Source organism: Lissotriton helveticus, chromosome 10 (assembly GCF_964261635.1).
Source record: "Lissotriton helveticus chromosome 10, aLisHel1.1, whole genome shotgun sequence".
Lineage (NCBI taxonomy): Eukaryota > Metazoa > Chordata > Amphibia > Caudata > Salamandridae > Lissotriton > Lissotriton helveticus.
In genome coordinates, this window is record NC_136071.1 from 143,215,478 (window position 1) to 143,287,566 (window position 72,089).

Below are 72,089 nucleotides of genomic sequence, written 5' to 3' on the forward strand. Positions count from 1 at the left end.
ACTATACTCAGGGATCTTTCATAATTCTGCCTGCTAGTGGGAAAGGGTGTGATCGAGCTGGAGGTTTCAAAAGAACTGTGAGGCTGGCATCTGGAACTCCAATTTAATATCTTGGAAATATTTTATATGAACCATCTCCCAAACATCACCTAATCTTGATATACCTATAGAGTCCCATCCCTGTAAACCTTTCAGGGATGATACCGTCTCTCCCATAAGGGAGTTTCTAATGTAAATTTGTGATTCTACCCTGTCCAATCAAGTGCTACTTTCCATGCTCAGAAAGCTTATTGGGTCACCTCGGGGAGAGAGGGAGGGACAGGATTTCCATACATAAAACCCAATACCCGATTCAGGCCCAGCAGAGCCAGCTCGCCTCTGTAGGCTGGGTCATCCCAACCACCGTGCAGCCAGTCATCAATAGGAAGAAGTAGTGATGCGCAGTAATACAGACACAAGTCTGCCATTGCTAGCCCCCCTTGTACGTCGAGTAATTACATTTCCCCCAAGCCGCTCTGGGGGCCCAGATAAATTTGCATCACAAGGCCTGCATTGCATCAAACCATGTGTGCGGGATATGAAGCCGGTAATTTCGTAAAACCTAAAGCAGGCTGGGAAGGACCATCATTTTAAACAGTGCGATGCGACCCATGATATTAAGAGGGATTTATCCCAGTGTGTCAGGTCCTCCTGCTTACGGTGCATGAACAGTCGGAGGTTTAAACTCCACGTGAGGTAGAGTTCCCAAGAAATATGCACCCCAAGATATTGGAAGCTGAACCACCGTATTGTAATCTGGGACTGCCAGGTTTCGTGTCGCTGGTCACCTCTTAGTGGGACCAAGAGGGACTTACATCAATTAACTTGTAATCCTGAGGCCTCCCTAAACATTCCCAGCATCTGAAGGAGCCTGGGTCTCGTTTAGGCCAGACAGGACATAAACAACAACACATCGTTGGCATAGAGGGCTACACGGTCCTCCATAGCAAGGCCTCAGTCAAAGCCTTATGTGTCGGCATCGCATCTAATCCAAGCTGCCAAGGGCTCAATGCCAGTGTGAACAGTAACAGGGAGAAGAGACAGCCTGGTGCCCCTCTGTATAGAGAATGGGCTGGAGAGAATGCCATTGACTCTTACCTGAGCCCGTGGTCAGGCATAGGTGAGAATTTGTTATGATTGATATTGGTGGAAAAGCGCCCTTGTCAATGGCCTCAGATTACAATTGGAACACAGGCGGGGCAATGATGGGGCACAGCTTACGATATAGGTCGAGTGGAAAGTCAATAGGGCCTGGTGTTTTGCCAGGGTTCAAGTCCAACAAGGCTTTTCTGATCTCTTCTGGTGAGATATCTTGATCAAGGGCAATCCTCTGTTGGTCCGTTAATCGGGGCAAGAGGATGTCCGATATCAAGGGAAACGTTGATTTGTGTTCTGGTCAACGCCCCCCCCCCCCGGCATAGAGGGTCTCTTAATACCAGGCAAATGCAGCTGCGATCCTCAGAGGGACCTCTGTCCGTCCCCCTGGGCCTTCCTGCAGCTGGGGTATGACCCTGGATTCGGATTGGCGTGTGGTGAGCCAGTGCAGCAGCTTACTGGACTTGTCTCCCCATTCATATATCCACTAGGCTTCGTTCAATGTTATTGAGCTAAACAATAAAAAGAAGATGTGAGATATAGAAGCCTGGGTGGAGGACCGGAATCCGTCTGTGGTACTGCTGCAGGAGACTCTAATACCATTGGGAAGGCTTCCAAAGTTCTCCATGTTAAAGAAATGGGCTGGGTACAGAAGCTTCTCGTCTACCTCAGCGGATCACAGGGGAATAGCTGTTTTTCTTTCTCATAATCTAAATGCAGAAGTTTTTCACTGGGCTAGTGATACACAGGGTCGCTGGTGATGGGTTAACGGCTTGTTTTTTTCACGGCAGTCCACTTTCGTTAGCTATTACGTCCCAGTGGCAGACAATGTCAGGCCAAATGAGGAGCTATTTAAATTTTTATTACAAGTCCCAGGGGAGATAATCAATGGCGGAGATTTTACCTTCTTGCAAAATCCTAGGATAGATACCCCTTAAAATCTTACAAGACTGCCGAATTCCACGGTAGTGAAAGCTATTCAGAACTATCAAAAAATCCTCTCTTTAATTGATCTCTGGAGGGTTGCCTTCCAAGTAAAGAGGGAATTTGCATGCTTCTTGGGAAGGTTTCGAAGTGCCTTGTGGATTGATTTATTTTTAAATTTCCAAAACCCAGATTTTTTAAGGTTTGCAGACTCTCCCAAGTGGGCTTTCGGACCATTTGTTTCTCGAGCTGGAGATCCGTGTGGGAAGGTGTAATCTGCAAGTGAGGAGGTGGGTCTTTAGTACATTCAGGAGGATGGATGGGTTAGGATACTTTAAGAAGAGTTTTTGGCAAGGAATCACATAGGTCGGCCCCTTCAAATGTGGTTTGGGATGGAGTAAAAGCTTATATATGGGGGCAGGTGATAGGTAAAGACGCGGCGAACAATAGAATGGCCAAAGAATAAAAGCTGGTCTTGGCGAAGTGTGTCCAGGAAGTGCATGGCAAATATTGAGTGATTTTTAATATGCCAAGTGCTATGCATCATACATGGCCTATACGCAAAGAGGAGAAAAAAGTTTTTGGAAGGGTTCTGGCATGGCAGGGCCGAGAACAAGGGTCCAGAAATGCAATTCATGCTTTGAAGTGCCCAGTCTACTGTAAACAGGGCAAGCTGGGTGAAATGTTGTTTTCGCACAATAGGCAGATTTATAGCCATAAGCAAGTGATGGGCTTGATACTTACAGAGGGAGATGTGCATAGTGCATAGTATAGCCTGACCTTTTACAAAAGAAGAGTATGTTGAGGTTGTTAAAGTTTTATAAGATGTTCCTGGATGTCTTATTGGAGTATTTGCTGCTGGTTGCTAACTCTGTGCTGGAGGACGGCTCCATACTGTCTTCTTTTAATCTGTGCAATGAGGTCAGGTAAAAAAACCAAAACGGTAAGGATGGGGAAGATACAAACTTATATCGCCCGTGGTATGGGAGATTCTTTTCAGAATTTTGGAGAAGTTTAATATACCCACCCAGATCACGAGGATGATTTTCAAAATGTATGAGTGTGCTGAAACAAACATTATAGTTAATGCAGCAGAGGTTCGTATAGTGCAAGTGCGCCGTGGCCCCCATCAGAGAAGCCCCCTGTCACCAATATTATTTTCATTTTTTTATTGAGCCTTTGACGATTGCAATAAGGAAGGACAAGAAGATCCACACTCCTATACCACAAATGGGTAAAACAAAACTCTAGTCTACGGGGATGACATATTGCTGCTGCTTGAAGCTAGCAGGAGTTAACAAAAAAATGTTTTTGAAGTTTTTTCTTTGAATCAGGAGTTAGGGTGTTACAGAATTAATAAGAAGAAAACTGAAGTGATTCTTTGTAACTGTGAGGCCGATATTTTGCTCCCAGATATACCTTTTTGTGAAAATGAACAGCTGAAGTGGTAGCTGGGTATTCGATTTTCTACTAAGATTGAAGATCTATATTAACTTATTTATGCTCTGCTACTTTTAAAAGCAAAAGCACTGTTTACACAATGGAACTCCCTTTCCTTCACCCTTGTTTAATTTGTTTTTTTTTTCGGCCATACCATGTGTGTTTGCAGACTAAAACTGCTAGACTCACACTTAGCACTTTGTATAAAGGAGTGGAGAAAGGTGACTTAGCACTCCCCAACTTGTGTGATTACTACTTTGTGTACTTTGCACAATATATGTCCAGATTTAAGTGAAACACAAGATAGAGGTAATTTTTAAGAATGATTTTATGGGGTTGGTTCTAAGCGAATTATGATATCAGGGATGTTTTAAAATTGGCAAAAGCACCCAAAAAAGTATGCTATGAGATCCAGCAGGGGTTCTTTAAAAAAGTAGGGATCTTTACACACAATATGTAATCCCCTATATTAATGATGCTACACCCCTGCTGAAACTGAATTGGGATTCGAGGTGTAGGATGGACATAAGCGCAATCCTGAATTGGGGGCTACAGGCTTTTATAAGATGGCCGCCTTCATGGTAGGAGATAGGTGGAAGAATAGGTCCGAAATGAAAGAATCGGTCAGGGATAGTTTTTGGCTGTTGGGCTCTTATAGAGTTTTGGCCTGTGAGTTTAGGTCGCTTGATATTAGCCAGATTCGTAACAGCCAACAGTTGGTTATAGGCCTGATATAGACTCCAGATCGAAAATTACAGGGTAAATTGAAAAGGTTGCTCGCATCTTGCAGGGGCCTGGATATGTGCTTTAAGGTAATCAGTAAGTGGGGAAAATATGAAAAGCTCACATTAACAAGAAAAATGGGGGACAAAATTAATAAACAAAATGTTAAAGTGCTGATAGGGGCCAATCAGCGAAGAATGCAATTCTATACCAAATGGTTGCTCAATAGATCCCCACAATTTGTGGGCGAAATTATCCCGGCATGGCTAAGGTGCTGCTTTAGATACAAATCTACTGCAGTTGTAAACTGGTCCCATGTTATGGGGCAGTGTGCCGCCATTCATGAATGTTGGAGAGTGATATTTTGGTGTCTGGAATCAGTCTGGCAGATCCAATTAGTACCCAGTATGTAATTGATGTTAATAGGATATGATCCTGCAGTACGACTAATTTCCAGATTACAAAAACTGTTGTTTATCTCGATGGCTGGATCTTTGTTGTTCCAAAGGTGGAAAAGTAAGTTGATTCCCTCTGTTAGTGAATGGGAGGAGACAATGAAACAAGTGAGAATTAAAGAGTTGCCTTTATGCTCTTCAGAGTGGAGGAGTTATGAGATGTAATAAAATTTGTGGTCAATTTATGACAGTAATCCCTGGTTAAGATAAAAATGTGTTGATCGTTTTATTGATGTTTTATATGCAGTGAACTGCATAAAGAACTTGGTAAGTGTTGATTTTTGTAATGTTTTTCTTAATCAGAATTTTAAATAATAATATACATATTAAGAAAAGTATCAGCATGATGAAGTTACCAATGTCACTCGTCATCGGCCACTCGTGGTTTTTTGATTCATTCAGAAATGGTTACAATCAGAAACCAACTTAAAATCGACTGAATAGCTTCAGTGTCTTTATTTATATGTGGATGTATGACATTACAACGCAACTTATTACAACGCATACTTTAAAAACACGAATTTTACAACGCACCTTCCATTACAACGCATACTGTTACAACGCATGTGCCATTACAATGTAAATTTCTATTCTAACACCGCCGGGTGCTTACCTCAGATAAGGTGCTGGTCAGTGAGGCATATGCATTGTAATGGCATATGCTGTAATAGCATGCATTGTAATGGAACTTGCGTTATATTGCCTACGATGTTTCCCTTATATTCATGCTTGTTCCATAATAATGTACTGCTTTTGAAACCAAGGGATCTTGTTCAAAAGCTCATCGTTTCTGGTGGCTCCAGATCATCCAGAATGAACCCCTCAACTATTTCCTCCAAGAAAGAAGTAAAAGTACTCCTTATGAACACATTTCTTCTCTAGATTCTAAGATACCCTTCTTCCCTCAATCACACTCATGACCACTTTCACCGGGGACCTCATTGTTTTCAACTTATTCAGTCCTGACTCTACTCTCCTGTTTCTTGACACTGCCTATTCCTACAGTTTTATTTTTATGATATTTTTGGCTTTTATTGATTTATTCCCTCCGCTCCCTGAACATTGTAAAGTGTGCCCTTCCCTTCTCCGTGTGCTACCTATATATGTGATTTTATTGCATCACCGTAGTGCTCTATGTTAATTTGTAAAGTACTCTGATACCCACAAGGGTCAAGTTCGTGCTATAAAACACTATCAAAATAAAAGAAATAAAACTAAATAAATTGCAATTTGTATTTATACCCTGAGATATGAGTCTGGGCTTATCCTAAATCTCTTTTTATTTTTTCTGATCTGGCAAGCGTTCAGACAACTGGCATGAGGTTGGCGAGGAACCATCATATTTATTAGAAACTTCTTGGATTGTGTGGTCACATCTGTGGCTATTCCCACCCCTTGGATGAATGTGTATCTCTCACAGCTTTTCTTTGACTCTCGTGTATTACTTTTCATCTTGAAGACTGCCAATGTCTGCACTAATAATGTTGCAGAGACATCAATTTCCAGGCCTGTTGCCGGGAACAATATAGGTTTACTGTAAGCCTGCAATCTATCTTCTACCAGTGACGCTTATGCACCTATATTAGAGTTTGTTTAATAGTGCACGGTCACTCTTGTGTATATTTCATGAATTCCCATCTTTACTTAGAACAAAGGAAAACAATTAGATCAATTTCATTAGCAACAATCATATATCCAGCGGGCATGCATGTGCAAAGTCATTTCTTGTTTCATTTACGCCCCTTGGCCCTTCTGTTAAAACCTTGCTCAGTAACTCAGTGCATCATAGTTTTTATTTTAGCCCACAAAGCCATCAGATGCTCTATCCCAGAGGTCTTCAAACTGTGGAGCATACCCCCCTGGGGGGCCGTGGATGTGTTCCAAGGGGGGCGGAAATGGGTCTGCAACTACATCAAAATGAAAATGGCCTGGAAGTTGGAAAGACGCGTTTCTAGGCTGTCTTCATCTAAATGCAGCAGTGAAAGCCCATAGATAGTGTGAAGACAGTACTGAGTGGCATGGGACAGGGTCAGTACGTGTGTAGTCGGGGTCAAAGACAGGGCTAAAAAGAAGAAAATATGTAGCATTTTCTTGTTTTTTCACCTTTGTGGTAGTTGCATACACAAATCTGCACATACCTACAAAGAAAAATTAAATGCAAGTTAAATTAAAATAAACTCTTTTGCCTTAGGAAACCTCAGTTGGCTAATGTGATCACTGCAGATGTCTTCCCGTGTTACCAAAATCACAGAATTAAATCCTGATTGGTGCAGTGAGGAATAGTGACTTGTTTATGGTGCTATGAGGTCCCACTCTGTGGCAGAAAGCACTGCAAATGTCATTATTTTAAAATTGTATTACACAGTATAAAACAGGCTGCTGCAATTACTGTTTAAGATAAAACACGTGTTTTAAAACTATACCTCTTAGTGATAAGTATGCAGACTATATCTAGTGTAAATATTTTTGTGTGTCCATTAAAAGGGCTCACTCTTTTTAACGGACACACATATTACCTCTCAAAAAGAATTAATATTTGTCACCAAGAAGCTGAGTGACTCCATTAATTAAAAGCTACACTTGCTCAAAAGCAGCCTTTATATTTGGTGATTAACCATCGCACACATTTACTTTTCTTTAAGGTCGCAGGCACCTTGGTGAGAAGGCATGTTTCTTCTCTAGTTCTCTACTATCTGTTTCACAGCATAGGAGTCCCCCCCACCCTCTGTAAGTGGTCACTGAACCCCAGTTATGGCAATCTTACTATGAAAAAGAACATGGGGTGCTTTATCCTTGCTAGCATTAGGGCCCAGGTCATCATTGTTGCACACAGAACAGGGCTCAAGCAACAGGGAAAGAGGGGGGTCAAATGTGCTTTTTTTGTTGTTGTTTTTTACACAAAGCAGCAGAAAGCCTGCTTCGGGCACCTGGCCTAGAAGTAATGGCCCAGTTGAATGGACAGAGTAGCCAGCTGCTTTGCAGACCTGTAGGTGTCATTGGTCCTGCTGTTGTATTAGAGGCACAGGGCATACTTGCTACTCTAGTGTTTCTTTGAGCCTTGGAGCAAGAGAGGGAAAAAATGAAGCAGAGGAGACACCTTGATTTGAACATCAGAGAAATGAGAGGGCGGCTGAGAGATGAGAGGGAGAGGGATGATGAGAGATGGGAGGGAAAGGGACGGTGTGAGATGAGAGCCCATGTTGTTAACAAACGTCAGATGTGACAGCAAGGCAGTACATATCATTAGTGAAACAGATGCAGTGACACTTTTGCCTAGGGACCAAATGCCTCACAATAATGAAGGCTTTTCAATAAAAAAGTGGACATGGGGGCTCATTTACTTGCCAGCATTAGCAGGAAAACCAAATGCGGTAGGTCATTTTCTTTCAGAAAAAGACGAGACTGGTTTTGAGATTGAAGTGATGGTAAGACATGGTGGTGAAGGAGGGAAAGAAGAGGAAATAGCCTGCTTATCATGGCTACAGCTATCATTAGTACAGCAGGTAAAGTGCATTGGGGCCCACAGCACCCCAATAGTGTGCAGTAGTGTTTTTGATCAATTCTGTTAAGTGTTTGCTGCTGTTGCTTTTTTATAAATCCCACATTTGGGGCCCCATTAGAATGGCGGGCGGGCTTCAGTCCGCCCGCCACCCTGGCGATGTAGCAACCGTCCGCCAGCGGTGCGGCGGTCCTGCACCACCAATTAGGATGCGAATTCCATCCTGGCAGTCGCATCCCTTTAGTGTCAAAATTGCGGCGGGTGCTGCTGTTAGCAGAAATACAGGTTGTGGATTGTCCTGCACAACGTGGCTACAGAAAAGATCCCCTGAAATGATCTCATGATCCCGGCCCTACCACTCTCCAAATCCTTGCTATATGGCTTAGGAGGGGGACCTACCTTCGAAACATTTTGCATGTGGGTGGCTCGGAGCAAAAAAGTTTTTTAGGAGACATTACCTCCTCATACCATTCATGCTCTGACTTTACTCTATTTCTATAGAATACATGTCTTATGTCACATGAATCAGTGAACATGCCCATTGGTAGCTTATTAGCAATCACTGTCTCCTTAAATCTGATTAACGAGTCAGCCATAGAGAAGTTTCAGACATGTTTTCCACCACCAACCTACCCAGAGGCGCCAACCACTCTTTAGATTTCTTGAAGGTTGTCAATGTGGACCGTCCTCAATCTTTCTCACTGTTGGTGTACAATGATATGTGATGAGCTGCAGTCGCCTCTTGGTCTTTGTGGCCCCTTTATGGCCTTTGTGAACGAGAGACAACTCCATCGCTCCTAGTGACCGGGAATGGCAGTCTGGAAACTCCACAGGAAGAGGCCTGGTGGTGCAGTGCTGAGCACGTGTTGGACTTTCCAGAGGGTGGGTAGGTCCAATTGGGTGGTGTCGTCATGCTTCCTCAGGTCCCTGAGGAAATCCTTCTACTTCCCAGAGGATGCTGCCTCCTGTGCTTTTTGGAGTACACAATCCTGTATGGTGTCATCAGCAATATCTTGAAGGGAGACGTGTTGGCACATGTAAGTTATACCAATCAGTAAGCGTATTCGTCTGGCTCAAGTGCCAGGATGGTTGTCTCGTTTGTTGCTTGCTGTGGCTGTCTAGATAGGTAGAAAGGTATTCGGCTGGGGAGCTGCAGCCTCGTTTGTATGACACAGTGAGCTGATACATCTGCAACTGCAGGGCCCATTTCTTAATGCTGCACTGCTGGTGTGGGGAAGTCCCAGCACACAGAGACGCCAGCGGGTTGTGGTCTGTGATGACTCTGAATGGTTGGCCGTACAGGTAGAGGTGGAAGTGCTGACAGCCCCACATGATGGTAAGGGCATCTTTTTTTCGATGTGTGCATATTGTTTTTCTGTCTCTGTAGGAGCCCTGCTGGATTAGGCGACTGGAGCTCAGTGGTCATCTCCAGTATGTTGCATGAGTACAGCTCCCAAACCAATGAGGATAGCACCAACCATCAGCTCCGAGTCTTTGGTGGGATCGAAGTATCCTTGATCACTTGGAAGGTGTTCTCCTCTGATCATGATTTCGTTGGATATTAATGTGATGATTCACTTAGTATGACATTCAACAGTTTATATGATGCTGAATATATGACTCTTGAATAAAATTACTTTTGAACTACATTTTTGGTTTGAAGAACCTTGAATCAACCACGCAACTTCATTTGAGGTTAACACCTACTTAGGTGCGCCTGTTGGATGTAGTGTGGGATCCCCCACACTCCCCTGTTATTACTCCTCTGTTGGTCCCCACGCCAACAGTGTTGATGCTTTGGTGAGGTTTCTCAGCTGGCCTGTTAGTGTCGCTAGGTTGGGGATGAATCTACTGCAGTAGGTTGCAAGGCCCAGGAAGCTTCGACCTTCAGCTCCGGATGACGGAGTTGCAGCCTCTTTTTATGTCAACACACTTGGACGAATCAACCTTGATGCCATCTTTGGAAAAAATATGGCAGAAGAATCTCATTTCCTGTTAGAAGAACTGGCATTTTGCTTAGTTGAGGGTGAGGCCAGCAGACTTGATCTTTGAGCGAGCATCATGCAGGTGGCGCCAGTGGCTGCCAAGAGTGAGCCCATCAATGAGGATGTAATGGCTGATGATGACACCTTCAAAGCCTGTCAGAACCTCATGGATGGCATTTCGGAACCCTTCTGCAGCTGACGATATCCCAAAGTTGAGGTGGCACTAGCGGCGGATGTCAACATGAATAGAGAATGTCGTAATATATATGCTATGCTTGTGGCACTCAAACTGGTGATAGCCTGAGTTCAGATCTAGTTTGGAGAACCAGGTTGAGCTGTTGATATCAGATATGAGGTCATCTATAATGAGGGATTAGTGATGTTCTCTTTTAATCAGCTTGTCGGGCAGGCTCATGTCGATGGAGATCCGGATGCTGTAAGGTTGCTTGGACTTGTTTACAACTACCAACGGGGAGAAACATAGTTGGATCAGAGACCTTTTCACTGACTACAAGAATCTTCCAATTTCTGGAGCTCAGCTTCCACTACTGGACGGAGCTGAAAGGGGATTCTGCAGTGGTGGAGTGCCCCAGGGCGAACTGAGGGGTTGTTGTGAAGCAAAACAGGTGGACTCTCTGTGCAGCACAGGCTTGTGAAGAGGCAGGGAAACTTGAGGAGGAGCTTGTCTACCTCTCCTGAGAGGTCACCCAGGAAAGCGATGAAGTGTATTAGTTGAAGTTGCTTGCCCATGTCACAGCCAATGAGCAGTTTCCGAATCTGAGGAGGTGATGAAGAATTTAGCAGTAGTATGCAGTAACAGTTGGTTCCGTTACTGCACAATACTAGATTTCCCAGGTTCTGAGGGATACTCGGTCACCCCATTTCTCTTAATTAAGAATTTAGCAGGGCATAAGCGGGTGCCATGTGACGGGACAGGCCTAGATATCGAACACAACTTCCGTTACACTAGCACAGCAGGATTTCTTGTTCGAATACCTCTATCAGGAATAACATTTGGTGTTGTTTTGGTTCAAAAAACTGGGCAGCGGAGGTTTACTTGAGTCATATGAATTATTACCTCATTTTCCAAATACTGCCAGGTAAGTCTCAAATATTGGGTGCAAACTGTGCACTGACGTTTTTTGATTTGCCTGTCATTTGCAATGTGACCTGTGTACTAATAGGTTGTCAACAACCTCAATTAGAAAAGAGGGTCCAAGGGCAGGTTTAATGACCCAAACTAGATATATACCCCAACTTAAATATCATGACCACAATTATATCTAGGAGTCAAAGACAAAGAAACTCACTGTGAAAACAAAGCCTCAACATGGAAAAACAATAGGTATGTTAGCTACAGGTGGAGACCCAAGTATGCACCCAAGTGTGACAAAAACTTATATATGTGAGCTAAGGCTCAAGGGTATGGGTACATTTTCCCATCAGTAGCCACTCTGTACCGCCCTTGTTGACATCATTTGGGTTCTCCTTGCCCAGGAGACAAAGGAAGACAGCCTGTTGATGTTATTAAGGCTGCTTCAAAACCTTTGACGTGATGTAATGTCAGTACTAGGTCTTATGGATAATATCTTAAGTCTAAGTGGCGACTGAAAAAGCAGTGCAAAAAATAAGAAGTGTAAGTGAAAAATCAATTAAAATTGGATAATACTGAGTAGGGGCGAGACTTTAATTTTTCTTCTCAGTTTTCCAAATCTAAAAGGTAAAGTGCAAAAACAGATTTAACATAATATCTGTGAGCAAGGATGGTCGACATGTTTCAGCATTTTGGTGGTATAGTACCAATGCTTTCTTCAGGACCCGATGTTAGCTACTGCTAGTATAAAGTGAAATTAAAAATGTCACCTGCAAAATCCAGGTCAAATAGATCCACCACAGACTATTGTCACATCATGCTGAAGGGACGAACACACAGGAGAAAACATAAAAACATAAAAACAAATACATTTTAGCATATTTGTGAACTAGTAAACAGTACCATGATGTTATCAAAGCGTAAAACATCATGTGCCGGTATGTCATTAATACCACTAGGTCAACGCAGTTGCACTACTGCAGAATCATCATGGCCACTCACCCATTAGTGTGGTGATGGCGCTTCACCCCACCTGGCTGCAGCTCAGGTATAGAGGAGCACCGCTCTGCAAAAGAATAAGGAGACATTCGAAAAACAAGAGTAGGTTGAGCTATAATTAAACATTGTGTTTTCTTATTGGAAGGATGTTTTCAAATTGTGGGCTACATTTAGATTCGTCTAGTCAATTTGTAAGGCCATAAACTTCTTGAGAATAGGATATAAAAGCCCCACTGGCTGATACATGTTGTTTGCTCGAAACTGCTGTTAAACATATGTACAACCTTTCACTAATAGGCTCAGATTATGTGTGTCCACTAGTGCGAACAATAAAGTTTTTCACCATCACTCTCTCCTGACTTGTTGTGGCTTCAGAAGAAAATAAATAAAATAATCAGATCGTGTTTCAATTGAACCAGTTTGTAGCAACCACAATGGTTGTTTATCAGTAAGCAGCAATTTTAGTAATGAAGAGCATTTTCTCGTGTAACCATGAGCAGCAAGCCGTTTCAAACGTGTAGGTAGCGATAATAAATGCACATGGTTACGCTGTTAAAGGCCGTCCCAATAAACGATCACTAAAGGCTAAGCAAAGTATAGCCTGTAAGAGCGTGTGAGGAGAGCACTCAGACCCTTGCAATATTACTATCACGCCATTTGTTTTATAAGCGCGTGTAAAAAAAGACACTTACACGTCTAGCGATATTACTCTGACGCCACCTGATGAACAAGTGGGGTCCATTCCGGCTTACCTATCCGTCGGTGTCTCCGGACCGGCTTCTGTGCTGTCTGGGGAGGCACCGAACGGATGCAATGCCGCCATTTTCAATCCCGATGTGTCCGTGCACGTGACCGCGCTCATGTGACACCGGGCATTCTGGGTAGTGTAGTTCAATGAGATCGAACATCTCGCAGATAAAGCTATTTCTGCCGATTTTATGCCATAAATTCATATTTAAAGCCTCATTTCAATTTATCCATAATCTGAAAGGGTCTACTTTTATTTTCACACCACTTTCAGAAGAAGTTTTTTTAACGCGTTCGGCGGAAAATTCAAATTGAAGGTGTAGAATGCCTATAGGTTAATCTTATGAAGCATACATCACGCTCGACATAGGACTCATATATCAATTACTGGACTATAGTAGAAGTCAGACAGTATGGAGCGCGAACCTATACTGGAGCACAGTCTATAATGGCAACATATCAGATTCAAAAGCCATATATCAAGAGTTAAAATTTCATGAGTGTAGTTAGATCTTATAATTTCATTGAAAATCGTTATATAGACTTGCGGGTAGGTTGCTAGAGTCACGTGTTTTTGCAATCTACACAATACAGTATACAGGTGCCAGTATGTTGTTGTTGTTGCACTACAGAGTAGGAACCCTCTCTGGAACTAACCCTAGAATTAGAAATAAGCATCTCAGCTGGTTTACAGTACAGTATACAGGTGCCTAAACTAGCAAATCTGTTGTTGTTGTTGCACTACAGAATAGGAACCATCTCTGGAACTAACTCTAGAATTAGAAATAAGCATCTCAGCTGATTCAAGTTTAAAGCGACATCCAGGGTATAGGTTCATTTCATTCCTCCTTGTCGCTATTTAACTTGTACACCCACTTCTGTTCTTTCTTAAACAGAAATCTACTGACAGCAGGGCAGTGTTCAGGTAACAGAGGCTGTTTTAATACCGTCCAAACAAAATCATTGGGACTATGGCCAACTTCAAGGAAATGAGATGTCAATCGTGTCGCTTGCTTGCGACATCGCACAGTGCTCTTGTGCTCCAAGATTCTTGTCCTTATTTTCCATGTTGTCATGCCAACGTACCGCTTCTTGCAAGGGCACGTGATCAAATAAATAAGATTGTCGCTGTTACAGTTCGTAAATCGGCGCTGTTGCCAGGGTCTGCTGGTGCCTATATCAACAACTACTGATTTACACGTTTGTGGGCCTACCGAACAGGTCCCACAAGGGTGGTGTCCTTATACTGGCGGCAGGTCCCATAACGTGCCAACTTGTCTAGGTACCTTTGTTTTTGGTCTAGTATGGACCAATTGGTCTTTCAGGTTCTGTCCTCCTTTAAATGCTAACAGGGGCATAGGTATATTATCACCACCTGTATTTAAAATGGACCAGTGTTTACGAATGATCTTTTGAACCTGATTCGACCTAGTATTAAAGGTGTTAACAAACGTGATTCTGTTTGACTTCTCTTTGGGTGTAGTCACTTCGAGAAGAGCTTCTCGGTTATTATTTGATGCCCGCTTTTTTGACGGACGGATTATTTTCCGTGGGTATTTCTTTTCTTGAAGTTGCTCCTCTAGTTTTTTTGAGTGTATCGTGAATGCTTCTTTATTAGAGCAATTCCTCTGGACCCTGAGGAACTGGCCGAAAGGCAGATTGTTCCTCAGGGCCCTGGGATGGCAACTATTATAGCTCAATAATGCATTCTTTGCCATAGGCTTTCTGTAGAGTTCTGATGCCAAGCCCCCTGTTTCTGTTGCTGATATCTTCAAGTCCAGGAAGGCTAAGTGAGTTTTACTATACTCCACAGTAAATTTCAGAAATGCATTACGGGTGTTCAGCCATTTGTGAAAAGCTAGCAAGTCTTCCTCACTCCCACGCCATATGACCAAGATATCATCTATATATCGCTTCCAAGTCTGAAGCGACAATAGATAAGGATTGGTAGATGTTAAAACCTCAGTTTTCTCGAAGTTGTGTACATACAGATTAGCGAGACTAGCGCGAAGACACTACCCATACTAGTCCCAGATGTTTGTAGGTAGGTAGTGTCTTCGAACCTAAAATAATTGTCTTTCATCGCTATTTCTGCTAGACCCATGAGGAACGATACCGGTGTAATGGATTGAAGGTCTCATTGTTCCAATAAATTTCCAACTACTTCGAGTGTTTCTGTTTGGGGTATTGAGGTATATAATGACTCCACGTCAAATGAGACCAAAATGTCCGTGGTACTGTCAAACTGTATGTCAGGAAGCAACCTCAGGACATCCTTAGTGTCCTTGAGGAACGTGGGCATTTCCCTCACCATTGGGTTTAGAAAGTGGTCCACAAAAGTGGAAAGAGGCTCAAGAATCGAGCCAATTCCAGAAATAATTGGCCGCCCCGGTGGTGGTCTTTGGGGTTTGTGGACTTTTGGGAGGCAATAGAAATATGGGATGACGGGGTGAGTAGTTTGAAGGTATTGACCCTCCTCTGATGTAATCCACCCTTCAGATATTACCTCCTCCACCAAGTGTCCAATAGTGACTTGTAATCGTTCTGTCGGGTCTTCCAAAAGAGGACAATATGCCTTGCGGTCCTGCAATTGTCGCAAGCATTCATTCCGATATGTTTCAGTGTCAAGTATAACAGTAGCACCGCCTTTATCAGCCGGCTTAAATGTGATGCTAGTATTGGATGTTAATGCCCGCAAGGCTTCTTGTTCCTTTCTAGACATGTTGATAAAAGGCTTGTCTTTGGTCAGGAAGAGATTTTTTACATCATTTTCAGAGGCAGGAGGAGACAAGGAACAGTACACCAGGTCCACTGGGGCCCTGCACAACAACAACCAACAATGGACCTGAGGAGTGGGAAGAAGGTACCCCAGGATCAAGCAGGACAAAGCAACACGATAGCCTCGTGATTAACTTAAGTTCCCATGTATTAACTGAGGATGAAGAGAGCCTGTTGAATAAGGGCTGGGCTTTGTAGCGACCCAAACAGGAGACCCATTTGTGGCACAATCGAATTAACAAAATTCGTTAGAAAAATAAGACTTCACTACTTCTTCGCCAAACAAACTGTTGGAGACATGGAAACTGACAAGAACACCGGTCTTAAAAAACCATCAACATTTAATCCACCAGTTGTTGGTTTACCTGCAAAGGTATTAACATTTGAAGAGGCGGTTGAAAATGATGTAAAAAATCTCTTCCTGACCAAAGACAAGCCTTTTATCAACATGTCTAGAAAGGAACAAGAAGCCTTGCGGGCATTAACATCCAATACTAGCATCACAGTTAAGCCGGCCGATAAAGGCGGTGCTACTGTTATACTTGACACTGAAACATATCGGAATGAATGCTTGCGACAATTGCAGGACCGCAAGGCATGTCGTCCTCTTTTGGAAGACCCGACAGACGGATTACAAGTCAATATTGGACACTTGGTGGAGGAGGCAATATCTGAAGGGTGTATTACATCAGAGGAGAGTCAATACCTTCAAACTACTCACCCCGTCATCCCATATTTCTATTGCCTCCCAAAAGTCCACCACCGGGGCGGCCAATTATTTCTGGAATTGGCTCGATTTTTGAGCCTCTTTCCACGTTTGTGGACCATTTTTTAAACCCAATGGTGAGGGAAATGCCCACGTTCCTCAAGGACACTAAGGATGTCCTGAGGTTGCTTCCTGACATACAGTTTGTATTGGTAGTTGGAAATTTATTGGAACAACGAGACCTTCAATCCATTACACCGGTATCGTTCATCATATGGCATAAAATTGGCAGAAATAGCTTTATCTGCGAGATGTTCGATCTCATTGAACTACATTACCCAGAATGCCCGGTGTCACATGAGCGCGGTCACGTGCACGGACACATTGGGATTGAAAATGGCAGCATTGCGTCCGTTCGGTGCCTCCCCAGACAGCACAGAAGCCGGTCCGGAGAAACCGACGGATAGGTAAGCCGGAATGGACCCCACTTGTTCATCATGTGGCGTCAGAGTAATATCGCTAGACGTGTAAGGGTCTTTTTTTACACGCGCTTATAAAACAAATCGCGTGATAGTAATATTGCGAGGGTCTGAGTGCTCTCCCCACACGCTCTTACAGGCTATACTTTGCTTAGCCTCTAGTGATCGTTTATTGGAACGGCCTTTAACAGCGTAACCATGTGCATTTATTATCGCTACCTACACGTTTGAAACGGCTTGCTGCTCATGGTTACACGAGAAAATGCTGTTCACTACTAAAATTGCTGCTTACTGATAAACAACCATTGTGGTTGCTACAAACTGGTTCAATTGAAACACGATCTGATTATTTTTTTTTTTTTTTTCTGAAGCCACAACAAGTCAGGAGAGAGTGATGGTGAAAAACTTTATTGTTCGCACTAGTGGACACACATAATCTGAGCCTATTAGTGAAAGGTTGTACATATGTTTAACAGCAGTTTCGAGCAAACAACATGTATCAGCCAGTGGGGCTTTTATATCCTATTCTCAAGAAGTTTATGGACTTATAAATTGACTAGACGAATCTGGTTGTAGCCCACAATTTGAAAACATCCTTCCAATAAGAAAACACAATGTTTAATTATAGCTCAACCTACTCTTGTTTTTCGAATGTCTCCTTATTCTTTTGCAGAGCGGTGCTCCTCTATACCTGAGCTGCAGCCAGGTGGGGTGAAGCGCCATCACCACAACTAATGGGTGAGTGACCATGATGATTCTACAGTAGTACAACTGCGTTGACCTAGTGGTATTAAAGACATACCGGCACATGATGTTTTACGCTTTGATAACATCATGGTACTGTTTACTAGTTCACAAATATGCTAAAATGTATTTGTTTTTATGTTTTTATGTTTTCTCCTGTGTGTTCGTCCCTTCAACATGATGTGACAAGAGTCTGTGGTGGATCTATTTGACCTGGATTTTGCAGGTGACATTTTTAATTTTACTTTATACTAGCAGTAGCTAACATCAGGTCCTGAAGAAAGCATATACCACCAGAATGCTGAAACATGTCGACCATCATTGCTCACAGATATTATGTTAAATCTGTTTTTGCACTTTACCTTTTAGATTTGGAAAACTGAGAAGAAAAATTTAAGTCTCACATCTACTCAGTATTATCCAATTTTAATTGATTTTTCACTTACACTTCTTATTTTTTGCACTGCTTTTTCAGGCGCCACTTAGACTTAAAATATTATCCATAAGACCTAGTACTGATATTACATCACGTCAAAGGTTTTGAAGCAGCCTTAATAACATCAACAGGCTGTCTTCCTTTGTCTCCTGGGCAAGGAGAACCCAAATGATGTCAACAAGGGCGGTACAGAGTGGCTACTGATGGGAAAATGTACCCATGCCCTCGAGCCTTAGCTCACATATATATGTTTTTGTCACACTTGAGTGCATACTTGGGTCTCCACCTGTAGCTAACATACCTATTGTTTTTCCATGTTGAGGCTTTCTTTTCACAGTGAGTTTCTTTGTCTTTGACTCCTAGATATAATTGTTGTCATGATACTAATAGGTTGTGTCACTATTTGAAAATATTGTGATAATCCTGATCCTACTCTCTCCACTGCACGTGAAATGGAAATTAAAAATCCCAAGCGGCACAGAACTTTATGTACCTAGAGATGGATGTCCTTTGAATGACTAGTTCTAACAATTCTTACAGCACTGTATATATTTTGTTCACATTTAGCACTTTTTTCGCACTTTTTTCACCATATCACTTGCACCGCTGGAACAAATTGCATGTTCATGAACTTTGACACCCTTCTAATGTCATCTCGACACCATAAAATGTAAAATAATTTATGGATTTATCTCTGAATACAGACTTTGATTGATTTAATTTTGGTGTGTTTCTTTGATTCACTTTTTTTTCATGTTCTTTGTCTTTTCTTCTCTTTCATTTTCTTTGATTATTACTGAAAAGTTTGAGTATTGTTTTTTTTGTCTTTGATTGGTTATTATTTAGTAAACTGAGAATCCATTATGTACCCGACAGAACTAACATTCTCCATGATTACAATTTGAAGAGGGTCAGAAAATTACCTGCCCATTGAATTTTAACTATGTATGTCACAATTTGGGACCCACTGTGAATGGCTGGAAGGAAGAAATGATAGTCTGCAAGGGACGAAAGACCACCATTTTTGCATTTGATTTCTGAAACAGGAAACATTTTTGTAACCAACCCGTGTCCGTTATTGGAATAGGTGCAGCACTACATACTACAATTTCTCATTTAAGAACACACTGGGGAGAACATTAAGTAGTCCCCCTGAACCATGTCTGCTTCTAGTGAGGCTGCCTGAAATATCTTCAAAAAGGAAGCTCTCTTGAGGGACAGCTTCACTTTTGCGTATCAGATTGAGGTCACCTCTGTGGTATTCTATCTAATCAATGGATTGCAACTTCATTTTCTGTCACAAAGCATTCTTACATTCCGTTCAGGATCCAAAAACAGGAAAGGAAAGCCATTTTGAACCACACACCTAGTTTTGCATTACAAGTTAGAAAGCCTAAACTTACTCGGGGCATATTATCAAGAATGGCATTAAAAACTATCACCGGTTTAGCGGCAGAAAACTGCCGCTAAAGCGGCAATAATGGGCTTGATAATATGCCCTTGAGAATTCCAATAGAAGTCCATGTTCTGGTGTGAACCTGGGCTTCTATTGGAATTCTCCATATTATCAAGCCCATTATCGCCGCTTTAGCAGTAGTTTTCTGCCGCTAAACCGGCGATAATTTTAACGCCGTTCTTGATAATATGCCCCTCATTTTATAAATAGCTGATGATGGCAGTTTGACACGGTTTCTGGTGCAGGGACGCTGAGTGCTGTGGATTAGTATGGCTAACACACCTGCTCAGTACAGGAGTCATGATGCTGAGAGAGCATCAGTCTTTAATACAATTATAGAATAAAGCCTTATATATTCACATTGCTCTCTGTTACATGATGGGACCTTCTAACACTATAAATACACGTCACTATTAAGCACTGCACCAACCAGCTCTGTGGCTCTCTAGTCTCACATACAGATATCTGTAGTGATCACGTTAACCAAATTTCATACTGTGAACGAGTGCATTCCCCATCAATTGGTTTAATGTGCATTTATTTTACACCTCATTTTACACTTTTTGGTGTGTGCATTATTTTAAGTGCAGTTGCTATGAACGTGTAAATATAACAAAATACTTATAGGCTATTTTGTTGTTTTTAGCCACGTCATTGACCCCACCACCTCAGGGCTCAGGATCACAGCTGCCATACTTTTTAATACACTTCAAGTGTCATGTAAATAAAGACAGCCTGGAAACGGGAAAAACAAACAGAGTCTCGTTTCCAGGACACCTTCTTTCACAAGCACTCACTGAGGCATTTGCACCCCCTTGGGATCTCACGCCCCCTAGTTTAAGACCTCTGCTTTAAGATCTTAAAGACTTATTTCAAGTTGGCTGGAAAAGTGAAGGCACTATCAAGCCGGACGTCATTTAGGGAATAACAAAGGGATCAGCTGCTGCCCCTGGCTTCTCCTTTATGACCCCTGGAACTATCCTTGCGACCCCTGGCTCAAATTTCAGGAACAGAGAGGAAAGAGGGTTCTAAATGAATGAGCCTTGTTTTCTTTACATTGTTCCAGTCAGGGCCGGACTGGGAACCACAACCGGCCCGGCAAAGTGCTCGGCTGCCACCCCCCCCCCCCCACCTCCCCACTTGGGGTTGTTGGAGGTGCCACCGATCTCTTTGCCGGGGCCGGTTTTCGGCTGATTTTGCTACAGGGCTGATTTTGCAGCTATGGCCCTGTAACAAAAACGGCCCCCAGGGGCCCAAAACTGGCCCCCACCCGTGCGGTGCACTGGGGTATTGCCGGTTGCCCGCTATGGCCAGTCCAGCCCTGGTTCCGGTCCTTTGTCTCTGATATTCTTTCGGTTTCGTTTTGCAGGTGCATTTCATTTATAATTTTGAAAGTCTCCATATGGTCCGGGATGCCCCTTGTCCCCCCCCCGGAATAACGTTTGGCAAAGCAGGCCCCACAATCCTCTTAGGTCTCCCTGAGGGCCCCGCCTGAGCTTCCACTTTCTTCTGGAGCGCCGCTAAGCTGCGACCCAATTGGTCCACTTTACCAAATTTCCTGTCCATCGCCGACACTTGGTTTACCAGTGTGCGAAGCATCCGTTCCATCTCGGAGCTCTTCCCATTCTTCTTTCCAGGCATATCCGACGTTCTGCTTTTCCCTCTGCCTGTTTTCCAGCGGCTCATCGGATCCCAGATACGCCCCGACGACTGAAACAGAAAGAACAACGATTACCACGTTCAAAAAACTGCTACTTGTTCCCTTGAGGGCTCACGAGCGCTGAGTGGTGCAGCCTACAGAGCGCGGGAACAAGAGGACGCCTGCCTGGACCCCCGCGCCTTTTAATTCGCAACGGGGAGGCGGGGCGGCATCCCCCTCCCGCCCAAAAGTGCACGGACTTCCGGGCGGGAGTTAGGACAACCCTCTTAGGCGGCGGGGGCGTGCTCCAACCACGCCACTTTGGGCATACCGGCCAGGGACACACCCCCCGCCTGCAAAGGTTTCCCGGGCGGTCGGGGCACCCAGCCATACGTTCGGGGTGACCGAGAGGTCTCCCCCTTTCCACATGTGAGATACTTTGGAAATAAATAAAAGAATAACAGCTGCAAAATAAATGTGAAAAATGACAGAGGTAAGAGGGTCTTCTTCGACTTAGTTAGGTGTTGCACTAAGGCATTTCAACATTAATTATTTCAATCTTCTAGGTGAAAGCTGACAGCACAGTGAGTCAGCGTATTTGAGAATTAATGACCAAGCAACAGACCTCCTGTGCAGATTCCAGCTTTTTTCCACGCAAAACGGAAAATTGTTGAACTTGTATTTTTTTGGGAGGATTTTGTAAATAGTATTCATGCCACAAAAGGAGAATGCATTGAAAAGAAAAATACGCATCTCTCTCTAACCAAGCCCTAATCACCTAATATATAAGCCGCGGTCTGTGCAGGTATGAATGGTGGGGCGGTGGGGCCGGGTGGGGGGGATTTCGACAGACGATGACGTGGGGAAATCAAATAAATAATACATTTTACCTCGTCGTTAACTGCCGAAATCCCCATCCACCCGGCCCCATCGCCCTTACTTGCACGGGCTGCGGCTGCCTATACACATTCTAGGAAGTTGCTTTGTTTGATGGCATCTGTGAGGGTTTTGAATTCTGTCCTAAAACCATTTATTGTAAGCCCTCTTTAATGTTATAACAGTCAGTGTGCTGATCATGCAGAATAAAAAGTGCACTGCAGAGACACAGAACATGTGGCATCATGTTCTGTTATGTTACCAAGGTTAGAGGATGGATGATGTCACTTCCTGTGATGTCGTACATGTCTAACGAAATGCAAGTTCACTTCCTGGAATGTAAGTGAGGTCATGCGACCCGTGATGTCATTTTTGCTACCCGTGGCATTTTGGTGAATTGACATGCATGCCGAAGAGGTGCATGCTGTTAATTTAGGTTTTCTCTACAAATTAGGTATACTATTAGTTGGAGAGAAGGTTTGGCCAATGCTTTGACTTCTTATGTAATCTCTGCCTTTTGCTTCTTTCCTCAGTTTTCTCTGTATTTTTAATCAGGCAATTTACAGACCATCTCCATTAAAGTTTTAAGGAAATTATCTGAGGCTCTACCCACAAAATTCACAAAAAACAATTGAATAATCCTTGCTTTTTTAAATCAATTTGTGACCAATGACAGGGGTATCCTGTCACAAGTTTGGATTCTTTGCAGTGGCTTTTGAGAGAGAGGTGAAAAGTTTGCTCTTCAGAGAATTCTTAAATGCATTAGGATATTACAGCAATTTGTTCATATGGCTACATTAGCGTGTGCAGACTCCTGTAGGCCATTAGAATGTAATTGCATTATTGTATTTTTCATTATGGAATGATTGCATCTGATCAATGCTATCTGTTTTCTTTATTTGTGATGTAAAACACTCTACTCCATTCTAGAGCAGCCAATAAGTCTTGGCTCTGCATTTGTTAGTGACATTTTGTTGTATCTGCTGCATCAGGACCTGGAGGCTCTGAATATATTTGTCTTTAGTTCTCATAAATAGGAGCAAACAGTACATGACACATGAATAAAAAGTAATACAACTTTTATGACCCTATATTTGCCGGAGCAAACAACAATATCCTCAAATTCAGTGCATAATTTGAGATGGGGGTTGCAGGTGGGGGCCACAACACTCATTTTTGGCAATTATTTTTTCCTTATTAGCAATTGACGTGAGACAGAGAAAGAAGTAGGAAAAAAAGATGGAAAACAGTCACAAAGGGAGAAAGCAGGAACCTGAAAAAGTAAAATGAAGGGGTAGGGAGTGTCTGATGGTTAATGGAAGAGCCATAAGGTTGATTCAAGACTATGCAGCCTTGATATCTGGTGTGCCGACATATAAAATCACAGACCGCTGGATTCCGAGCAAACTTTGGGCACTGATACTGTTACAAGTGTAGCACTACTCAAATTCAATACATGGATCCACTTGTCGGTCCCTAAATTCAGATCCTCAATAAAACAAAACAGAGTGTGAACATAAATGATCATTCCAAACTGAGTGTATCCCACCAAGGGAACATCTTGTCTGAATCATTCAACTTTTGATGGGAGGAAAAATGCTTACATCATGGTCTTTTATAGAACCTAGACTTTCTTTAACATAGTCTAAGAAAGCATCATTCTTCTGCAGAATGATATGGAGGTTCTTTTTGTGCTAATTCACAACTTTTCTGGTACGTTTTGCATGTTAGGGGCTCTTCTCCATGGGGTTAAATTAAACTCTTTCACTTAGGGAGTCATTTATAGTCTGGGGTAGCAGGGAAATCGAAAAATTATCCGCGATTCTTTTGATACTCCAAACCTGTGGTTCCCCTGCTTCATTTCACAGCGGGAGAACAGCCTGGTTTCCAATGGCAGAGAATCAGCTGGCTTCAGTTTCAGGAACTTATAGCTGGCAGCCTATCCAGACACCACTTGGCTACAGGCTAATGAAGGCCTATCCCATTTTTCTTTCATTGTATACCCAGGCCAGGACTTTCAGGGAAATAGATCCATGAGTTTTAGCAAATTAATTTTGTTTCGCAGAAACAAATTAAATGCTTTGGTAGTCTGAGAAACAAGAACCTTACTGAGTGGGCTACCATAAGCCAGCGGGCAGCCACCAATTATTTTTAACCAAATGTCGTCCGCCCAACCTGGCGGAGACTTGCCAGTTTAGTGAGTGGTTTGGCAGTCTGTCCGCTAAACAGTAAATTAATGTAGCTCTCAAAGAGTGGGCCCAGACATTGGAAATATCTGCTCCCGCTTGTTGCATCACCCGTTTAACCCATCTTGCTATACTGGAAGATACCATTTTCTGAAATGGGTGTTTGATCTTAGTTGCAAGTGAGAGTGGGTTAGGGTGAAGCATGCGTGGGAGGGTGGTGGGGGTGACTGAAGAGTGAGCTGCCAGGATTTCAGTTTGCCTATGTTGTTGGTCACTCCTTCTTTACAGTTTTCTTATGTACACATTGCTTTAAGTGTGACATTACCAGGTTGTCTCTGTATCACGTTGCAACTTCATTGTGAGCTGAACCAAGCTCCAGTGTCTGTGTAATTTCATTAATTTCTAGATAGAGGTATACATGTAATTTATAATACCAATGTCTAACAAAGACCATAGTAATTTGCTCCTTGTGTTTGATGCTGGTTCCTAGCCGGGCCTGAAGCTCATTCTGACTGTGAATACCAGGGCTTCCCGCACTTTAACTTGTTGTACCTTGGCCACCTGAACACTGGGTAATATTAAAGATATTTGATGAGCTACATTTTTGTGTGAGGTTAGCAGAGAAGGATTTATAGAACTTTCCCATAGATGGCATGAAAATTCTTGGAATGGAATCATGGTATTCAATGCAGCACCGTTTCTCTGGGCCTCAGCTAATCAAAGTTTGCAGTGTGGGCCAATTCTAGGTTATTAGTGTTTCTTCAGAAGTCTACTCATAAAAACATTGGATAGATTGGAGAATCTGTTACACCTGCTGATAACAGGTAGTTCAGGAGTTTTTGTCTTAACTGAGTCATCTATTTGGAGCCTTCAAGTGACAAGTTCTAATGCTAGTTAGAAAGCTTGGCGGCTTACTGCGCCTGCTGCAGGGAGAGAAAGTGGAAGACAGAGGTGTGTGGGTGTGTCTGAATATAACCGCTTCCTAGTTATATAATTATTAGGTATTTGATATTTTGTGACTCTAAGAGCACCTTCATTACTAAATGAAAATATATATATATATATATTAGATTATATTTTTATGAACAAATAGACACCAAAATGACAAACATGTAAGGATCCAGAGATATGATTTTTTAAAGAATAAACACTTTCTAGTGCTTAAAACCATATAGCGCTACTTTGGGACACCAGGCCATGCGTAATCAGGACAAAATCAAAGTTTGAGGCCAATGGTCAGATACCTAGCAGGAGTCCTCGGTCAAAATTTTACCTTCAGACTTAAAAACTTTTCTGGAGGATTTTTTTCTCAATCTCAAGCGGTCCCCTCCAACATGCCAATTTCGATGCAACGTTGTCAGAATGCTTAATGGCGAGGCCACGGTCAAATCCTGGAAGTCTGGGGTGCTGGAGCTTTTAGCAGGATGAAGCTGAAATCCAGGCCGGGTCGCGGTTGAAGATAGCCGGCTTGACTCACGATGTCGAGTCGGTCACCTTTTGAATCTTCTTGGAAAAAAGTACCCAAACTTCACAAAACTTCTGGAACTTCTTCCCGAAATTCCTCTTGAGGGTTCAAGTGTCCAAAACACACATCCAAGGTTCTGGAATCTTGGTGACAGACGACGGGCGAGAATACTTTTTGTTTTAAACGTACCTTGAGCAAGTTGCACTTGCCGACGCCCCCACAGCTACGCCACTGTTTCCACAGGCTTTCAATGAAACCGAACAGGACTCTTCTCACACTTTTGAAGTACTGAGCCCCCCCTCCAGAGAGCATTTTCACCCTCATCCATCATGTCTACTTTCATCACCCCTTAAACAATCCTGATAGTTCACAGGAAATTCTATCCCGATAGCACCCACCTCGCACTTCAGCACACTGACACGCATTTGTCAGAGAGGGGTGGCGTGGTGGGTGTGCCATTCGCAAAACTTTCAGATGAAAAAATAAGATGTCAAAGTCACTGACTTGCAGAGCACACTTTGCGACCCACATAAAATATGAAAGGAAACGGAACATGTAATGGACGTCCCTTTATTTCACTAGCATGTATACAACTTATCAATGCTTTGCGACAGAATGTGTCACCTGCTATGCAAATGTAAAAATAAAGACTATCCTCAGCTCCATGCCTTAGTTTGTGCAACAAAAGATTTTGCATTTGTAGATTGTGCAGTAGTAAGTGGATTTATTAAAAACAAATACATTCATACTGATAATCTTGCAGCATTTATTGAGTGGCATTATTATGGTTGTGTTGTTCTTTATCTTTACCAGATATAGTTTAGATAATTCCGTTCGGCACATACTTTTTAATTAATTATCAATGTCGATATGTCTTTTGTTGAACTGGAAAAGCAGTGCTTCTGGTTACAGAGTCTTTTGTTATTAGTGGCTTTTTAAAGTTTGCTGGCTTGCATTACTCTCAGCAATCTTAAAAATATGTGAAATCTAGTCAAATCAAAACCTCAAAATTAAAGATGCATGTGTTTTTCTAAGTCAAAGTTGAAGTGTATTGAAAGAGACGGTCGCTGTTTTTACTTTTTTGTCTGAAAGAAACATGCAAATAATTTCAGGCCATTGCGGCAACACAAAGCAGGGTTTGCCTGTGTTGCACCTGCGGGTTTGCTTCGCCTTCGCCCACGTGCTGGTCTCGTGCCCTCTGGAGTCTGTGCACGCGGCGTTTCATGTGCTGCGCTCTAGAGCAGCTCAGTGTACTCCCGCACAGAATTCTATTGTTTCGAAAGGTATGGTTGTTGTTTTATGCACGCACTGGTAACCTTATCTATGCTGTGTTTTGATTTTGAAATCAGCTGGAGCTTACTTTTTGTGGCTTGCGAGTCGGTTGAGGCGGTGTTCCCCCTGGCTCTCCGAGGCGCAATTCGCACTGTTGTGGGCTCCTTTACTTAATAAAGGACATAATAAAGAAATACTTTGCTTTACCTGGATGTGCATGCTGATTTTTTCCTGCGCGTTTGCTTGCAACAACCTTTCGGGGTGACACCATGAGTTACCGCACTGGATGACACCAACCATAGGGACGCCACTGGGTGCAGTTCTTCAGAGTGCAGTCCTTTGGGTGCAAATCCAGATGCCAGCTGGGCAGTCCTTCTTCTTCTTCTAGTTTAAGGCAGCATATCTGAGGAGCTATGCAGCTCTCACATATGTATTTCACAGTTTCTGGGCATCAAGCAGGGGGGCACCCCTGACCAACAGGATGCAGGGTGCCACCCAATAGTGTGATCTCTTATACCAAAGTGTGGCATATTCTTGTTTCAGAAAACACTATTCTCTAAAATTCCAACATGGAGAAAGTCTCTCCTTTTGGATTAGATCTGGCTAAGGCAACCCACTGTTGTGGCTATGTTTCACTAACAACCCTTTCTAACCTAATCTAATTACTGAGGCTCCTGTGTGGCTGGGGGTGCAGAATGTGGGGTCCCAAACTGTCACTCTCCCTTTGAAGATCGGTTTGGCTCCCCCACCCTCTTTCTGCCTTTTGGCTTCTGCAGCTAAAGTTCTCCACTCACAGGATATCTATTGTCTACTCTGACAGGACACTTCACACCTAATCATTCAGCACTGGCTCAGTCTGGGAAAGACTGCCAAATCAGGAAGCGGCAGCAGGAAAGCTGGATTGTGGCTCAAAGAAAAGAAAGTTTAATAACTTATTTTCTGCAATATTTATTATAATTCTAACAGTGGCAAGTTGTTGGATGTATCCTGCCTGAAAGGCAGTGCTGCCTTCAAAATGACTGCAGGCACCACATTAGTGCACAGTTAAGTGTTTTAAGACCACTGGGCCTTTAAACCTACATGTCCTTTTATATACTAGGGACTTACATCTAGGCTGTCAGCACTAATTATAATTACACCTAATTTGCATATCCTTAAAATCAGAGCACTGGCCCTGGCCTGGTAAGCAGAGTCCAGGGTGCAGTCAGAGACAGTTACCACCAGTGCCAAGCAAAAAATGGGTGTGATCAGGGTAAAAAGGATGACTTTCTCACAGAACCGCTTCTGCAGTATGTTAATACAGTGCTATAAGATCTTAACGCATGTTCATGATTCCATTTGCTCCTTCCAGTCTTGTGGTGTGTTGGTGGGGGAGAGAGTTGTGTCTTAATGAACACTGCAGTCCGACACAGACATTGCCACACCTGACTGAAAGTCGTCATAATGACGTACTGCCAACCCAAGATTGTACTTCTTTAGTAAATGTGATACCCTGAGTTGCTTGTAAAATGTGTGAAGAAGTAAAATATGCTGTGACTGTAACGCGTGCTCTCTTGTTTTGGCTAACCTGATTGGCTGAGGAGCTTGCGCCTATATTGCCCTGAACAAAGTTGGTGCGTGACAGGAAAATGCAAAATGTACACCCTTTTGCCCGGGAGAGTGAGGGCTCTAGAAGAATACTCCATGATTTGCCTTCAGGAGCACAACAAACTTCAGTCCTTGTGGGTTAATTAATTGATGATCCATGTTCCATGGACGGAGCCATTGGGAACCTTCTCAACTTCTCAGTTCTATGATTCTAAGATTAGTAAAACATCAAACATGTAGGCGGGATAGTGCAAGACTGGGAAATAGGGTCATAACCTCAAATTGTGAAAATGGCCTTGCCTGAGTATGAAAGAACACTTCTGTCAAACTGATAGATGGCAAAGTACAGATGTAATACAAGAAAAAGATCATAAAACAGTGGAATCCAGAGCATGTACACAGACACACCACAAGCAGATCAATCTGAATGAATTACTTAAGACCATGCTTACACACCGTACACACTATCTGGCACAGGTGTACCCAAGTTAACATATCCAGTATGAAACATACTAATGCTCATACATGATAGGAACTAAATGGCATGAATGCACCACAGAATATTGAGCAAGTAAAAATAACATATGTCCTAAGGAAAATATATAGCTTGTTCCCCCACCATGCACAGTTGTTAAATGTTGCAGTAACATTATCAATGTTGTCATAGAAGATGTCATGAGTGATGTAATATGTGTGGTTATTAGTAGGGCATGGCGAGGGTGTGAGTTATAGTTACCTTAGGGCATGAGTTATAGTTACTTGAGATAACTATAACTGGTGGATTTCTGTGGTTTTAAGAGTTTAAAATGATGTTATGTTGTTACTGAAGATTTCACCTAACTATAATGTTACTTTAACCTTTGGTTTCTTCAGTGAATTTCCTAATGTTTTTTTATCGTAAAGTAATGTTTTATTACCATACGTAAAGCAAACTCTCCTCCGTGCACATCCTTCAGCTGTGTGCAGTGGAGGGTTGGCCACAGCGCCTGGCTGTGGCCAATACCCTATTTCCCCTTCCCCCACCCAACACCCTATTTATTGAGCAGATCTATCATCTTTCTCCAAAAATGATCAATCATTTTAATTAAATATGTATTTCAATAACACACACAATACAATGTTTATTATTATTGATTACTTATAAAATGTTAATATAGTTCTATTAAACTACATGTCTGTGACTCCTTTTTTTAATATAGTTTTATTATTACAATTTTGGGGTAAAAATGTGAAAATAAGTAGTCAGAGATATATTATTTTTTCCTTAAAAAAGGAAAACCAAACAATATCTCTTACTTCTACTTTTCTAACATTTTACACCCAAAAAATGTAATCATAAAACAACCCCATAAATGCCTTCTAGTTTATGGTATCACATTAAACTACAACCATACAACCAGCACCTAGGTGGCACTGCATTCCCAGCTGTAGAGCAAAAGCTCCAGCTTGGGAAATGCTTTTAAAAATATGGGAGGTTCTCTTCGGTTCATGGTTTCAGTGACCTATAAGACTTTTGTTTTTTTACCTAGTGTTGCTGGGGGATGGCAGAACTCCCATCAGCCCCCCACAACATTAAAAAACATTTTGGTGACGTCCCTGCCATTTCCAGGGACATCAACAAAAACAAAATATATCTCTGCTGCTCACTTATTATTCATTGTTTTTTAAAGTTAGTTTCTGGGTGTCCTGGATCCCACCTGGGACACCCACTGTTTTTTTTTTATAAGGGGCCGTGGGGGGAGCCCCAGGGTCTCCGTGACCCCGCTGTCTCCAATGCGAAAACCAGCATGTTTGTCTTTAAGGGGCCATGCCTCAGTGCCCAGTGGGTCATGCCACATTTAGGTCTGTTTTTAACTTTAAAAAATGGGGTGCCCCGGTGCACACCCATAGTAAGGGACTCACGTCTGAGCATACCCTGCCACACTTATGGCGGCCAAAGCGGTACAAAAGGGGGTGGTGATGGACAGGCAGGGTGGCATACCCTGCCACCCTGTGTGGCAGGGTATGCTCAGACGTGAGTCCCTTGCTCACTTTGCCACTGGATTCAAGCAAGCTGGGCTGAAGACGGCTGTAATGCCAGAAACCGGTCCTCGGATGTTTGTTTCCGGTCCAGGGAATGCATGGCTTGGCAGTTCGGGCTGGACTGTTCCCATGAGGCACAGGGTCAGACTGATTTGCATATAGCCATGTCTGAACTGGGGTGGCAGAGTGGGCTAAAGAACGGTGATGGATCAAACCCAGATCTTTTGACTGGGTGTGAGTGTTTGATTGGTTCAGATGCTCCGTCCATCACCACCCCCTTTTGTACCTCTTTGGCTGCCATAAGTGTGGCAGGGTATGCTCAGACGTGAGTCTCTTGCTCACTTTGCCACTGGATTCAAGCAAGCCGGGCTGAAGACGGCTGTAATGCCAGAAACCGGTCCTCGGAAGCTTGTTTCCGGTCCAGGGAAGGCATGGCTTGGCAGTTCGGGCTGGACTGTTCCCATGAGGCACAGGGTCAGACTGATTTGCATATAGCCATGTCTGAACTGGGGTGGCAGAGTGGGCTAAAGAACGGTGATGGATCAAACCCAGATCTTTTGACTGGGTGTGAGTGTTTGATTGGTTCAGATGCTCTGTCCATCACCACCCCCTTTTGTACCGCTTTGGCCGCCATAAGTGTGGCAGGGTATGCTCAGACGTGAGTCCCTTGCTCACTTTGCCACTGGATTCAAGCAAGCTGGGCTGAAGACGGCTGTAATGCCAGAAACCGGTCCTCGGATGTTTGTTTCCGGTCCAGGGAATGCATGGCTTGGCAGTTCGGGCTGGACTGTTCCCATGAGGCACAGGGTCAGACTGATTTGCATATAGCCATGTCTGAACTGGGGTGGCAGAGTGGGCTAAAGAACGGTGATGGATCAAACCCAGATCTTTTGACTGGGTGTGAGTGTTTGATTGGTTCAGATGCTCCGTCCATCACCACCCCCTTTTGTACCGCTTTGGCTGCCATAAGTGTGGCAGGGTATGCTCAGACGTGAGTCTCTTGCTCACTTTGCCACTGGATTCAAGCAAGCCGGGCTGAAGACGGCTGTAATGCCAGAAACCGGTCCTCGGAAGCTTGTTTCTGGTCCAGGGAAGGCATGGCTTGGCAGGTCAGGCTGGACTGTTCCCATGAGGCACAGGGTCAGACTGATTTGCATATAGCCATGTCTGAACTGGGGTGGCAGAGTGGGCTAAAGAACGGTGATGGATCAAACCCAGATCTTTTGACTGGGTGTGAGTGTTTGATTGGTTCAGATGCTCCGTCCATCACCACCCCCTTTTGTACCACCAATCAAATCTCAGCAGGAGATTTGTCGGATCCTCAAAGGCTCCTCGTCTCTAGAATTGTTTTGAGCATTAATTGCTCAAACACTACTGAATGGATTTACCCCAAAACACAAAAACACTCTTTCTGGACCAAGATCTAGCTCTCTACCAAATTAGGTGTGAATTCGTTAAACAGGTTGGTCTATAGCTCTGTCTAAATTTCCTATTGAAAAATAAATGGAGAAAACATGATTTGGGACCCCCTTTTTCTCAGCCCCTGCTTGACAAATCACCCTGAAACTTTCTATGTGCACACTGATCAAAGAATCAAGCTGTTTTGGAAAGTTTTGTTGAGATTCGTCAAACGGCGTCAAAATTATTAGCAACATAAAAAAGCATTTCCTATTGAAACATGATTTTAACTATAACTACTCTACTATATATACATATATGTATGATAATATATATATATATATATATATATATATATATATATATATATATATAAATTCGAAACAGGAACCCCATTCGAAACAAAGCCACACGAATTTCATCTGCTTACTTTTCATTTATTGACAGCCTGCCAGCAGGCTCACAATCCATGGTGCATTTCAAGAAAATGTAACGCCGGACGCGTTTCAGGAATGAGAATTCCTTTCTTCAGCGGCGTATTTCACAAAGGCAGGAAAGTGCTGTTGGGTTACGCATTGCTTTTGAATTTAGTTCCTGCCCCCAATGGGCGTGGCCAACACTGTGGCCTTTTGGGATCTGTAGTGCGTACCAGTCTTACCCCAGTGGGTGCACTTTCACTGCTCGAAATTGGGGGCAGGAACTAAATTCAAAAGCAATGCGTAACCCAACAGCACTTTCCTGCCTTTAAAAAACATGAGTGGTAAGAAAGAACCCCTGGCAACCACCCAAGTTGTAGCTACTTGCAGAGAGTAAAACTCCCTCTTCTTTGCACCTGACAACAACATCCAGCAGACCTCACACTTGAAGTCCTCCCCATCAACTCATACAGAAAGACTGTACCCTCACCCAGGTTTAGACACGCTCACCAATGATGCCAAACATATCTTTGCCTAGGGAAGACCTCAGAACAAAATCAGTCACCTTTGAGATGATCAAAGCCCCGTTTCCTAATGGGACCGTGACAACAGACTGGTACCAGAAAACACCACCGACAAAAACACCCAAAGCAACACTTGTGGGGCACCTGTAGACACAGGTCACCAAGGGCTTCCCACTACACAACCAACATAGATGCAACTTGAAGGCACCATTAGCACACACAACGACACACGTGATATTTCTCCGCATGCTAATTAGTCGCTGCAACCACAAACCCAAATCACATCAGTCCAGGCACGTTGATGCTAATAAGATGCCCGACTTCACCAAAGAAGCTAAGACAACACTAGCACAATGAAAACGTCTGCATGTGAAACTGTTCTACAGTTCTGGTTAAAGAGCACTTCAAAAATCTACATAGACCGATTTCTGGACCACTTTTATTACAAACCGTACAGCGCTGAATGGTGGCGCAAGTGAACGTCACGTGCCAGCAGAAGAGAAATACTATGAAGTGGTACCCTGTTCATAGATAGTCACACAGGCTTTCCACTGAAACTGCTGCACAGTCGCCCAACAAAATGGCATAATTAAAAAAAACATCCTGGTCTCAGGACTCCACAAGGAACACGTGGTAGAGGTTGCAGACACATACCAATAAGGTAAGCACATGCCTTGTCTTCCATCTTTACTCATCTTGAGACAGGTGAAGGGCAAGGACTAATGAAACAGTAGAACTGGAGAGGGAGGCTTGTTGTAATGAACACCTCCTACTGGTGATATGCTAAACAGTGACATCCCACCACATGGAACATGCCTGGAGGAGGGTTTCTTTTATGGCCTTCAGCAGCCCATGGCAGATGAGGCACAAACTAAAAAGGAGTTATTGGTAAATGTCCCTGCTTCTCTCTCCTGGATGGGTAGACGAGAATCCACCACGCCACAGGGTCACTATAGTGTGTTCCTTGCTGTGCTCTGCATCGTCACAGACCTGTGGTTACACTCCACTGACGGTTTTCACAAAATTATTTTAGGGAGACAGAGCTTTTTGCCAAGTTGCCCACAATTGCTTCTTTGGCAGGACAATGTGCTCATGAAATATCTACCATTGCAAGTCTAAACAGATGCTCTTGTGCCATTGCTAATATGAGAGCTGTTTTCCGTTTTCCTTCAGCTTAAAATGTTTTAGAAATCGAGCTTTCGCTAACATGAACTGTGTCTACATTGTCTTCCATCTAGAATGATGTTGTAGTGCACCTGTGATAGACATTATTTTTGTTTCCTTGTGCTAAATAAATAATTGTGAACTGTGCATTAAGAGAGAATGCACCTTCCCAGAGGCTTCTCAGTCCCTTGCACGTAACCAAGGACATCCCAACTATCTCAGACACAATCACTTATACAATATACAATATATCAATAATAGTGATGGAATAAAGCTGTGAGAATGAGTGAATCCAATCTAATAGTATTGTGCAAGAATGTATTCTGTGGAAAATGTTTCTTCTTGCTTGTTTCTCATTGGTGCAGGGTCTGAGAACAATGAACTTGTGTAGTAATGTATGAAACCTTTTGTCCAAAGTTCTATACAAGGACATACTTAGTCTCTATAAACGAATCTCCAATTTCCCTTTCTTACAAGGTGAATCTATGATGGAGTTTCTATTGAACTTTACCTAGTTCATGATACTTATGATTTGTATGCTTTGCTGCTAGCAATTGATGGAATGTTTTATGTATTTTGCCTAATAATTCATTTATACAAACCTCTAAAAAACTGACCCGTGCCTGATATTCTTATTAAGAATGTTACAGTTCTGATTGTTGATTTTGAACCAACATGAACTAGAGACGGGTCCGATGAGGGAGCATCAAAGTTCATATTGGGACTACACCGCTCCTGGTCCGAGTCATGCCCTTGGTAAGATTAGGAAAGACAGGTTTGTGCACCAACACTAATTAAAGGGGTTTTCAGTCAGTCTGCCCACAGGGACATTGCAACATATGCATGTTAAATGTCACACACATGTGGGCATTTTCCCATACATTCTGCTCAGAATGATAACGCACATGCTCCTGATGTTGTGGTGTAAATAAATCAATATATGGGATGAACACCTCCACTGATATGAAAGTGAAAATACATATTATACAGTGGGATGAAGTGAGAGTACTTAGTGGTGGAAAAATGTAGAGGACAGCGATGTGTGTGTTGCACACATCTTTATGAACACAGATGAGTCTTTCAGATGTTTGCATTCTTGCAGAGAGCCCACTGATGTCTGTATTTAACTGTAACTTGTAAAGTGTTTATCATATATGCTGAAGCAAGATTAGCTTTAGAAAGGAGGCAGATGCACCCTTTGTGGTTGAAGTAGAAGTTGGGCACTGTGAGTGCATTTTTTTTTAATGGCAATGTGTGTGCCACTGATGACCCCTATGGCGTGGAAGTACATGGTTATATACAAAACTTTCTGTGCTTGTCTATCGGGGGAAAGATGAATTGTCCTAGACCCTTGCAGCAGGTTGTGAGAGCTGATTATGTTTCATAAAATTATCATTGTACCATAGTGGGTATATCAGCATGGTTTTCCTGGCATGTGTTTTTCTTGGGTATGAGGTAATGGTAGTTGAGGATTGTTGGCATTCGTTCCTCGTCCGTATTATACAGAGTGCCCCTGGGCGCACCAGGCATATGCGCCTGCTTTGTGCGCCCTAGGGGCACTTGGTATTACAGAAAGGGGCGCAAACACTTGTGTGGCCTTTCTGTAACATAGATAACACTGGCGCACACATATCACAAGTGCTATCATTAGAGGGTACTCCCTCATTTCCATGGGGGTGTGGCCCCATGCTAGTGAGGGAATCACTGTGCCTCTGTGTCCGTGCCGTACCCTGGATGTGGGTACAGAGACAAGACAAAACGGTGTTGCACTTTCAGTGAACCTCCTAAAGGCAGCCCTCTGGAGAGGAGAAAGATGGTCCCATGGAACCCCCCCACCCCTCTTGCAGGTGGTTTCAGTCACTTACTGTACCCGCCTGCAAGGAGGTCTCCCTCCCCTCTTTAAAGAGCAGGTGGGTTGCTGCCTGCACTGTGAAATATGGAGTGGCTTTGAAGCACCTGCTCTGTATTTCACTTGAATGCAGGGCAGCACGAGTTTGCGGCTGCACTTGGGGCAGCTCATTCATGTTAATACGGCACACTTTCCCTGTTTCCGCACAGTGCACTAATGCGGCCCCTGTTTGGAAGAGTGGAGGGGTTATTTCTTTTGTCTGATCCTAATTTCCTGTGTGCTCTCCTCCTCTATACAAATATGCATTCAACATGCTGCTTTCTGTAACAGAGAGCTCTTTGCACATGTCCAATACATGCAACATTGTTTCTGCTTTGCGCGAGGTCACGGTGATCGTATCGACTGTGCATTTGCAGTTTTTCAGTATATCCAAAGACTTCTTGTGCTGTGACGGTGATCTGGTATGTGTTTCCAGGGGAAACATCCTTTACGACGCAACTTTTACCACGCAGTGCCTTTACAACGCAGGTTTTTCAACGCAAGTCATTACAACGAATTGCGCTGGGGGCGCTCTAGGATAGGTAATAGTTTAATTTACTATCCAACGCCTTCCCTACTATCCATGGGGACTGGAGTTGGAATAGTAAATTAAACTATTCACTATCCAGCCCCCCCCAACGCAAGTCGTTATAACGACTTGTGTTGAAAAACCTGCGTTGTAAAGGCATGCGTAGTAAAAGCATGCGTTGTAACAACATACATCCGTTTCCAGTTGTAGGCATTCCCATTTGATTAGTTCTCTACCTTGTTTCCTAGGCATATTTTGACCTTGTATTAGCTTTCTTTGTTTGCTTTTTTCAAAGCATCTAGGCACTGCCAGCTGCAAGAAAAAAGGGGAGGAAACGGATATCAAAGTTAAAAGTCCTAAGAATGAGGAAAACGTCATTGCTTAAAAAGCCAAGTTTTCAGATCTTTCCTAAAGGCACAGAGATCTGTAAATTTCTTCAGAGGAAGAGTATTCCATCTTTTAGCTGTGTCGTAAATAAAACTCCTGCCTCCCCAGTGAGCTCTCTTCACTATGTGTAGCATCGCATTGAAGGCTGAGGAGGACCACAACGTTCTAGGTGGATGATACCATCTGAAATTATGCTTCATATATTTTCTGGCCCGCGACCATTCAGTGGTTTGAAGACAATGCAAAGTGCTTTAAAATCGATGCACTTGCAAATTGGCAACCAATGAAGCTGAGCCAGAGCCAAGGAATCAGAGTGGTACTTGGGAATCCTAAGTAACATTCATGCTGCAGCGTTCTGCAGCACTTGTAATTTGTTTGTTGATTTTTGCTGTAAATTGACATATCGTCAATTACAATAATCTAATTTTGAGAGCACAAGTACCGTAAAGACAATTTATCATCAAAGATAACTCCCAAGTTTTTTACCTTAGAAACCGGTGTAGGAAGTGCTCCCAGTTCCGGTGGCCACCAGGAAGGGGACCAGAAGGAAGTGTTGTTATCCAGCAGGAGTACCTCAGTTTTGCTGGAATTTAATTTAAAGCAGTTGTCGGTCATCCAATAGCTGATTTCTAGCGTACAGCTATTAAACCTGCTAGCGCTGTCTTTCAGATTGCCGGCCATGGAAACCACTATCTGAGTGTCATCTGCATAGTTGACCACTGAGAATCCTAACTTTTTGATTATCGAAACCAAGGGGGTTATATAAAGAATTAAAAATGTAGAGCTCAAAGATGAGCCCTGCAGGACCCCACAAAGTAACAAAAAAGTGCGAATCGAAAACTCAGCCAAGGCCACAAATTGCTTTCTTTCAAGCAGAAAAGATTTGAACATGGCATAGGGCGGAGACCCTGATACCAAGAGAATGAAACCGGTCAGCCAATATATCATGGCTGACGGTATCAAAGGCAGCCGATAAATCCAGCAGTACCAAGGCTACATTTGATCCTGATTCAAGAATACCTCTCAGTTCCTCCGAGGCCCCTATCAATTCTGACACCATACTATGTACCCCTCTAAAACCGAATTCTGAATTGTCAGAGCCAGATATACTTAAACATATTTACCGTCACATCTACTCCAAAATGATATTTGCAACTGCAAAACTGTTTTTTTTAATAAGGGGAAATGGCCAATCGCCCGAACAAGATGGCAGCTTTCAAACACAGGTCCTATCCTTCGTTGGCTTTATCCCCTATATATCCACATAATCATCCGTCCATGGGTTGAGGAGACTCAGTGTTTGAGCACTGCTATACCTAGGGGACCTACAGGGCTGTCTCGAGTGCCAAAAAACGAATTTTTGGAGACGGACCGCGACGAGGCCTGTGCAGTGAGTACGAACAACCCTGGCCCTTGGATCCCGACTGTGGCTGAGGCAACTGGCGAGCCCACCAAATTTTGTGACCCCTGACGGGGCACCCTACGTGGGCTGTGAGGACTCCTCACTGATATGTCCATACCAGCTAGGAGCCGCCGAGTTGGCCTAAAGGCTAGGGCGCTCGACCTTGGACCTGGGGATCTGGGTTCGAGTCTCGGTAACGACGCCAAAACCTCCTGTGATTCTGGGCAAATCACTTAATCTCCCCGTGCCTAAAATGAAAGTGTAAATTAACGTAACTGGAAAATATGTAACGTAACTGGAAAATATGTAAAGCGCTCTGATTCGGTTCGGCTTTAGTTCGCGCTATTATATATATAAAACTCTGCAAAAAAAAACATCATTTCAGTATATATTCCCTCTAGGTTCTGAGCTCAGTACTCTTCTATAAAGGCTCCAGGATGGTGAACTAATGGACGGAGATTTATATGTGGCTCATTGTGAAACTAAAGACCGCTGGCATTCTTGACTGCATCATCTGGCTGGCTTCTTGACAGCCCTGGGACTCGTAGATACATGGAGCACCCGTAACCCAATGGAGTTACAATACACATTCTACTCGCGAGCCCATTGCTGCCTTTTGTGCATCAATTACATCCTCACCCTGTCCCATCTGCTCCCACACTTTAAGGAGGTTTGTTACCTTGCCAGGGGAATATTTGACCATTCCCTGGTCTGGGCGATTTATGGTAGGCCGAGCAGAGGCTGGCACCGACATCTTGTAATTAGCCCTTGGTATCTGAAGATACCTCATATCCATGCTAACCTTAGTACAGCAGTGGAAAATTACATCAAGGAGAATGAGGGCTCTGTAGACGTGGCACAGATACTGTGCGAGGCATACAAAGCTGTCATAAAAGGCCGGGGGTCTCATTAATAGTGCGACATAAAAAGAAAAAACAGGTGGGCTTGGAGATATTGGAGTGGGAGGTCCAAGACTTGGAATCTGAGCTCCTACATTCAGACCAAGTGAGTGTGCATCACCGCCTTGCCTTGAAAGAAAAGGAGTTTACGGACGTTGCAGTGGAACCAGCTAGAGCCTGCTACCTTCCCACACATCGCTACCTGTATGAGGTGGGTGAAAGAGCTGGGAAATTAATGGCCTGGCTCGACGGAAAGGAAAGGGCAAATGGATGGGTGCTTGAAATATTAATTGATATGGGGATCCCGTGCAGGGTAGGCAGGGGATAGCTGACACTTTTGAGGCTTACTATACATAATTGTACTCACCCGCACGGACGTCCATGGCTGATGAGTCTCGAGAATTATTGTTTGATATTAAAATGCTCCAAGAACCAGTGACGGCCGATGCATATTGACAGTTGTGATGCAGGTGGAGGGAGGGAGAGGGGGGGTGTATGAGGGAGTGAGCTTGGTGGGGAAGAGGGGATCACAGGGTGAGGAAAAATAAAATTAAAATAAAAATGACCTCATGCTGCTTCTGCCCCTCACGCTTCGGAGCTCCTCTGCTTTGTGGTCTTAGCAGAGACTGGGACAGCAGCAAACTCCCCATCTAATCCCTGTGCGGCTCTCATGCTGCATGAGAGCAGCACTGGTATTTACCTGAGTAAGCTACTTTGATGCTCCACTCAGGACAGGGAGTTTGTACTGTTTCTCCAACCTGGCTGCACAATGCAGCCAGGTTAGAAAAACCTAACTGCGCATGTCTGTTTGGCCAGCCTAAGACGGCTGGCCATCAGACATGCACAGTTAGTAGTGCGCATCACTCCGCGCCCCTCCAATGGCATGGCCCGACCCATGCCCCCATACACTTGCTCAGCCAGCAGCTGAAAAATAAAACAATATCGTTTTATTTTTTGGCTGCTGGCTGAGCCAGTGGGGCGACGCCAGCATTACGGAGGAGCGCTGCTGCCTTGAACAAGAAATGACAGAAGACGAACTAGTGCAGGCAATCTGAAACCTGGCCTCTAGTAAGGTTGTGGGACCTAATGGCTTCCCTATCGAGCTTTAAAAGCTTACAGCATCCAGGATTGCCCACCATCTCTTTAAAATGTTCCTAGAACCTGAGAAAGGTGTTCCTTACCCAGAGATCAGAAACTGGCCAGTATAGTAGTCGTACCCAAGGAAGGCAAACCACCAGAAGACTGTGCCCCCTACAGTCCTATTTCACTTCTCAATGCGGAGGTAAAGATCTTAGTAAAGCTGTTACCCTCCCGAATGGTTCAAGTGGTTAAATCGTTGATCCATCCAGATCAATCTGGCTTCATGCCGGGGCAAAGTACTGCTCTCAGTCTGCGGCGCCTTCAGGGTGTCTTGGGTTGTGCAGAACTGATTTCGGAGGACACCCTTGTGTTCTCGCTTGATGCACGGATGGCCTTCAGTACTGTCAAGTGGCATTTATGTTTGAGGTCCTCCTAGGGTTTGGTTTTGGAAAATGTTTCTTACCATGGATGCGTCTTCTTTATGCTGACCCTCTGGTTCACTTGACCATCAATGGTGGCACATCCTTTGCATTCCGGCTACTGTGGGGCATGCGTCAGGTATGCCCGCTCTCCCCCGCTGCTTTTTGCACTAGTTCTGGAACCCTTTGTGGTGTGGATACGTGAGGACCTCCTGATTAGGAGGCTTAGGTGGACAGAGGTGTGGGAGGATAGGATCTCCTCCTATGCAGACAACATCTTGCTTTACATTGTGGATCCTACCCGCACCTTTGACAGAATAATGCATGCGCTTACTCTAAGCCCCACAGTTATTTTCTCCATGGGGTGCCCTGCGGCTGCCAGCGGATGTTCCGGTCGTATTACTGTAGCGGGGTTCCATTATTTTGGAATGCACATCAAAGCTGAACAGAGTGCTTTTTCCACTAATTACCTAGAACCTCCACTGGCACGTTTTTGGAGGGATATTGTACATTTGAGGTCTCTTATTCAAAATGATGGAGCTGCCCTGTTTCCTTTATGCGTTCCATAATGCACTATACTCAGTTCCAGCTTCCTATTTTCCACTATCGACTGAGAAATTTAAACATTACTCTGGGATGGGGATACGCACACATAGGTACCAATAAACTAATGAGGGGCTGGTATGATAGAGGCATTGCTCTGTCAGGCATATGGAGATATTACCAGGCAGCACAGTTTTCAACTATCAACCATTGGGTTCATCTCCCTGACTCAGAATCAGCTTACTATATAGATGGACATGTCATGCGACCCTGAGGCTGCCTCAGGGCAATAAATGGAGGGGCACATCCCACATCTTTCCTCGTCCCCACAGCGGTTACTTTCACACTTTGGCATGGAACACTGGACTTCGTGGGTTGGTGATATAGGATCACCAAGGTTACTCTTCTGTGGGACCCTGCTCAACTGGGCACTTTGGAAACACAACACATAAGTGGAATCTCATTGAAATCAAATGGGGGGTGCCCAGTGGATGAGGATTTGCAGGCTGATTATCAGCTTGCACCCACTGAGGCTTATTGCTACCTTCAAATCTGCCATGCACTATATAAGGCATTGCCAAAGGGAGAGGAACTCCCGGAATCATCCCCACTTGAGGATAGATTATTGACTGAATATATGCCCAAAAAGGCGGTTTCCCTCACCTATCACAAGATAATTAACAACTCACCTGACACCCTAGTGAGCCTGCGAGAACATAGGGAGCGTGACCTTGGGGCTTTGAGGACAAAAAGTGGTTGGAGGCCTTGGTATCTCCACGGGAAGTAGTTATACACTCTGTCTGGTGCAATTGACAATCATACATAGGTGTTATTATGCATGAATACCCATGTGACAATGGGCAGAGCAACTACATCAAACTATCTTTGAAACTGTGGGCAAATAGGCATGTTTTATCACATGAAATGGAGTTACGCGGCCATACAGGGATACTGGGGATCAAAGGTGACTTGAATAAATAATGTTTGTGGAAGCAACATTGACATTTTTCCAAAATGGTGTTTGTTAACCGCATCGCTGCGGCGGCTATTCCGCCGCAGCGCTAAGTGGGCGGGGCGGCCGCATGCTGGTGACGGAACCTCTCCGTCACCAGCCACGGTTGAGCTGTGCTCGCGACGGAGCGGTTCCGTCATGGCCCGCTCAATCGAACGCGCCGCGCAGGAGCGGAATCAGCGCCGCGCAGGTGCGGCGGCGGGGCCATGACGGAACCGCTCCGTCATCAGCACAGCCCAACCGCAGCTGATGATGGAGCGGTTCCGTCATCAATCAATCAATCAGGAGTTTGTTAAAGCGCGACTACTCACCCGTAAGGGTCTCAAGGCGCTAGGGGTGGGGGGGGAGTTGGGGGGGTGCAGGTTCCATTCCATCAAGGAGGGGGTCTGTCGAAGAGCCAGGTTTTGAGGTTTCTTGCGAAGATGGGGAGCGATGTTGTCTGTCTGAGGTGGAGCGGAAGAACGTTCCATGCTTTGGCCGCGCGGAAGGAGAAGGAGCGGCCTCCCGATCTGGTCTTTCTGGTGCGGGGGACCACAGCGTAGGAAAGCTGGGCTGATCGTAGGGTCCTTTGGGGTGCGTGGAATTTGAGTCGGCTGTTCAGGTATGCTGGTCCGGTGCCGTGGAGGGCCTTGTGTGCGTGGGTGAGCATCTTAAAGGTGATTCTCGCCTCAACGGGGAGCCAGTGGAGTGTGCGCAGGTGCTGGGAGATGTGGCAGTGTTTTGGCAGGTTGAGGACCAGTCTTGCGGCGGCGTTCTGGATGTTCTGTAGCTTGCGGATGAGGTTTTTGTTTATTCCGGCGTAGAGTGCGTTGCCGTCGTCGAGTCTGCTGGTGACCAGGGCGTGAGTGACTGTCTTTCGGTGTTCGAGGGGGATCCATTTGAAGGTCTTACGAAGGAGGCGGAGGGTGTGGAAGCAGGAAGATGAGACAGAGTTGATCTGGCGGTCCATTTTGAGCTCGGAGTCCAGGATGATTCCCAGGTTGCGTACGTGGTCTGTGGGGGTTGGCGGGTTTCCGAGGGCGGTGGGCCACCAGGTGTCACTCCAGGCGTCGGGGTTTGGGCCCATGATGAGTACTTCTGTTTTGTTGGTGTTTAGTTGTAGAAAGCTGTTTTTCATCCATTTGGCGACGGCTTCCATGCCTTCTCGAAAGTTGCGTCTGGCGGTGTTGGGCTCGTTGGATAGGGAGAGGATGAGCTGGGTGTCGTCTGCATATGACACGATGTTGAGTCCGTAGGTTCTGACGATGGGGGCAAGTGGAGCCATGTAGACGTTGAAGAGCGTCGGGCTGAGGGAGGAGCCCTGGGGGACTCCGTAGGTGATAGGTGTGGGGTCCGAGAGGAAAGGGGGGAGTCTGACCCGCTGCGTCCTGCTGGAGAGGAAGGAGCAGATCCAGTCGAGGGCCTTGTCCTGGATTCCTGCATCGTAGAGTCTGCGTATTAGGGTGCGGTGGGAGACTGTGTCGAACGCCGCTGATAGGTCGAGGAGGATGAGGGCTACTGTTTCTCCTTTGTCCAGTAAGGTGCGGATGTCGTCTGTTGCGGCGAGGAGGGCGGTTTCCGTACTGTGGTTTTTTCTGAAGCCGGATTGGGAGGAGTCGAGGATGTTGTGTTCTTCAATGAATGTGGCGAGTTGGCTGTTGATGGGTTTCTCGATGACTTTCGCTGGGAACGGGAGCAGGGAGATGGGTCTGTAGTTTTTGAGGTCGGTGGGGTCCGCTGAGGGTTTCTTTAGGAGGGGGTTGACCTCGGCGTGTTCCCAGTCGTCGGGGAATGAGGCGGTCGCCAGGGAGCGGTTGATGGTTTGGCGGAGCATGGGTGCGATGGTGTTGGCGGCTCTGTTGAAGATGTGGTGGGGCAGGGGTCCGTGGGGGCCCCTGAGTGGATTGACTTCATTGTCTTCAGTGTGTCTTCGGTGGTGAGGGCTGTCCAGTCATCAATCGCTGGTTTCCGGGTGTCGGGTGTGGTTGGTGAGGGTTCTGTGTGTTGGTTGTCTTCGTCGAAGTTGTCGTAGATGCTCTTGATTTTGTGGTGGAAAAAGATGCTGAGTTTGTCGCAGAGGTCTTGTGAGGGAGGGATGTCGGTGGACTCGCTGGTGGGTTGGGCGAACTCCTTGATGATGCTGAAGAGTTCCTTGCTGTTGTGTGCGTGGGTGGAGATTCTGTCTTCAATCGCTTTTTTCCTCGTTTCTCTGATGAGTTGATGGTGGGCGTTGGTGGCGGCTCTGAAGTTGTTGTGGTCTTCTGTGGATTTGGTGTTTCTCCAGGCCTTTTCGAGGCGGCGGCATGTGCGCCTGGACTCTCGAAGTTCGGTGGTAAACCATCTGGCTTTCTTGGCACGGGTATTGTTGTTTTTCTTGAGGGGGGCTATGGTGTTGGTGCTCTCCGAGATCCATCTATGCAGGGTTTGGGCTGCGGTGTTGGGGTCGTCGTTTTCCGCGATGGTTGGGGTGGAGTTGTTGAGTGAGGAGGTGAGCTGGTCATCAGTGATTTTGGTCCAGTTTCTTTGTGGAAGCAGGTGCTGGTGTCTGTGGATGGTGGGTGTTCTGAAGGTGAAGTGGACGCAACGATGGTCGGTCCATGGGAGTTCGGTGGTGTGGCTGAAGGTGATGGAGTTTCCTGTAGTGAAGAGGGGGTCGAGGGTGTGTCCTGCTGAGTGCGTGGGCTCGGTCACGATCTGGCGGAGTCCAATGTTGTGGAGGTTGTCCAGGAGGGATGTGGTGTTGGGGTCCAGTTGATTGTTGAGGTGGAAGTTGAGGTCTCCCAGCAGGGTGTAGTTGGTGGATGCGATGGCCTGCGGGGAGATAATGTCCGTGATGGAGTTGGCGAATGGTCCGCGGGGTCCAGGGGGTCGGTAGATGAGGGTTCCTCGGAGGGCTGCGGTGGGGCTGGCCAGTATCTTGAAGTGAAGGTGTTCCATCAGTTCTGTGGACTCGTCAGGGAGTGTGCTCAGGCGGAGGCTGGATTTGTGGACGATGGCGATTCCTCCTCCTGGGTGGATGGGGCGGTCCTTCCTGGAGATCTTGTATCCTTGGGGGATGGCGATGGCGATGTCCGGTCCCGAGGTGGTGGTGGTCCAGGTTTCGGTGAAGAATGCTACGTCTGGGGTTGTGCTGTCGAGGAGGTCCCAGATTTCTGTGGCGTGTTTGTGGAGGGATCGGACGTTGAGGAGGATGCATTGCAGGGTCTTCGGTTCGGTTGTGTTCTTGTGGGCGGGTTGTGCTGGATCCGTGTTCTTGGCGGTGCTGCAGGTGTGCTGGCAGCAGTGACAGCTGAAGGGTCCATGGGTGTCGGCTGGTGATGCTAGCTTGCAGTTGTTGTTGTAGCCTGGGTTGAGTGCGTGGAGTGCTGCTGGGTCGTAGCGTTGGCGGGGCGGAGGTCCAAGGTTCCTGGTGCTGGTCGCGGACGGGTCGCAGACGGGCGCAGACGTGCTTGCCTTTGACGCGCCTTCGCCAGCGGAGGAAAGAAGGGATAAAGAAAAAAGGGAAAATAAGCAGAAATAAGGCACAAAAGAGCAGAGATGCAGAAAAGAGCAGAAAGATGAAAGATAGAAAGGGTAAAAAAACGAGTGAAAACGAGTGAAGGAGCAGAGGGAGAGAAAGGGAAAATGGGCAGAAATAAGGCACAAAAGAGCAGAGGTGCAGAAAGGTGAAAGATAGAAAGGGGAAAAAAACGAGTGAAAACGAGTGAAGGAGCAGAGGGAGAGAAAGGGAAATGGGCAGAAATAAGGCGCAAAAGAGCAGAGGTGCAGAAAGGTGAAAGATAGAAAGGGGAGAAAAACGAGTGAAGGAGCAGAAAGAAAGAAAGGAGACAGAGGTCCACTGGACCACCAGGGATGAGGCGCAGGGAAACCTGTGGGTGGAGGGGGCCTCGATCACCAACACTCAAGAGTGCAGGGGCAGAGGCACCTCACTTAATGGTGGAGCTGCGAGGGTGGGAGAGCAATTTCACTGACAATGAGTCAGTGGTCTTGCTCGCCTGTCCCCGCAGTGGCCGCCATTAAGTAGGGGTCGGGGAGGGCTGGACAGCTGGGAGGCGGGAGCGGGGAGGGGAGCTGGATTGGGCCGGTCGTGCTGGGGGGGGAGGGGCCGTGGGGGCAGCAGCGGCGGGGAAAGGTAAAGGGAGGAAAGAAGGGATAAAGAAAAAAGGGAAAATAAGCAGAAATAAGGCACAAAAGAGCAGAGATGCAGAAAAGAGCAGAAAGGTGAAAGATAGAAAGCGTAAAAAAACGAGTGAAAACGAGTGAAGGAGCAGAGGGAGAGAAAGGGAAAATGGGCAGAAATAAGGCACAAAAGAGCAGAGGTGCAGAAAGGTGAAAGATAGAAAGGGGAAAAAAACGAGTGAAAACGAGTGAAGGAGCAGAGGGAGAGAAAGGGAAATGGGCAGAAATAAGGCGCAAAAGAGCAGAGGTGCAGAAAGGTGAAAGATAGAAAGGGGAGAAAAACGAGTGAAGGAGCAGAAAGAAAGAAAGGAGACAGAGGTCCACTGGACCACCAGGGATGAGGCGCAGGGAAACCTGCGGGTGGAGGAGGGCCTCGATCACCAACACTCAAGAGTGCAGGGGCAGGGGCACCTCACTTAATGGTGGAGCTGCGAGGGTGGGAGAGCAATTTCACTGACAATGAGTCAGTGGTCTTGCTCGCCTGTCCCCGCAGTGGCCGCCATTAAGTAGGGGTCGGGGAGGGCTGGACAGCTGGGAGGCGGGAGCGGGGAGGGGAGCTGGATTGGGCCGGTCGTGCTGGGGGGGGGAGGGGCCGCGGGGGCAGCAGCGGCGGGGAAAGGTAAAGGGAGGAAAGAAGGGATAAAGAAAAAAGGGAAAATAAGCAGAAATAAGGCACAAAAGAGCAGAGATGCAGAAAAGAGCAGAAAGGTGAAAGATTGAAAGGGTAAAAAAACGAGTGAAAACGAGTGAAGGAGCAGAGGGAGAGAAATTGAAAATGGGCAGAAATAAGGCACAAAAGAGCAGAGGTGCAGAAAGGTGAAAGATAGAAAGGGGAAAAAACGAGTGAAAACGAGTGAAGGAGCAGAGGGAGAGAAAGGGAAATGGGCAGAAATAAGGCGCAAAAGAGCAGAGGTGCAGAAAGGTGAAAGATAGAAAGGGGAGAAAAACGAGTGAAGGAGCAGAAAGAAAGAAAGGAGACAGAGGTCCACTGGACCACCAGGGATGAGGCGCAGGGAAACCTGCGGGTGGAGGAGGGCCTCGATCACCAACACTCAAGAGTGCAGGGGCAGGGGCACCTCACTTAATGGTGGAGCTGCGAGGGTGGGAGAGCAATTTCACTGACAATGAGTCAGTGGTCTTGCTGGCATGGAAAGGGTTAAGTATATGGGAAGAAACTGACCTCACCCGCATGAATCAGATCTGGATGACCTTGGGGTTAATGGTGGTTAAATGTAATATTGCTCGTGCTTGGAAAGTGGAACAGCCGCCAAAACTGAGTGATTGGAAGCCTGATTTAGACTGGTGCATGCTTGCATAAAGGGCATTTTATGAGAGCAGGGGTTGTGTGGATAAATGGACTAAAATCTAGGGAAAATGGAATGAACACTGATGTGGATTGTGTGCTCCACCTGGACTTAGGTCATGGGAATATTAGGAGGAATGATGTTGATTGATTGTGTCTTAATGCGACACAATATGATGTGGATGTGTTCTGTTTTCTTTTTACTTGCAATAAAAAGATTTTTTTTTAAAGTTTTTTTTGCTATGCACTATACCCATTTAGGAGTCAGTAACATTTTACTGACTCCCTACCGATTCAATATTTGGAAGGGGCATTTAGCAGGCATCCAATTTAAATACAGAATTGTTATGAGATTTATCAATGTTTTCCACTGAAATGTAGTCACAAAACATTGAAACATTACTGTGTTGCGGTGGTAACCCATTCGGCCCTTGTAATCACTTACCCTTTGTAAATTTGAAAAACAAAGTTTTTGGGGCTAAAGCAGTGGTCCAGGGTGCCAATGCCAACTCTCAAACAAACGTTTTCTAAAAAATGCAGTCCTTTAAGGAAATTGGACATCATATGTTTTAAGTATACTTTATTGAAAAGTGATCAAAGGCATGGTGGTGTGCAGGCCCTACCAGGCTTCCAAGGCTATGATGGCTACCAATCAGAATGAGTCACAATTTGCAACCTATCTTCATACATGCGGCCTAACGGCTATAGCGGTTGACCGCAAAGCTGGAGAATCGGGTTCAAGTCTCTGCAGGGGCGCTCAACATCCTGTGATTCTGGGCAAATCACTTTATCTCCCCATGCCTAACAAAATGAATGTGTCCGTCCCTAATGCAACTGGTGCTCATGTAAAGTGCTCTGATACCTTTGGGTCGAGTTTGCGCAATATAAAACTCCCCCGCCCCCCCAAAAATACTATTGGTGTGATATGTTGGATTATAACCCACTCCGAAACTGAATACTTCGAGCCGACCAGTTAGTACATGGGTCGGTTCGTAAATTCTATATTGGTCACAAATTGTGACCAGTTTTTTGTGTCCAGAATTCAGTAGTACATTATGCCCATTGTCGTGTAATTATATCTTGCAAAATGTAGTGAACTGTTTTTATTGATTTGAGATTCTATAGGCAATGAGATTGCCTGCAATCATAGCAAAGCGATGTATTTACAAATACCAACCCATTAACATACCTTAAGACTAAGGATTTTTCGAACCATTTCCTTCTCCATAACCCCTCAGATACAAAGAGCTAAAAAAAACTTTTAAATAAAAAACGGCATTGTTTACAACCACAATCGTTTTCATCAAATGGATGTTTTCTCAAATATTTCCCGTAGGTGGCAGTGTTGCACCTAGCAATGTTGCTAAGTCGCCGCTCTGTGTAAAAAGTTTAAACCACGTTCTAAGATGCTGTTGCAATTAAGTACCAGCATCGGTCTTCATTTGTGCATTTGGAGCCTGTTTCAAAACAATCAAGACAAACCTTTCGGAGCTGCATTCGTTCTTAACTGCATTACCATATTACATTGTAGGCTGGTGTCAGAGAAGAAGGCTCGTCTTCCTTATTTATGCCTTCTTTAAAGGGAAGACAAAAACAATCCCAGGCTGCATTAACTGATGATTAGATAGGCAAATCAGTCTAATTACGAAAAACAAAACATCTTTCACTCTTGGCTTCATCTGCCCAGACTCAAATATGTATTTGCACCCGTACAAAATCCTTCAGAGCAAAACAAATTAGTCGGAGCAGCCCCCACCCTCATGAACTGATCATAAGTCATAGCAGCTGTTGAAGTGCATCAAAAAATGCAAGGAACATGTGATCCTGAGTTCAACGGGGGCGTGATCTGTGAGTGTGCTGTCGGGGTTAGAGGTATGGCTAAAAAAAACTTAAAATATTCTGTTACTATTTTTTTAATCTTTTCCCTACAGAGGACGCTATATAAAGTGACCACACACTTTAAGTAATAAATGCAATTTAAATGTACTCTTTTATGTTATGAAATGACCATTGGTTAATGCAATGACTGCAGATATCTGTGTGTGTAACCAGTCACAGAACTGAATCATGGTTGGAGGAAGTCACAGAACTGAATCATGGTTGGAGGAGTGGGGAATAGTGACAAGAGGTCCCAGCCTGTGATGGAAAGCACTGAGAATAGGCAAGTCATCATTTAAAAATTGTATGGCACATATTATAATGAAGGCTACTGCAAATTGTGCAAAAAGATGTATTGTTTAATATAAAAAAAATGCTTTCAAAGTATATATTTTTAGTATCCTGCAATCAGACTGTTACTAGTACAAATATTTTACTAAACCTGTCAAATAAAAGGATGTGATCCTAAATTCACTGTACAAACATTTGATGCTGTTCTTCCTTACCCCATAGTGTGCCTTCCTGCTTAGCCTGCTATATACCTGTTTATTGTATTATTCATCCTGTCTTATTTGCCTTGTAAATGTGTGATTATTCCTTGTTTTTTTTTTGTATTCTTAGTCGATGTCGTCATTGCTCTTATGTCCTTCCTCCCATCATTTTTGTAAAACGCTCTGATATCCTTGGGGATCTTGTTCGCGCTATATAAAACTTTATAAATAAAATAAATAAATAAAATAAATAAGATACGTTCCAAAACTCAGCTAGTAATAACATTATGTTACCTCCCAAAACAAAGAAACCTTTACCACCAAGAATCCTCAAATGACCCCATCAATGAAAGCCTATAATGACTTCCAAGGAGCCTTTAGATTTGCTGTTTGAGCAGTTGTCAACATTTACATTACTTTCAGGTAGAAGTAAGTCACCGGGCAAGAAGGCTTGTTGTTTCTTCTTTATCTCTCTGTTGTTCCTTTGGCTTCACAGCAAGGAGAATCCCAATCCTTAGCTTTTAGCTGAGAGGCTCTTCTCGGGCAGAACCATCCAGGGACAGTTGTTCTTCAACAAATAGTATGGGAACAGTTTTCCTAAAATTAAAAAGTATGGACACGTCATTCCCTATAGATTCCACCCACTTCGACCTCTAGCTCTAAGGCCAAATAACCAACAACTTGCTAGTCCCCAACAGTGCAACACTTCACAAAACAATCACCGCTCCAACATAATACAGCAGAGCAGGGTTGGACTGGGATAAAAAATTTGCCCGGGCATGCAAAAAAATAGTGAGCCACATTTAAATATTGCCTTTCCGCAAAACACTACTTTGGCAAAGTTTTATAAAAAGAAGGGGGTCTCTGACAGAGGCATGTTTTCTTAACTTTACTTAGATTAAAATGTTCACACTGGTGAAACACACCTGAAAACAAGTAAGGCCACTTCTGCTCAGGCCCCCCTGCTCCCGCTCAATATGCATACATTAATGGGCTGGCCCAGAGAGAGAAAGGGAGTGACACCTCTGCCCGTTGATAAAAGGGAGGTAATGGACACCCATCTGCATATAAAAAGGCCACTCAGGCACCCACTGGGCCTCTGGCGGCATCTAAACAACACAGACACCACCCAAATCGGCCACCAGGCTGGCCAAAAAAGCAGCCCACAGCTGGAACTCGGATACCAGCCCCTCGTCCATTGCCCGTGTGCCCGCCTTACCAAACCGACCCTGCAGCGGAGCATCCATTGCTCTCTGTTTTTCTCTCACACTCACACAAGACACACCACAATTCACTCATTTGCTAGCACGATGCTCCATAACAGAACAACTTTCTCTTCTGAGAAGCAACATAGATTCAAACTATAGGGATGATTTCGCAAAGCTTCACCATCAATCACAAAAACCATCCTTGGAAAACCTGTATAACACTCACAAGTCCAGCTGAAGGAATTAGACAGTCAGACACAGCTTGCCATGCTCCACACAGCACCAACACTGTTGTGCACAAAGACAACTGTCACCCTAGTGGAAGGAGAAACAAAACTGCTGATTTCAAAACACAAAAATATTCTGCATGAGCTCAAACAAACTGGTCCTTCATCAGACTAAGGGAAACACCTCAGGCTAAGAGCATTATCCAGACAATATATAGTTTACACCCCTAGTTTTACAGTTTCCTGGCTATGACCATGGCCGGACTTGGAATGGAAACCAATCCCGGCAACTCTACTTGACCGGGCTTTGGGGGCGACAGGGGGGAGTTATGGCACTGAGAAGCTCTAGTTGCGAGCACCGCTGCCGATTTTATTTTGTTACAGTGGGCCGATATTGCAGCAATGCTGCAAAACTGGCCCGGCCACCAGTGACAAAACCAGCCCCACAGCCTCAAAACCACTTCCCACCCCTCTGGCCCATTGGGGAAATTCCCCGGGCTCGCTACCCGCTACGACCAGTCCGGCCCTGGCTATGACCCATTGGTGCCTACATCTCTCCACGGATTCAGGAAATACTGAACTCCTCGTTTAACATTCCCTGCTTGCTCTGTGAAAGATCCAGTAACTGGACTTCTGGCAAGAGTTTAATGCAGCTGACAGTACACCAGGAACTATAAAAAATAAGCAGTGGCACAGTTGCAAATGGCTGGCTTCTTACCATGCAGCCCTTTGCACCGTCCAAATTTTGATGCAGTGTCAAGTTCAGCCTGCACTCCAAAGGATCTTTAGCTCCAGTCCGAGGCTGTCACAACAATCAATACAATTAAATAATGTGAAGCACATTTGGCTTCACAAAGTTGACAGAGATTATTAGATTTGAAAACCAGGAAAGTTTAATAAAGAATTTGGAAAGTTGCAAATTCAAATCATCAATTTTGTTGAAATTCAATATTCCTGACTGCATTGGTCAATATAATTCAAAGAATTCAAAATCATAAATGCAAAGACAATATATTAAGTTGTCTCAAACTAAATCAAAGCAGACTCAGTTTACCATGAAGGATAAACCATACTCAGTTTAAGCTAGGGAAAAATCGGAAAGTTTGGCAGAGGGTGTCAGCGTGGAAAGCCTCTGAAAGGCAATAAAGCTGCAAACACGTCCTCAAAAGAACAGAACAGAATACTAACATTATCAGTAACACGTAATTTATTTCTCTAAGATGTAAACCAACCAATTGAAGACAGAAAGGATATAGTTTCAGTCTCACTTACATATACAAAACTTTCTCACAGACAGGCTTCGACAGTGGCCTTTAAACTCGCAGATAAGATGTAGGTCTTCTAACACACGCAGGTGTAGCTCAACGGCCTCTAATCAACCAAGAAATGACACCACAATCTCAAAGAACAAAACATTATTTTCTGCATGAGAAATCAGAAAAATAAGCTTTACATGTTTTCAAACTAAAATAGATTTGCGTGTCGCATGTTAACGTTGATATACGTATGCAAAGCATTAAGGGGAAGATGTATCAACCAATTTTTCAGTCGCAAATGCTGCGAATCGCAAAAAAACAGCGTTTGTGACTAAAAAATAGAGAAAAGGTATCTATGAAAGAAATCGCATCGCAATATAAGGAATCACAAAAATAGCGATTCCTTACGTTGCGAGAACATCTTTTCTGTGAATATAATAGCGATTTCTTATTTTGCGATGTTTCATGTTTGCGAAAATCACAAACCAGAAATCGCAAAATAAGAAATCGCAATGATATGTATGAAAAATTCGCAAATTGCGAATTCGTGAAAATCGCAATTTTAGAAATCGCAATTACCACCAAGTGCATGCAGGTGATAACCAGGTTGAAAGTATCAAAAGTAACCCACAATTAAACAGACACTTCCAAAATGGCAGGACTATACCTGATAGCCAGGTAGCTGCGTATCCGTGCCCTTGCATAGAGGAGACAGAAACAGGAGCGAATATTCAGACTGCGCATCACGCTGTTTCAGCAGACTGAAGAGGACATCTAGGAAAAGTACATGCTGCACCCTGACACCATCTTGGACCTCATAGATGAACTGAAACCTTTTTTTGAGCACCCAACAGGCAGGACACAATCAATTCCTACCCATATGCAGGTATTGTGCTCACTGCACCTTCTGGCCTCAGGGTCTTTTCAAAGGGTCATAGCAGAGGTTTGTGGGGTGTCCCAGAGTGCTCTTTCACGCTTTTTCGTGCCTTTTTGGATGCAATGCTGAACAGGCTACAACATCACATTTACTTTCCAAGCACCCAACAGGCATTGCATGAAACAAAACTTGAGTTTTACCAAATCGCACATTTTCCCCATGTGATTGGCTGCATTGATGGAACCAATATTGCCATCACACCACCAGCAGCCACAGAATATGTCTTCAGGAATCGGAAAAGCTACCATTCCCTGAACATCCAGATTGTGTGCAATGCCAAATACATAATCAATGATATTGTGGCCAAATACCCAGGCAGCACACATGACTCCTTCATTTTCCGACATAGTGGGATACATGGACGTCTGAGTGCTGGACAGTTTGGAGAGGGATACCTGCTTGGTAAATATATCTCACACATCCATCCTTCCATACATTAGTAAATTGTCAGTGGAACATACACTTACTCTTACTTTCCTTCCATGCAGGTGACAGTGTGTACGCAGTGCGCGACTTTATCTTAACGCCATATTTAAATTCATCAAATGCAAGTGAGAGAAGATACAACAGGGCACACCGGTCAACGCGCAGCGTCATAGAACGCACATTTGGCATTTTGAAAAGCCGTTTCAGGTGCATACACAAAAGTGGAGGGGCATTGCAGTACAGGCCTGAAACATGTTGTAAGATTGTAACAAGCTGTGCAATGCTACACAACATGGCAATGAGGAAAGGCACTGACATTGAAGTGAGTGACTCTGACACATCTGATGATGATTGCATACCTCCCCCTGGCAGGGCAACATCAGGAGTAGGAGCAGCGGCTGGACAGCAGAGACGGTCTGAGATCACACAAAATTACTTTTAGGTAATAAAAAAATGTAGTCTCACAACATATCTGTATTACAGGTGCTGTGTTTAATCACACTTCACACACCTTATTTGTTTAATAACCCATGACATTATACAGCACAGTCATGGCACTGTTCCATAAAGTAATTTCCAAAACTTTTGTTTCATCAACATGTGAATAAGTAGTGCACTGTAGAACTTCATTCTCTACGGTGGCGGCTAGGTGCAGGGCGGTGTTCGGATTCTGTGCTCTCCATGACATGTGTACTTGCAGCACCATGTCTGCAACTTCTGCGCTGAGTGACTTGCGATGTCGGAGTCGGATTGTTATTAATCCTGCTAGAGGTGTCCTCACTGTCTGCAGAAACCATTAGGGTGCTGGCACCAGAGTTGACTGTTTGTAAGATTTCAACTGCATTGGTCACTTCATCCAGGCCTCTAGCAATATTTTGAGTGCATTGACTCATCTCCCTCTGCATGGTGATGCTGCGCCTAGTAAAGTTTGATGTCACTGAACAGAGGCGGTTATTAGCCTTTGTGTAGCTATGCATTCGTCCATGAGCACGATGAGCAGCCCTGTTTCTTGCTGTCTCTGGGCGCTCCAGTGTCATACATAATTTGTCTATTGCAGCTGCCATCGACATCATGCCCTCACCCATGTTTTGCTGATTGGTGTTTAATTTTGTGAGCTGCCTATTAATTGACCGCAGTGCTTTATGTTGCAGGCGCTGCACATCAAGCATGTCCTGCTCCAGACCTGCGAATACAGTGGGTGTCTCAACATGAACACTTCTACTCCTGGACCTTTCTGCACCGTATGTTTGTGTACTTGCTTGCGGTTGCTGTTGGCCTAGGCTCTCACCAGGGTCCACTGTGTCTTGGCCACTGTCTCTTGCATCCCCATGAATGTCCATATCATCCTCCAAAGGAGGCAGAGGGGGCACATGTCGGCGCTTCATGCGCAGGATTGGTGTGAAGACACGTTCCTCACTACTTTCCCCTTCATTTCCAGATTCAACATGGACTTGGGATTCATCTCCCTCAGCGATGTCCCTTGGTTCCCTTGATTGTGCTGTGGATGTAGAGTGAGACATATGAGTTTGTGTTTTGTTCTGCATCTTGGAACAAATAAAGTTTTCTGTTTTGAACTTCTATCAATCCTGACACTCTCATTTTGACTACCAACAAAACCACAATGTGAGCCTGTGTTTCATTGCTATCAAATACAAACTAGTATCCTTCATAAGACTACAACTCCCATGATGCATTTGTATATGTATGTTAAGCAGTGTACCTGGAATTAAAACGTCTTTGCTCAATGTACCTCTATCTACACTGTGTGCATGCAACACCTAGCTGATTTTATCTTTCTCACATGCATCTCACCTTGAGCACTGGAAGTAGAGTCAGAGCTGTCAATATCAGCCACTTCACTGACACTCTCAGGCAGGAGAGTGGCCTCCACGAGTTCTTCATGTGGTGTTGGTTGCTCTGCAGTGAAAGTACTACCTCCAGTCTTCTGTGCCTCCTTCAACCTTGCAACCACCCTTTTTTTGGATCTCTGGCGCATATCGTACCATCTTTTTCTAAATTCCTCGATGGTACATGTGGTGACTCCAACAGCATTCACCTTCTGTTGTATATCAAGCCAGATCTTCCTCTTTCTGGATTCTGGAACTTTCAATGATTTTTTCCAAAAAGTAGTTCATGGCTGCACACCATCTCCTCTATTAAAACCTCCTGCTCCTTTTCAGAACACGTATGTTTTCTTTTCCTCTTTTCAGCATCCATGCACTCCTGTGTCTTCTGGGACTCCATTGCAGTGCTAGCAGTTCAGCTCAGCCTCCAAACACTCTCCTAACTGCCACTGGGTGTGACTCAGGCAAGCAGGTGCAGGTGATCACTCCCTCTTCCTGGTTGTGATGTCATCAACCTGCTCCTGCTTTGCAGATTACCGTTTTTGCAATTTCTTAATTTGCGAATTTCGCAAGTTAATCTGCAATTTTTTTACGATATTTAAGAAATCCCTAAAACTTTGCAATTTGTTACATACATTGTGTTTTGCGAATCTGAAACTGCGAATCGCAATATTTGGCTATTACAGATTCGCAAAATGGATTCTTGATACATCTGCCCCTAAATAAAGAAAAAGTTCCTTCAGAATGTTTTCCTTCTGTTGTATAGGGCTCCATATAATATGTTATTATTAGATCTCCACGTTCACATTTCATCTGGCTGGCAAATTAAAAATATATATATCTGAAGCTGTGACACCTTCAAATTCAAAAGGTTGTAAAGCTGTAGTAGTTGTAACATCAGGTGTACTGTAAGTGATAGTGAACACAGTTAACTTTGACCAGACATTCAAGACAACGTGCAAATAGGTACGACAACATAAACTTACAGGGCCCAATCCACACAGGTAAACTGAGACGAAAGTCTAACTTTACGACTTTTGGTATTCACAAAGGGCATTTACTACTCGTAAATGCCCTTTGTGAATACCAAAAGTCATAAAATTAGACATTCGTTTAATTTTATCTTTGTGAATCATGCCCGAAGCTCCTACACACACACACACACACACACACACACACACACACATACACGCACGACACACACACACTTACACACTTCCATGTACTAAGCACCACAGGCATTGATCCAAACAAACAAGTTAATTTAAGGAAGCTTCTACATTCTCAAAGGTTGTGTCTTTACCTGTGTATGCTGTCTGCTGAGTGTACTGCTTCACCCAGCACATTTAAACCGAAGGACAAAACTGACTGCGTATGAAAAGGTTAAGATGTGATTAAGCAAACCACAAAATATGGCCCTGATTTTGAGGAGTGCAGTAACATGGCTATCATCTGAAAACATTAAGGGTCATATTTACAAGAGCCTAGCATCATGCTTGCTCCATGCAACGTGGTACATGCACAGCGCAAAGCTCCAAGTCATATTGATGAAGCCACACAAAGCCACTTAGCGAGGCTTTGAATGTCTTCATAAACATTGAGTAATGCAACGCAGCACAAATTGTGTGTTGCATTACTCTGTGCGAGGGGCACGTTTCATGGGCGTGTGATGGGTGTTCCCAGGCAAAGCCCTTGGTTTTTGACTCATTCCCAGATTTAACAAACCTGGTAAACATGGAAATGCTCCAAAAAGATACACCTACCCAAGTGAGGCGTAACAAGAAGAAATATCTTTATTTCTCCTCATTTTCTCCTCTTTCTATATTGTGCTGCATTCTGCATTCCCCTTCCTGAGACGATTTTGGTCCTGGGATCTCCATCACCCGGGCTCAGGTTTTATTTTTTATTTTTTTAATAGAAGAGAGGGGTTATCGGCCTTCATCCCTGGGCTGATTTGGGCCCCGAGGACCCCATCCCCGAGGCCCAGCCATTTTGCAATGGGAGAGGAGGGCCACATCAATTTTGGCCTCAGGGAGCCATTGCTCCTAGATCCAGCCATTTATAAATGGGGGATGGAGGCTAGGCATTGCTCCACCCAGGCCAAATTTGGCACTGGGAATCCCATCCCCCTGGGTCTGGCCATTTGTTCCGGGTGCCCTATCTCTATTGGGACCATGGAGGCAGCCTGAAGGCCCCCGCGGTCCCACCTGCTCCTTGCCTCCTGCGAGACCCGGCATTGCTCTCAGACATAGGGAGCTGCTAAACATACAGCTCCCTGTGTCTGGAAGCATTTAATCTGTTTCCCTGCTTGCTTGACAGTGGGCAGAGAAATAGATAAATGCCCGGCTTCCAGAAAGCTAGAGCATTTCTCCCATTTTGCTTTCTGGAAGCGGAGTGTTTGCTTTGGCTTGACGGGAGCGGTAAAAGTTCCCACCAAGCCACAGCAAACAGCTATGGCCCGAGGGGAAGGGGGGACCCCGGGACATAGTAGGAGCTGGCCCTAGTGGGTGGTGGTCCCTCTGGCTATTATTTGCTCTGGGGGGCCCATCGCCCCACCCTCCTTTGCAGAAGTCTGTCCGGCCCTGTGGAGGGCAGTTTCGGACCGGGAAGGGGGGCCGCTCGGCTCCCCTACCACTTTCAAAGTTAATTTGGCCCTGGGGAGGTGGGGATCCCTGGGGCCCGTGGGGTTGTGCATGGCACCCCATTAACTTTAACTTAGCCCCGGGGAGGTGGTAAGCCTTGGGGCTGGAGGGGTCTGTGCGTCCCCCCAATTTATTTTTTCAATGTGGTCCTGGGGAGGTGGTGGTCCCCAAGGCCCGGGGTGTCCTAGAGGCTCCCCCCCTTTGACAATACATAAGCCTCAGGGCGGTGGTGGTCCTGGGGCATTTATAAGCCCCATTGGGGGGTGTGTGCCCTCCTCCTTTAATTTTCACATGTCCCCGGGACCTGCTCCACCCCGTGGCCTGTTCAATTCAATTCAAAAACGTTATTCGGTCTAAGAGCAATAGACCATAATAGCACATCAAAATATTGCACATAACTGTAAACAGACATCAGTGTTTAAAATAATTGTAAAATAAAAACTGTTTAAAAGTGCTCATGAACTTTTAAGGTTAAAGACAAATTTGACAGGTAATGCATGAAATATTCCTGCTTAAGTGAGCAACATGGCCTTAAAAATACATAGAAATATTGCATATAGCTGTAATCTTGCATACATGGTTATAATAAGCAGAAGTTAAAAAACTGTTAACAAGATGCACAGTGGACATGTGGAGTTCAAGAGTCACATGTCAGGTAGTACATCTGACGTCCAAAATTTGAATGGGAACATGAAAAATATTATACAATCATATTGCAATGCGCCATTGCAGAGAAGGGGATAGAAACTACGATTAAGAAGCAAGAAGGGGGGATGAGGAGAGAGCAAAAACCTCAAATAGGGTTCACCATGTGCTTCTACCATCCCTCATTATTTGACCCAACGCATCCACCATGTTCTGTGTACTGTGCCACACTGCAGATATGTTCGGTCGGACTAACCCGACGTTGTCCGTCTAGCCCTAAGTGCAGCTTTCAGAAAGGCGCAGACAGAAAAAACTATTTCAGGTGAGCACAAAGATTGTAAATGGTGGAGAGCAGGTCTGCAGTGACGAAGGCCTAGCCTTCTTAATAACGGGTATCAGAAAGTGCTGTCGTGCTAAACTATGTAAATTGCAAAAGGACAACAAATGCAATAATGATTGAGCAGAGTGATTATCACAGGTGCAGAAGGAAGCTGTGTTCCCCTCTGGATCTAAGAATTGTTTAAAAAAGAGAGACCACTAGATTGTCCCGGCTCTGAAACGAAAATGGAGATACCGCTCCCATCTGGCCAACTCCAGCATCAAATACGGAGGGGAATCATCAAAGTAAAAAAGAATGTAATATTCCAACACCAAGGGTCTATATAACTCTGATTTCAGTCTAATTTGTGCTCGGTGGGCCTTAAGTAATGTTTTCACCCAGTCTTGGTGTTATTGTGGATGCAGCTTGGTTTAGAGAACAACCTGGGTATGACGAGAAAGCCAAAAGTGTCTCGTATGGAGCTAACCTTGTCCAATGTCAAGAAGTCGGATATAATGTCCTTACACAGTTTGGTGGCTGGATTCGACCAGATGCTGATCCATAGTAAAAGCAATGCCACCTGAATCGTATCCTCGATAAAACCCTGGTTTAGCTCTAAATTGGTGGTAAGGCGGAGGTGGACGGCAGTGTACTTAATATCCTTCGCAAAAAAACAGTTTTCCTCTGCCTGAATAGAACTGCACTTACTGAAACCCCATACTCCTGCTCCGTAAATAGCCACACTAATACATTGCAAGTTGTAAACTTTTAGAGGTGGAGACAATGTCCCCCAGATTTGTGGTCAAATAAGGTTGCTTACTGTGCCTGCGGTTTTGCTTAATTTAACACAAGCCTGAGCGCAATGGAAGTTCCATGACTCTGAGGAACTAAAATGTAATCCTAAGTAACAAAAAATTCTCGACGGACGTAAAGTGGCCTATTAGAAAAGATGCATGTGAGCCAGTGCTTCTTTTTTAAAATTTTTTATTTTCAGCAGGAGCTGTGGATCCAACGTAGCTCCCAGCGAAAATTAAACAAAAAAATGCTTTCTTGCCCCTTCAGCCCCATTCTCTTTTTTTAAAAAACATTTTTTTGAGGGAATCGCGTAAGCCGAGTCCCAAGATGGCTGCCAACACTTCCTAGTGAGATCGCAGCACAAGATCAGGAGGATTTGCGGACCCTTCTCGTCCCTATATTTACAAATTTGGATTTTGGTTAATATCTCTAAAACTAATGAACAGATTTACACCAAGTCATAAAAAGGCACTTTCCTGGACCAATATCTACCTTTCTGCCAAATGTGGTGTAATTCCGTTCCGCAGTTCGGGTTGTAGCTGTGTCTAAAGTAGGGGTGAGCGGACATCTCCGTTCCGCCCACGGAATGTGCGGAGATTTGCCCCTTCCGCCTTTTGCAATGAAGGCGGAGAAACAGGGCAAATCTCCACACACTCGGGGGCGGAACGGAAGTTGGCCGCCCGCCGCCCGCCTGCCTCCTGCTAGCAATATTAAATGACTTTAACCGCCGCCGCCCACGCTGCAGGAATTCTGCGCCTGCGCGGGGCATTCTATTGAGCGGGCGGGGCCATGACGGAACCATCCTGTCACAAGCACTGCGCGCCCGTGGCTTGTGACGGAGTGGCTCGTCACGAGCATGGCAGCGTTGCGCGGACCCCCCTCCCCCCAGCGCCACGGCGGAATTACCCCTGCAGCCAAGGGGTTAAGCCTAAAATAAGATGTAAATAAGAACTTACCTTGGGGTCATCTTCCTTGTCCTGCTAGCCGTCTTCTTGGAACTGCGCATGCGCGGGAGCCTGCGCATGCGCATTCCTCGCAAGGCCTCATAAATAAGCGCTATAGTGTTATGACCTGCCCTTTAACTCTGGGACATCTCTTAACACATAGTGCGCATGTAATGTTCGCATTAATCTCAGCAATTGATAATAATAGAATGTAACAAAAACACTAGAGGTGGAGGGTCCTAGGGGAAGTTTAATGACCAGGCCTGCTATGCCCCCTTCCAAACATATACACCAACAAAAAATAGCAGTGGGTCACAGGGCTAACTAAATTATGTATCCTTTATAACAATGTGTTCAAAATCAAACAGTGAGATCTTGCCAGGGGAGACTCCTCAGCGTGAAAGGGGGACTGATAGGAACTCTTTCACGCTGAGGAGTCTCCCCTGGCAAGATCTCACTGTTTGATTTTGAACACATTGTTATAAAGGATACATAATTTAGTTAGCCCTGTGACCCACTGCTATTTTTTGTTGGTGTATAATAATAGAATGTTACATCCCTGTACGTATTGTTATGCTCCTTGAGAGAAGATGTTGTTTTTGAAGGTTTTTGGGAAAGAAGAACTTTTGTATATGATTTTTTATATTCGATTATTTACCCTAGTTAGTGTGTTCTCACGGAGGATCAGGGGCCGATGTGGGTTGAGATACTCCATCTTTTAGTCGTTCAAGAGCCTTTAATTCATAAATGTCTGGATCTATAGCCACCGATGCTCCCATTTTGTCTTTGTCTAGTTGAACTGTTTTCACCAAGTTTCCGCAGTGCTTTTCATTTTGTTACACTGCAGTTTTCTGCACATTTTACATTTCCATGGTAACACTTTAAGATCTTTAATCACCTCTCTGTTGAAGTGCTCCAATGAAGGTGCTTGTGTTGAAGGGCTGAAATTAAGCTTAGGTTCAATTCTTTATCATCATAAAGCTCCCAAGCCAAATTACCACTTGATGAACTCTCTTGCAAAACACCTTCAACTTCAATTTTCAGATCAATCTAAAGCAATCTACTTTAGTATTTAAGAAAGCTGAGCTGTGAGATGGAAGAACTTTCAGCGTGAGCTGCAGTGTATGTAAAGGAAGACAAATGCAGTTAATTCAAGAAGCATTTAGAGCTACATTTTCATCACTTGTGCTCTGGTCTGACTCTTTTTGCACCCCCTAGTTTTTCATTGCCTGTTCCTTGATCAAAAAGAGAAAGATGCCTAAGTGTTTGAGGTATTGCCAGTTCTGGTGTTGAATGATAATGTTGTAAAATAAACTGTACCTCAGCTTCTTCCTTGTCATTGATGCTTTGTTGAGTCTGACCAAATAGTGAAATCATTCTGCTTGCAGTGAATTGCACTGAGCATCAGTTTGATCTAGGTTTGTTGTTCATTTCCTGGTCCAACTAATGAGGTTCCCTCACTTGGCTGTCATCTGTGATAGAAGTCCCTTTGTGAGGATACTAGGACCATGGAGAGGCCAGCTGGTCACATTACACAATTTCCTGTGTGGGGATGTGGAGAGGCAGGGAGTAAGGGGAACAAAGGACATTCCATGGTGAGCAGGAACAGCATGGGTGGAGATAAGCTCCCCTGGAAGCAGGGGAAGGAATGTAGTAGAGAAACCATTCATAGTAAAGAATAGTTTGGGTACCCACATAGTCTCCCCTGCTGGATAGTACAATCACCGCCTGTATCTCTTGAGCCCAAAGGTTCCTAAAGATGCCTAATTACCTCTGTCCCCATCCCTCCACTTTGAGTTCAGTTATCCTCTGCTTTGTCTGTGAAAGTCCATCTTGGCTCATGTATCTTTCAAGGCTTTGTTCTCCACAGTGTTTGTTCTCCTACCTTGCAAAGCTCCTCACTGGGCATGTTCCAGCCCACTACTTTCTATCTATTACACAGTGGTGCATTGCCACACTTTCATATCCTATTTCCCGGTATGTGAGGTGTTCCTCTCCCTGGTGTGTGCTCTTAAATTGAACCCTAGAGCACATTAGATCTATTATTCCCACATCCATCAGTTCCATCTTGATGTTTCTGGTCCTCTTTGGGTTTGTTGGTTACAACCAGCCGCGGCCCGTGGAGGGTGTTTCGGTGGGGCAGAGAGGCGCATTGGGGGAGGGGCAGGGTGGGGGGTGCTTAAAACCGGAGTATGGATAATTGAAGGTAAGTAAACAATTTAATAAATAAAACGAATTTCGTAGCGCACCCTGCATCACATTTTGCGATGCAGGGCGCACTACGAAATTCGTTTTATTAATTAAATTGTTTACTTACCTTCAATTATCCATACTCCGGTTTTTAGCACCCTCATCCTGCCCCTCCCCCGCCCCGCCTCTCCGCCCCACCGAAACTCCCTCCACGGGCCGTGGCTGGTTACAACCATCCCCTGGCATTCAGTTATATGTTGAAGAAAATCTGCTCCCATGCCAATCAGAGTCTGATGTGATTTATCAATAAAACAAATGTATTATCTGTGAATCACGTATTCAGCTGACAAGGTTGTCCACCTACAAACCGTAGTTATCGAGCGAGGCACAGGTCATCGGCATTTCACGTATAAGTGTCTCAGTTGGGATCACATCAGTTTGTAAAACAAAGGGAGTACACAGGAGCCTGAGTCTGAGTTCATGGCATGGGAAGAAGACAGCCTTTGGATCAATCAATCAATCAATCAATCAATCAATCAATCAGTAGATTTGTAGAGCGCTACTTGTCATCCGGGAGGGTATTCAGGTGCAGGAAGTGGCAAGAATGCAACTTTTTTTGCTGAGAAAGCTAATTAACACTTTATCGTACCAGGAGCCAAGGTATGAATGAATGGCCTGAAACGTCATAGATGCACTTTTCTTTAACCATGGTTAGCATGGGTGAGAAAAAATGGTTGGAGAGGTTACAGTTGTGTGGAAACAGTATTTTACAGTTAACCATTCCTTCCTCTTATTACGACACATAATTAATCGTCAATTGATTCACTTTAAATTTCCATATCGGGCTCAATAGGGGGTATATTGAGCAAGAGTGTTTCTTATGGCAAGTAGATAGGCAGGATACCAGAATCCAGACCAGCAGATTCGTTTTTCCATGCTATCAGATTAGCTTTCCGATTACTACAGTTTAAAAAACGGAGGCACTTGATGCCGCAATACTCTAAAAAAGAGTCTCTTTCAGTTGCACATACCCCACTGCACCTTGGAGGAAGCCAAATGGTCATGCAGACACCTTGAACATATTTGTAGGTGATACCATAGTGACTCTGATAACATAGCATATAAACAAGAACTTAGTAAATGTAGAAGTCTCATCATTTTCGCCAGTAGAAATTACTATGCCACAAAAATATGAATAATCCACATAGAAATCCTTCTCCTTTGTTAAAAGTCTACTCAAACCTCCCTTATGTGCTAAAACAATCCTTCCATCTCACAAGCACGGTAAGGATGTATTATCACTCTTTTACTGTAACATTGCTAAAATGTATATTAATTTTGTTGAGCCACCCTCCATAGACCCAACCTCATGTTTTGAAGAAACAAGAATGGAGCATCATTAGATTATTTTCTTCCTCTCACTTTAGAACTGGTCAGTACAATCATGACCTGTATATCTTCAGCTCACCTTAGGACCCGTGTCCTCCCTCTTTTTTATCTCTTGGATCTGAAGTAATTGCCTCTGTGTTGACCGACTTATTGAAGCTATCTCTAGCTCAGAAGTGAGTACTTAAGCTCTAGAAAATGTTTCAGCCCAAACCTTTACTTAAAAATCCCTCTGCAGCTCTCACCCTAACCAATTTTCAGGTCTATATCCCTTCTTCGTCCTTAACCTGCTAAGATACTGGACAAATAAGTACGTTTTCAACTCTCTGAAAACTTTGGGAAAATGCCATTCTAGTTTCCTCACAGTAAGGCTTCCACCTCGTTGCATAGTACTGAGCCATTGTTGCTTACCATCACTGATGACCTCTGATTACTCTTGGACCAGAGAAACTCTCTTGTATGTTGGTACTTGATATCTTAGTGCCGTTTGATGCTATATCTCACATTGTACACATTGCATGGGTTCATAGAATCAGAATTTCCAAACTAGCAGTTACATGATGACAATAATTTCTTAATTATCTCACTTATACTGTATTTCTTCCCCCTTACTCTTCATCACCTATTCCTCTTAAGTTTGGAGTGCCCCAGGGGTCCTCCCTTATCCCTACTCCTTGAAATATCTATAGATCAATATTGGCTTCCTTAATCAGAAGCTTAGGCTGTGAGATCATTACTTATGTAGATGATACACAAATTATCTTTGTTATATCATCTGATTCTCAAAAAACTCAGGAAAAATTCAAATGCTTTAAGAAAACTATGGCAAATTGGATCTGCTCCAATTGTCTCAAACTAAATGGAAACAAAACGGAGGTGCTCTTCTTTAGTCAAAAATCACCTATCTGGGGTGCAAAATGGTGTCCATCCAGACTAGGGACTTGCCCCTTCCCTGTTAATTCTGTGAAAAAAGTAGGCCTCATTATGAACAACAAATTCTTCTTCTAAAAACATATCAATTACACTGCAGCCCCGTGCTTCTGCTTCCTTTGGGATGTTGCAAAGGATCATCCCTCTGTTACCATTGGACTGCTTGAGACCCATAATCCCAGCCATAATAATGTCCTTGGATTATGCCTACTCACCCTATTTGGGTGCACCACAGTATCTTTTTGCATTGTCTTCAAGTGGTTCAAAAAGCTGAAGCTAGGTTTTTACTCAATCTTCCACCTCACACTTCGACATTCATCCACCGAGCGAACTTACATTTCCTTCCACACCATAAACATTCTTAAATCTCTTTATCTTATCTATAACGCAAATAATAGCCAAGGTCCTATCTACCTGAGAAAAATAATTATCAATCTACGGTCCTCCTCCAAAACTACAATCATCGGAAAGATTTTTCCTTTCATCCCTATCAATGTCCAAAAAACAGTGATTACAGCGCTAGTGCTAGCAAAATTAGGTTATTATTAAACCTTTTTTTTTTTGCAGAGTTTTATATAGCGCGAACTAGACCCGAACCGAATCAGGTATCAGAGCGCTTTACATAGCACCAGTTATGTTACATGAGGACACACTTTCATTTTATGCACGGGGAGATTAAGTGATTTGCCCAGAATCACAGGAGGTTTTTGGCGTCGTTACCGAGACTCGAACCCAGATCCCCAGGTCCGAGGTCGAGCGCCTTAGCCGTTAGGCCAAGCCCTCTCACCTTATTTTCTAACATGCAGCATCAACATTTCAATAGACTTCAGGTCTTACAAAATACAGCTGCCAGAATACTAACAAGGATTCTGAAGGACTGGACTATTTAAGGCCCAGCGGTGCCAGGGAACAACACCTTAAACCTTCGTGGGATACCTGTTCTGGCGCACTAAAGACAGAGACACGGGAGACTTCCTTTGGCGTCAAAGATCAGCGTTTATTACTGCAGGGATGCAAAAGTCATGGGAAGTACAACAGAGTGTAGGTTCCAAGAGTCTGCTTCAAATTGCATTTGTGTGTCGCTCTCTTTTATACAAGATCTTGTCATTGCACAATATGTAAGCAAAAGGTTACAGCTCAGTTCCCACAGTAAAATTCAAAAGGATCGCTTTCATGTATTCAGAACCCCGGAACATAATTACATTAACATCACCAGTTCCAACTGTAAAAGCACATCTTCCCACCATTAGGTACATTCCACTTGAGTTGTAAATAAGCAAGAGAAAAGAGACAAGAACAGCTGCTAGGAAGTCAGGCATACCTAAAGAAAGAGTGTGGGGGTAATATTGGAAACATGATCATAGGATCAAAAAGCTTGATCTCAGCACGTGCATGGCTGAAACAATAGGCCGGTACGACAAGATTACCCTCAAGCTGAGCCATTTGCCTCTGCAGTGTCATTCCTCCGGTCATAAAGACGCATGAAAGGAATATGCGTCTTCCGTATGGCTTGGGAACTAACAGGTCACGATGCGGACACTTGCCTGTTCACTGACTACGTGAGGGCAAGAAACAAATGAATGCCGTATCCAAAATGGAACCCAAGGGTTCAGATGTAGAAACACGTAAATGAGGCGAACCATGCCAGGTAGTGTAGTGAAAACGCGTACACTTACCGAACTCGCCATTTACGGTTCATAGATACCAAACTCGTCCATATTCGGCAATGCCCAAAACACCGTAACGATTTTCACGGAACCTCAGACGCTCCTTTTGCCCTCATGTAGGCAAGCACTAGTCGAAATCAGAGTCGATCTCGATATTCATCAGATCATTCAGGTGTTGCTGAAACATTATTCTATCCATCAATGCCTCTCTGGAAACAGATGGCCTTCTTATACACGTTGTAGCACAAAGGCCACATAAGGCAGGACCACACTGTACACAAAGACAACACGTGAACAGAAATGTCATGACAACCCCTATAATCATCAGAATCTTCCAACCCCAAGTTGACATTAGACCCCAAAACCATCCTAGAAGCGTCCAATCTCCCTCGTCCACGTGTATGGACTCCGAGATTTTGTGCAACTGGGAGATGGCTTGATAAACCGTTGGAGCGTTATCAGGTATGAATATGCAGCAGCTCGAATGGATGACCTTACACACCCCACCTCTATCCGCTAGAACAACGTCTAGAACATACGGTTCTGTAACGTCATGAGCCTGTCCGCTTGAAGCTCCGCTGTCAGATTACCAAGGGCACTTGCAGTTATGTTAGCAGTTGACTCTACTACACGAGTTAACTGTCTCAGATTCCTGCTATTGACCATCGGGCCCCAAAACGGTAGGAAACCCTTGAAGAAGTCTCCTGCTTCTTGACCGGAAGTATCCTCTTTACTAATGACACCTCTCACAACTCTGGTTTTGTGATAGTCGGCGGCAACAGTGAAAGTCGGGGGCAAGAGATTTGCAATATAGCAGGTACCTGAGAAGTCGTGTGGTAACCACGTATATGCTCGGTCATAACATACAAAATAGGTACCCTTGGCAGTCAGAAGAACAGGGGAAGAAAGCATCGGTAGAACGTAAGTATCCACACAAGCACTCTTCCCAAGCTGGGCTCTTGGATTTCGGCCACGACCTTGCAGACAAAAGTGGCCTAGGTGAGGTACAATCCATATTGGAGGTGAGCTTTTAAGCTGTCTATCACCCACTGATATACTATACTCAGCCTCACTAAGGTACTTGTAGGCCTGCACTTCCTCCTTTGGGATGAGCGTAGCATCAAAAATGTCTCTATCTAGATCAGCAATCGCTGTCGCCTAAGACTTATGGTACGGGCCAGGACCAAAGCTTGCTGAGCGTGGCTCTCGATGGGGGTAGGAATCTAGTGCACTACGGAACATGATTTGGAATGCCCGAACTGACCCTTGGGGGCTGTACGGGAGAACCAAATATGGAATACCCCTGTCCATGGTATGCGGCATTAGCCCACACACCCAACAATTTGTAGTATTTACCACCAACTGATGCTGATGCAAAAGTTGCACAAAGGAATTGTTTCTAAATTCCGCACGTCTGACTTGCTCATGTTGGGGCAGTAAGTGAAAAGAATGTGGAGAAACGGTGGAAGCGAAATTCAGGTTGTAGAAAGGAGGAGTAGGTGAAATGGAAGGTAATAATAATTGAATCCCAAAATATACTCCACCCACCAGTAGCATTGAAACGGTTAGGAACAACATAAAGATCTTGAATAGAAAACACTTTGTACGAAACACTTCTGATCCTTGCGCCAACATTCTCTCTTTTTCCGACAGCTTCGAGAAGTCCATCCTCTAAACGAAACCGTCCGTGACGTTCTTGACGCACTTCGTTCTGAGTAGCGATTGCCAATTCCCAGGAGTTCCCAGAAATCGACAAAAGAAACCGACCTAGTGTCGATAGCTGCTAAACAGGAGGAAGTACCCGCACGGCCCTACGGTCAACCCAGATGATAGGTTAAATGAATTAGAATCAAAGTCAAAATTAGTCTCTTTGCTGCAGGAAAAGAAAAGGTATATACACTATATAATGTCCACAGTGTTCATGACAACGGTAAGGGGTACTGTAAATTTCAAAAAGGGAATAAAACAGAACTCTTTTATTTGTCCTTAACGCGCGGTCGAAGAAAGTATCGACTTCTCCCGGGTTGAGTCTGATCTTCAAACAGTGGATTGGATGGCGAACAAGTGTTCGATGGTCCAGGCAATTGTTCAGCACTTGTATTTCCCAGCGTTGAAGGAAGGGAAATTGTTTGAGGGGAGTCAACAAGGGTGTCAGATATGGGCTGAGCTTCGCTGAATGGGACAAAGCGTAGTGGAGCGTCGGTCTCGGACGAGGAAAAGCCCTTTTTTATCCAAGTATCCGCCGGCAAAGGAAACGGGACTTTCTTGGTGTGGGTGGCATGTACCCAATGCTTCCGTCCCTCCAGCCGAACCGCCGTCCTTGTTGCCAGTAGCACCTGGAAGGGTCCCACAAACCTCGGCTCAAGGTTTCGTTTTCGTCCGAAGTTACGGGTGAGGACCCAGTCCCCTGGTTGCAGCCGATGACCAGGACCCTCTGTTTGTGACGGCAGAGCCTCAAAGACCTGTTGATGAATCAAACTCAATTTAGCAGTCAGATCATATAGATAGTCGATTAACATTGGATATTCAAGTCTGTTCAATTCTTTAGGCCTTGGAACCCCCCAAATGTTCGCAGGACGGCCGAACACAATCTCATATGGGCTGAGCCCTACTCGAGAGTGTACAGTAGCCCTGGTCGATAAGAGAGCTAGAGGCAGAGCGTCGGGCCATGATAAACCAGTTGTTGCCTGAACTTTAGCAAGTTTTAGTTTCAGGGTGCCATTGTATCCTTCCACCAAACCCGCTGACTGGGGATGATTAGCACTATGGAATTTCTGTACTATACCCAAACCACGACACACACTCTTCATCACACTTCCCACAAACTCACTTCCGTTGTCCGACCATACAATCCGAGGCATGCCGTACCTGGGGAAATACTCTTTGAGCAGAATTTTAGCTGTGGATAGAGCAGTATTATCCTTAAGAGGGTAAGCTTCAATCCATCTGGAGAACGCACATACTACAACCAACACATACTTCAAATTGTTGCATCTCTCCATATGGATGAAGTCCAATTGGATAACTTCGAAAGGACATGTAGGAGGGGCAAAATGACCAGGTGGAGTGGGGGTGCCCTTGCCGGGATTATGCATCAAACATACCATGCAATTCTTAACCACTCTCTCTGCACATTTAGTAATCCCATCATTCTTCCATACAGGAGACAACAACTTGCATATGCCCTTCGAGCTAATATGTGCTGTGCCATGGGCCATTGTAACAACAGCAAGCACGTATGCATCCGGTAACATCCATCTCTGTTTCTCTGACAAGTCAACCCAACATCCATTCTCGTCTAACTTTCCCGTGCTTTCTTTCCACTTAGTCTTTTCCATTTCAGTGGCCTCATTCTGTATTTCCTTCACACTCTCCACTGTGTCCTCACACATGCTAGTTTCTGCTGGCCATCTTACTGAATTCGCAACGTACATTCGATTTGTCAGGTTTCTAGCTGTCTCTTTAGCAGTTTCGTCTGCAAACGCATTACCACGACCAACATCATCCGTCACTTTTCGATGCGCACTACATTTAATTATGGCCACCTGCTTAGGCAATGTGAGTGCACCTAAAAGGTCATTCACAAGCTGTCCATGCTGAATCTTCGTGCCATGCGACGTTAAGAATCCTCTTTCTTTCCACCATCGCCCAAAACTGTGTGCCACACCAAAAGCATACTGGCTGTCTGTAAACACATTCACCCGCTTTCCTCTGGACAACACACACGCTCTTGTCAAGGCGACCAACTCAGCTGCCTGGGCCGAGTTCTGACTCAATCTCGCAGTTTCCACAATCGTACTCAACGTCACTACAGCATACGCAGTCGTCACATCACCATTCGGTAACTTAAAACAGGAACCGTCAACATACAAAGTACCATCGGGATCTACCACTGGAGTATCTTTTAGGTCGATACGACCCTTCGTTTCTTCCTCAGTTCTTAGATAACAGTCATGTGATGCTACATCACTTGACTCTGTGTTGATCGGCAATAATGTTGCTGGATTCAACACATTACACCTTTTTATCCGTATATGACTAGCCAGTAACGTCAGCTCATACCCAGACAACCTTGCGCTCGTCAAATGTTGAGTTTTCGTTCGGTTTAAGAGAGTGTCAACTGCATGCGGAACCATCACCGTAAGCATATTATCCATGACCAGACCTGCGGACTGTCGAATGGACGCCGCAGCTGCCGCTGTTGCTCTTAAACAACTCGGCAAAGCTCTAGCTACTGGGTCTAAGGTCGAAGAAAAATATGCGCAGGGACGCTGTTTGTCACCAAATTGTTGCGCCAGAACACTCAACGCACAACCATCCCTCTCGTGAACGTACAGTGTAAACGGCTTACTGTAATCAGGAGTACCTAACACAGGAGCTGAACAGAACGCATCACGTAATTCAGAAAAACCTTTTTGACACTCTTCAGTCCATGGCAAAGGAGTCGGAACATCCTTGCAGGTGAGAGCTAACAATGGTTTCGCCAAGAGTGAAAAATTTGGGATCCATTGTCTGCAGTATGACGTAATACCTAGAA